This window comes from Felis catus, chromosome B3 (genome assembly GCF_018350175.1).
Source record: "Felis catus isolate Fca126 chromosome B3, F.catus_Fca126_mat1.0, whole genome shotgun sequence".
NCBI classification, from domain to species: Eukaryota; Metazoa; Chordata; class Mammalia; order Carnivora; family Felidae; genus Felis; species Felis catus.
Window position 1 is genome coordinate 143,020,567 of NC_058373.1, and position 70,294 is coordinate 143,090,860.

Sequence of the window (70,294 nt, forward strand, 5' to 3'; positions counted from 1 at the left end):
TTATTCCTGACAGGGCTTCACGGAGGTAGTGCCCACCTGGGGAGCGCGGCAGAGCTCCTGATGGTATGTGGACAGTACTTGGTCCTGTGTAAGAGGAATGCCTAACCCCACCCTCGTGACGGGCAGTGGCTTTCAACTACAAGACTTGGTGGAAACGGTTCCAACTTGCGGAAGGGCCGTGTTGGTGCTGGCACCCCTTTGTGGGATAGGAGTGAAGGGTTGACCACAGAGTGCAGGCTTTGTACTGAATCCGTTTTCAGGAGGACTTCCTGGAGGTGATGACAACCTTGCAGGCCAGGGACTGAGCCTGGGATCATCGGTGCTTTAGTTTTTGCTTTTGGAGGCAATGCTTTACCAGAGGTTGGTAGCACCTACTTCGGTAAGTCTGTGTGTCCAAGCCACCTGAAGAGTGACTTTTCCAGAAGCTGTGCGGTTTTCTTCCAGGGGGTGGTGGCGTTGGCGGGAAAACGTCACGCCTTGCTGCGACTTCGTTGTATTTGAAGAGATCCTGTCTGTGATCTGTGTCTCTTATATCCTCCTAACAGCCTATCACGTTGCCTTGATGAATCCTGGCTGTTGGGACCTTTTGGATACAAGACTGCCTTTCTGGAAGGTTCTTTGGTGCCCTCCTCCCTCTAATAAGGTATGTGAAAGGATGCTCGACTGTCAGCACACACTTTTACGTGACCTTTGCCATCCAGTGCCTTAGGTGGGTTTCACGGAGTTGAAGCTGACTTTAAAGACTTTGGAGAGCTTTTGGCTTCTGTCTGTGATGTTTCTGGAACTTTTAAAGGATGGTCATCCCTACTGTACTTGCTTTATTTATGGTGAATTTTTGAAGTACATCCACGTTTTCAGAACCAGACCCTTCTTTGGAAATACTCGTGGCCATGGAATCCCCGTCCAGGAAGAGACATTAGGGTGACCCCTCCCCAGGGTGAGTGACAGTGGGGCACACCCCTCATTGCGTGCCCGTTAACCAGTCTGTCATCTGGACGTGACCGGGTCTGACACTATAGTTCCTTCATGGAGCACGAACGGTCCTTGACTGCCCTGTGATGCTTTCGTTCTCGATGGATTGGGTTCAGGTTTATGTTTTCCAGGGATGTTCAAGTTTTGGTATTCAGAAGGTGGATGTTCCTTCTATGTTTACGGGACTTAACAGTTAATCATAGAGGAAAATCCACGTTTTCGCTCTCTCAAGTTGCTTTTAAAACATTTCGGAACGTGAGATCCCCAAGTCCCCCTCAGGGACAAGAGAGGAAGGTTAATGTGCCACCCCCCGTCCTGCCAACAGAGGGAGTGAGCGGAAGCCAGATCCCAAAACCTGCGCTGTCCTTAGTGATGGGACAGGTGCCTCGCTCAGAGCTGACCGCCACCCCGCCGCCCCAGCAGGTGCGCGCCCGGCGCGCCCGTCCTCTGCTACCTTTGTTTCCGATGGATTGTGCTTAGGCTCGGGCTTTACAGGACTAAATCCTTCTTTGGTATTTAAAAGGTGGATATTCCTTCTATGTTTATGGTATTTGTGGTTAAACATAGAGGAAATTCCACGTTTTCAGTATCAAATGCTGCTTGGAAACATTCCCGGACTGAAACCACCGTCAGGGAAGGCGGGGGGCACTGAGCCCCTCCAGGGTAAGTGGAAGGACGGTGGGCCCCAGCACATGTGCTTTCTTCGTGCCGTTTGCCCGCGGACCACCCGCCCCCGTCTCGCGACCCCTTCGCCGAGCTGCCGCCTCGGGGAAGAGGCTGGGGTCCACGGTCACGGTTTCTCCCCGGCAGCCGGGCAGTCTTTCCCGTTTGATGGATTGTAGGCTCATGCTTTTCCCGGAGTAATCTTCTTTGGTATTTAAAAGGTAGATTTTCCTTCTATGATTACGTGTTTGGTGGTTAATCATAGAGGAAAATCCACGTTTTCAGTATCAAATGCTGCTTTGGAAACATGGCTGGGCTGAAACCACGGGCAGGGGAGCGAGATAGGGCTGAGCCCCTCCCGGGTAAGTGAAAAGCTGGTGGGCCGCAGAACATGTGCTTTCTTTGTGCCATATGTCTGCCGACCATCACCTTTAGAAGCCCCCACTCACGGAGGAGCCACCTGGGCAGAGAGGCCCTGGTGCATCGTCACACCTGTGCCGCAGGACCGAACGGGACTCGCTCTGCCGTCTCGCTTCCGCTTTTTGACGAACCGTGCGCAGATTTGGCCTTTCCAGAACTCAGTCTTTTTTTGGTATTTAAAAGGTGGATATTCCTTCTATGTTTACGTGATTCATAGATAATCATAGAGGAAAATCCATGTTTTCAGTATCAAATGCTGCTTTGGAAATGTTCCTGGAAGAGTCTGTAGGGCTAGCCCCCGCCCAGCCCCCTCGGCCTGGGCAGGCGACAACACGGGGGGCTGCACCTCGTGTGTTAATTGTGGACACACGCCTGAGGACCTACTGTTCTGGAGCCCTCTCTCACCTGGAAGCCGGCCTGGTGAGATTACGTCATGGGTCTGTCACCCCAGTGCTACGTGGAAGCTTGTCTGCCCTATGTGACTTTCATTTCTGATGACTCAAACACAGGTTCACGGTCTCCCGGACAGAATCCTTCTTTGGTATTTAAAAGGTAGATTCTCCTTCTATGAGTACATTATTTATGATTAATCATAGAGGAAAATCCACGTTTTCAGTATCAAATGCTGCTTGGAAACCTCTGAGGATGTGAAGTCGTCATCAAAGAAGAGACAGTCTCAGTACCCCTCCCGGGTACAGGCGCGGACCCACACTCTAGCCCCGTGCTTTGTATGAGAAATACCGTAGCGTGCAATGTGCTGTTACCCTGGCTGTGCTCTCAGTGTTGCTGCCTTGAATGAATCTGTTCTCTGTGTGTTTCCCATGTTCACGATGCGTTTTCTGGAATCAGCCCCTCCTGCAGTAACCTTAGAGAGTACCTGGGGAGGTTGTCGGTTTCAGGAAGGGGCCCCGGAGGGGGGGACCGCGAGGGCTGGGGTGGGGGGGGGACGGAGGGAGGGGACGCGCCATTCACCCACGGGCACCTCTTCCACACACAGCGTGCGCTGCCCGCGCGCTGAGCCCGCGTATCCCATCTGTTTACCGTAGGCTCGCTCCCGGAGCAGATGCCAACCTTGTCACAGTGACAGTGGCCTTCCTGCCCGTGGTATCGTTTGCTACTTGAAGAGAGGTTATCCTTCGTGTGTTTCTATGATTGTAATGAATATGCAAGGACAAGCTCTCTCCGAGGAGCAAATCCCTCCTGAGAAGGCTGCTTGGAGACCGGGCTGACTCCGGGGACCCACCAGAGGGTCAGGACCACCGCAGGGTACGCCGGGGCATGGTCGGCCACAGGGCACGTGCTTCTTCCTTGCTCTTTGTGACCTGGTGCTCCCCACCCCCCACCCCCGTCCCCCGTCCCGTGCATCTTGCAGAGAACTTTCTGGAAGAGATGATGACCTGGGAGATGTTTTACCGGTTTTCTTGTCAGAGCCGCTGTTCTGGTCAGAAGGCGGTGCTCAGCCCTTGGCGGGCCTGCTTCATGTACTGATGAAGCATCCTTGAAACTAGTCTGGCACGTGCTTCCCAGACGCGATGCCAGGCATTGGGAAGAGACGGCCTGGTCAGTTCACCTCCCAGATATGTGGAAGAACGCTCAGCAACAACGTCAGGGTCCACTTTAGATTTGGGTCATTTGGTCCATCCGCCCTCCGTGCCCAGCCCATCCTCGGGCCGACTTCCGGGCCTTCGTGTCCGCGGGAGGGAAGGGGCTGGGGGGGGAGGGTGCCAGTCCGGAGGAAAGGGAACGGGGCGGCCCCAGAGTGCCCGGTGTCTGTAGGGGACTCTCTACTGAGACCATCAAGCCCTAGTGCTCTCTTTGTCCCCTTGGCATCCCTGCCAGTCGGGATGGAAAGGCCCGGGTTCCCGATGTCACTGTCTGTTCAGTGGGAGAGCATGGGCCCGGGGGGATTTCACTTTCCTCCGGGGGATCTTGCACTTCACGAGTACTTTGAGTGGCAGTGGCTTTCTGGCTGCAACGCCACGAGGGGGTGCTTGCCTTAGCACTGCTATGCGATCTGTGAACGGGTGGTCCGTCGTGGAGCGTTGGCTTTCTTCTTTGTTTTTTGCTTTTCCTCTAATGACGCATGCTGTTGTGTCTTCTAACCCCGAGCGGCTGACCTGTTATCAGGTGGACTTCCTGGAGGCCGTGGCTTGCGGCGGGGGGGTGGGGGGAGGGGGAGGCGGCAGACTTTCCCCAGGGCGGTTTTCCCCCTGTCGTCCGTTGCCCACCCACTCTCTGTCGGGCCACACAGGATCCACCTGTCTGTGGGGAGACAGTCCTGTCTTGGAGAGACGCTGGGCAGCCCACTTCAGGGCATGGGGCGGGGTGGCCACCGGCCCCTCCCACCGGTCTCAGACCCCGCAGGAGGAGACCACCCTGGAAGACGCAGTGTGGTCCTCACTGGAGCCGCTCTTTGGTACTTGAAGAGAGGATACCCTTTGTATGTTCACTTTATTAATGGCGAATATACAGGGGGAGACTCTTATTTGCGTATCAAACTCTGACCGGGAAGGCGCTGGGACCCAGCCCCACCTTCAGGACACAGATGTCAGCCTGATGTCAGCCCTTCTCAGGTACGTCCCCGTTTCCCCGGACCCACGTGTGGGCTTCAGCTATGAAGCTGGCCCTGGGCCCCTCCTCTGGGGGACTTCACAGAAGCTGCGCTATGGCTGGCGGGGGCGGGGGGCGGCGAGGGGCGGCGGGGGTGGGGGGGCCTTTCGTGCATGCCGTCTCCTGACTGCACTGAGTTTAATGGTGGTTTGCTTTTTTAAAGATGAATTATGCACGGACCTGCCCTTTGTCAATACCAAGTTATGTCCAGGAGCCTCCCGGTACGATGTCAAGCTCAGGAGACAGACCTTGACGTCAGCCCCTTCCGAAGGTAACACACGAGTGACAGTGGACCCCAGAGCACCAGCTTTCTTCAAGATGGTTTCAAGCCTGATTGACCAAGCCCCACTGATCCGTCCTGGAGGGCTTCCTGGAGGTGGCATCAGCTTTGGGCGAGAGGCTGAGATTTGCTCGTCGGTGCTCCTCTTCGGCGTTCAGACGGGCATTCTCCCGCTCGTGGTCCCTGAGATGAATCTGTAAGAGCTAATCCTTCTTGTGATTTGTGGTTCGTGTCCTGCCTTGGAGACAGTGTCCTCCGCAGGACCTGCGTGGCTCTGGGAAAGAGCCACGGGAGCCGTCCCCCCCGGCCCAGGTACGTGAACGCTGGCAGGCCGGAGGGATGTGCTTTCACCCCAGTGTTCGTCTCCAGTTCTCTAACTGCCCGCGTCCCATCCACCCTTAGGATGACGGCCAGGAGAAGAGAGCTCCCACTCCGTTTGCAGAGACATTTCTTGGGCCGTGTGACCGTTGGCTGTGTCCTGATTGCCAGGGCGGCCGTGTGGCCCCGGGGCCAGCATCAGGGACAGAGCCCTGCAGCAGCCCCCACTGACGACGAATGTCGTCTGAGAGAGGTGAGGACCTCACCCGGGGTCAGGTCGCCTGTTGACCTATAACCTTCACTTTCCGCTCCTTCGGTGGGGGTCGTCTCGGGGGAGAGGCCGCCGTGGGAAACTGACTGTGGGTGTGCGTTCTCCATCAGTCTGTGGTACGTGGGGTTTGACTCCTTGTCAATAGAAACTGTCCCAGCATGGCTTCCTGGGCATGATGCCAACCTCCAGGAGGGTGGCGGGGAGGGGACTGATTCCGGGGATGAAATCGATGTCTAGGCCTCTGTGGGAGGTACGATGGGGTGGTGACCGCAGGGCCTTTGCCTTATCTATGCTGTCAGCTTGCCTGGGCCCCTTGCCCTCAGTGCCCAGTGCATTATCAGGAGGACTTCCTGGAGGAGGTGCTCATGCTGGTTCCATCCCCCGTGTCGTTTTGCAGAAATCGAGAGGCTGCGCTCTGTGCGTGTGCTCAAAGGCTGTGGGGGCTGATCTCCTTCTCAGGAATAAGTCCTGAGCTGGGGTGCTTCCTGGAAAGGAGGCCGATTGCAGAGAGGGGCACTGGCATCTCTGCCTCTCCCTGGGCTCCGCGGGATGGGGAGCTGACCCACGGGCACACACCTGCAGGAGGTGTCCGCCCTCGGGTCTGCCGATCGGCGTCTCCCACCCCTCCCTAGGACGGACCCCAGGAGACGAGGCCAGGCCCGTGAACCGTAGCGATGGACCTGCCCAATGCTACTGTTTGGTACTTAAAGCGAGGTTGCCCTTTGTATATTCGGTTTATTGACATAGAATATACAAGGGCAAGCTCTCTGTGAGCATCAAACCTTGTCTGGGAGTCTTCTTGGACCCAGTCACGCTCAGCGAGGGATGCGGTATGTGTGTGCATGAATGTGCGTGTCCATCCTGCTGTGTGGCAAATCGCTCGTGGGTCGCCGCTTTTCCGAGATGACGCCACGGGCACGCGGTCCGCTCTAGGGCAGGCAATAGCCCAGGGAACCTCGCCTCTCCCTGCGACGCGTGGGTGGGTCAGAAGGCATGCGCTGTGTGTGCGGTCTGGGCCCTGACATGGCCGGGTCAGCGTTGGCGTGGGGCAGTGTCTGTCGTCTGTCTGCCCACGGCAGTAACTGTTGTTACTTGGTGCGTGAGCCTGCACGCTTAGGCTTGGTGTGCGTGCGCTGGTCCACTAACCCGCAGCGTCTAATTCATCCCCAGGACTGCGCCTTGAAGACCTACCAAGTCCTCCCAAGGCAGTGGCTTTCTTTTCCATGCTAACCTTTGGTACTTGGAGAGTGGTTAGCCCTGTCCTGTTCGTTTTACTCATGTCGAATCGTACAGGGTCATCCACTTTTTCAGTATCAAGAGCGCAGACCGTAGAGTTCGATTTCCCGTGTTCGGATCCCGCCTCTGACACTTACTAACCATGCAACATTGGGCAAGATTTCATCACGCTGTGCCTGCTGCCTCGCCTGTCCAACGGGGATCGTGGGGCTGCTGGGGGCTGACGGAGTTGAGGCTTGTACGCGGCTTAGAGTAGAGCCTGGCGCTTGGCACGGCAGAAGTGGTAGCCGTGATGCTCGTGTACCATGAACCCGGTGGTGGTGGTGGTGGTGGTGGTGGTGGTATTACAATCCCTCCTTGGAGATTTGGAGCGGTGTGGACATGTGGACGTCAAACCCTCCCTCAGGTATGTGAATGGATTGGCGAGACCAGAGTCGGTGCTGTACTTTCGATGGGGGCCTCGGAGGCCCCTCAGGTGGAGCAGCTGAGCCCTTCTGGTGATGTCACTCGGACACAAGGCCAAATACAGCAGGGTCGGCGGGGCAGGCGAGAGCGTCCACCTCATGTAAGAGGGACAGCCCTCGGGTTCTTGGTCCCTGTTGCCATCTACCCTCCGAAGGCCTCTTGGGCGTGAACGCCGAGCAGCACCAGGACCGGGTTCGGGGAGCTTGCCTCCCTGGTGCCGTGAGAGAGGCTGTCCAAGGTGCACGCGGCATGTGTGCGTGCGTGCGTGCGTGCGTGCGTGTGCCTGGGTTTGCTGAGTTTCGGCCACCGTCCAACCCCGAGCCAAAGACCTGGAGGTGCCGGTGTTCTTGTCTGTGCTGTTTCATACTTGAGGAGAAATTATCCTTGGCGTGTTCGCGATGTTTGTGATGAATCATACAAGGACAATTTCTTTTGGAGTATCAAATCCTGCCTCAGCGGACTTCCCGGACTCCCTGGCAAGTTCCGTAGAGCGATGCGTGAGGCGCCCCTCCCCGGGGCTCGTGCGAGCATGCACTTGACTTGTGGTGGGGACCCTGGAGGCGGGGCGGCACCTGACCGGGGCCCAGTGGGCTTCTCGGTGGGCTTCTCGGTGGGCTTCTCGGTGCTGCCGCTGACTTGCATTGGTCACGGGCAGGTGTGAGGGTTTGCACGGCATTCGAGGCTCATCTGTCGTGCTTCTCGGACGTGCAGCCAATCTTAGGGACGGGTCATTGGTGTCAGTCCCCCCCCCCCCCCCCCCCCCCGCCCACCCCGCCTAAGGATGTGACTGATTCCCAAGCATGTGCCCGACTGTCTGTGTGAAGCTGACCTGCTAACCCTTATTGTCCGGACCACCCGGGAAGAACTTTCTGGAAGGGCCACCGACTTTGGAGAAGATGCCAAGCTCTTCTGGATGGTGCAGTTCTTTGGTGCTTAAAGAATGGTTGTCCGTAGTATGGTCTCTATATTCATGGTGATTAATATCGGACAACCATTGTTTTAGTATCCAAATTTGCTTCAAAAGTTCTCTGGAGCACAGTGCTGACTTCGACAGGAGGACGGTGACTCCTGCCCGACTGTGGAGGATGACTGTATTGAAGATCCGTAACAGCTAACTCAGTGACCCCAGAATGCAAGCCATCAGTGTGATTTCCTGGACCTCATGCCGGCTTTGGGGTGGAGATACAGTGTGGGTGTTGGGGGCCACTTGGAAGATGCTACTAATTATTCAATTGTCTGTTACTAAATATTAGCCACGAGGAATCCCTCCAAGAGATGCGGGTGTGAGGCATCTCTCTAGGGAACTAGATGGTGGCCTGGGGGCACCTGGGTCCCGCATCCTGTGGTCTTTGACGTATATTCTGAGCTCGGAGGATGTCCTAGGGGAGGGACAAACATTCAACACAGTACGTTTCCTGCCACTCCCACTGTCTGGTGCCTCTGAGCAGCTGTTGACTGAAAATTGTTTATTCTTCGTGGGCACGCATCACCACATGTCTCCTTTTCGGACCCACTTTTTCTTAGCCTCTCAGATGGAGTACAAACTCTGTGGATAAGACATTGTGGTCAGCGGCACCTCTGGGGTGTGTGTGTGTGCGCACAAGTGCGTGCGTGCGTGTGTGTGTGGGTGTGTGTGTTTGCGTGTGCGTGAGCTGTTGGCTGGCTCAGTGTTCCTCAAATTATAAAATGCTTCTAAGATTTTCATCACCTAGGGATCTTGTTAAAAGGCAGATTCTGATTCAGGGACCAAGATTCTGCATTTTTAGCAAGTTCCCAAGTGATGCTAACGCTTCTGGTCGGTGGACAACGCTTGGAACCGTCCCGGGCTGGACATGACGTGCCTTATTTGTGATGGGTGGCCCCCGGTCCCCCGCCTTCCTCGTGCCACAGCCATCATAAGAGCATCCCAGAATCGACGTGTCGCTGTTTGGTTTGTGAACGACGGTTATGTGCTGGGCTCATTGTGTGCGTAAATGTCACGAGATGATTCTCCTTTAGAATCGAATCACGCCTCAAAGAGCTTCCCAGATACAAGGCCGCTTCAGGGAGAGGAGGCCGCTGGCACCAGCCCAGCGCAGGACCTGTCCAGGGTCCTGACTTGGACCCTCTAATTCTGTAATCCTTCATTTCCAGTCAATCGGGAGGAGGTGGTCCAGGAGCTGGAGCCCATCCTGCGGTAGAGACCTCGTCTTGGGGACTGGTGACGCTCCCGTTTCCTCGGAAGAGGTATCTATGACACACGTTCATCTGCCGGCTGCTTCTTGTCACCAAATCCCATCTGCCAGGAAACTCTGGAGGAAGCTTTCTTGCTGTTGCTTTCTCTACTATTGAACCCGCTTTGGGCGCCGCCTTGAGCACCGTTTGACCTTTGGGGATCGGACGGTGCTGTCGGGGGCCAGCGTAGGCCCTGGGACCCAAGGATGGGAGTGGACGGCTGATGCGGGCCCCTGTGCTTTCTTCACAGGGTGTGAACACCTGGATGTCTGACTTTTGGGATCCAGCCCTTCCTAAGAATGTTCCAGAGGCAAGGACATCGGTGGGGAAGAGGCCATGGTTTTCGTTTCAGAGCTATTCAGGGATATTTGAGGAGAGGCTATCCGTGTTATGTTCGCTTCATTCATCATGAATAATACATGGTTAACCTCTTTTTGAATATCAAACTCTGCCTCGGAGGGCCGCCCACACAAGAGACGTGAGCGTGTGTGCCTGGTGTGAGCCGGGGCCCATCCTGAGCATCCTAAGGCATGCTTCCTGGCAGGGAGGCCGGCGGTGGGAAGAGCCCAGGGTCGCTTTGCAGTGTTCTTGCAGTGGACTTGCTGTGCTTTTTTTGGTTTGTACAAAGTCCCCCCTCCCCCCTCCCCTTCAATGCCGACCCACCTTGGGGTGTGGGTGCGAGGCAGGGTCAGCTCAGGAGATGGGGCATCTGTGTGGCCATCACTGCAGGGCTGGTCCGTGAATGCCTGGCCGGGGAACCTACCCCCGGGGCTGGCGCTCTCGGCCCTCCGCCTCCCCACCCAGCCCTTTGCAGGCTGGCCTCCTGGAGGCCACGCTGCCCCCCTGGGTAGCATGTGCTTTCCACACCATCGGGCTGCTCAAGGAGAAGTTCCTTCTTTCAAGAGGACTTCTCTGGGGGCAGTCGGCTTCAAGGGGCAGATCCCAGCTCAGCTGGCCCCCTGGACACAGGGCCACCGTTTCTCCAGGTACGTGAGAGGGAGGCTGGCTTCCCTTCTACCTTTGCGTGTCTCTGTGAGGTCACGGACCCCAACGCCCATTTCCTTTTCAGGTGGACTTCCACGAGACACCGGCACCAGAGCCATAAGGTCTCCTGTGCCGCTGCCGGGGGCTCGGGGAGACCGGCTCTGTCCCCGTGCTCACCGTGAAGACCCCGTGGCCTCTCTTCCTCCCGCGGGACGCAGAGCTCTGCTCCCCGCACGCGGTGTTCAGTCTGGGAGGAGAACGCCCGTCTCAGAACCTCCCCTCGCTGTGGGGGAGGGAGGCCGGCTCGGACCCCAAATTTGGTGGCGTGTCACCGGAGCGCCAGCGTCGTCAGGGTCTCATCCGTACCACGGGTGACCTCCTGGGGCCGCTGCACAGCCCTGCTGCTCCCCGTCCTGGTGGCTTCATTCCGTCTGTGACGGCCGTCACGGTCGCGTCTGTCGGTGGAACGGATTCAGGAGGCACGCCCGTCGGGGCCACCAGTTTCACAGTAAGAAAACTGTCACTCCAACAAAGGTACGTGAATGCAGAGTCGACCCCGGGGTGTGCACTTTTTCGCATCCGTGTTCCCTGGTCCGCTAACCCAGATAATTCCTTCCACCCTCAGAATGAGGAGGAGAAGCCCCGGAAGGGACGCACGCAAGCTTTGGACACGGGACCCCAACGTTCTCGTCGGTGTTGGCATTCGGTGCTGGACGAGGGGCCGCCGGGCTGCTCTTCGGCGGATACCACAGTTGACCTCTTTCCGGTACTGTGGGAGAATGTGTGGAGGTGTCCCACCTGCAGGGAGGGGACCTATGTCACCCCATCCGTGGGTGGAGAGTCCGCACATGAGGGTCCACGGGCCCTCGGGGCACCGTTCCGTCTTCAGGGGACTTCCTGGAGCCGGGCCGTTTCAGTGCCCAGCTCTGTCCCATCTCATGAAGATAGTTTTGGTCTGGGGAGTACCGTGTTCCTGGCGTGTACCACGTGGTCCTTCAGCCCCCAGGATCCCGTCCTGCCCTTGGGGCCCTCCTGGAAAAGAGGGCGGCCCTCTTCCAGGGCAAAGGCTATCGCCGGCGGCAACAATCCAAGGTCTAGGGAGAGCTGAGGTGGCGCTCAGCCTTCAACCCCCGTGCAGGAGGAGGCGGGGGGGGGCTCCTCCTCGGCCACACCTGTGCCGTGCTGACACGGTGGGGTCATTCTCCGGTGCTTTTTCTGTTCTAAACGCAATGTAGCACTTCCCCTTCCTGGATGTGATTCCGACTTCAGGGAGGAACGGCCTCCCCCCACTACTCGAAGGAGTGGTCCGTTGTAGAGCCTGTGCCCTAATTAGGATTCGGCCACATTGTTCCCCGAGCTGTAGCACTGAGATCTCGGATGCCCCGCCTCTGGGGCTCAGTGGTTTTTGGGGTCGACCGTTGGGGCTTCATCATGCTTGTGGCTAATCACGTCGGAACTGCTGTTTTTCAGGACAAACTCCCAGCTGGAAACGTGCCCCAACAGGACTCCAGCGTGAGGGCAGGGCGTTGTCCATGATAGGGGAATGGATGGTTGATCAGAGAACATACATTTTATCAATGATGTATGTCAACTGATCCACAGTCCCTACCTATCCAGTGACTTCTCGGGACAGACTCCGGGAGTAGAGGTGGTGGTTTCCTGATCCATGCTAGTACCTGGCCCTTGAAAAGACCTTCTCTGTGCTGGGTTGGCTCTCTTTATGCTGAGTCGTACAAGGGAAGGTTTGTGTTTTCAAGTATCGATCTTGCCTGGGAAGAGCTGTTGGTCCCAGCCCCTTCCCGGGGGACAGGAATGCATGGCTGGCCAGAGAGCGTGGGCTTTAATTACAACATGTAGCACCCAATTCTCCTAACCCTCAGTCCCCAATTCGTCCTTAGGAGGACTAGCTGGAGGCCGGGCCGACTCTGGCGAAGATGGGTCAGCAGCGTTAGCCTTCGGTACTTGAAGAGTGGTTATCCCTGCTGTGTTCGCTGTATTTATGACGAATCATACAGGGACATCCAGTTTTTCAGTATCAAATACTGCTTTGGAGGGCCTCCCGGTCAGCATGCCACCTGCAGGGAGGAGGTCTTGGCTTCCATACCCACCCAAGGTATGTACATGGACAGTGAAGCATGTGGCACATGCTTCCTTCGTCATGCCCATCACTTGTGGCACCCGTGACCAGAATCTACTCTGTGCAGACAGAGGGCTGGGCTGCAGTCTTCTGGAAAGGGTGTTGGTATCTGCACCCACTGTCATGGGAGGTTGACTAGTGAGAATCCCACGGACGTAGAGCACCCGCTGTCTGTTCCACAAGAACCCAATCCTCTCCATAAGACGAATCCCCAGAGACCATGCCAACGTGAGGACGTGACAGTGATAACTGGCTGACACCTAGTTGGTCAACTTCATTGCATTTGCTCCAGGGCAGACTCTTTTCAGAGGGTCCAATCTTGCCCGGAAAGGCTTTCTGGAAGCATTGTCAACTCTGGGGGAGACATGTTGACGTCGTGTCTTTCCAGTGTACGTGGAGAGAGAGTCGAACAGAGCCGGCCCTGTGTTTCTGATGGTCTTCACTCGTTTCCCTCTCCCACAAGACCCAGCCCGTTTTTATGATTGCTTTGGGGAGGGGTCATCTGCTTTGGCCATGATGCTTTTCCAGTAGGGCGTTCTCTTTTCATGATCAGATTCTCTTGTTATTCGTGTAACCCCGTGGTCCGTGAATTGACCGATCGACACGGAATGATTCAGTCATTGGACAAGTGATTTTGTGCATACTGTGTTCTAGATGATTCTAGAACTTTGCCATTTCCTCTGAACTGGGAGTAGAGCAGTGCCCAAGAGAAAGTTCATGCTCATTACAGCCTGGTGGGAGAGATGGACAGTAAAATACCAACTATGAGACATAAACGTGTCCACCGTTGAAGTTTATGGACTAAAAGAAAGTAGGGTCAGGTCTCAGAAGCAGAAGTGGGACGGATTCGTATGTTAACTGCAGGGGTCGGGGAAGTTCTTTCTGGAGAAGGGCAACGGGAACAAAGTGGGGGCATGGGTCAGATGGAGATCTGGAAGAAGAGCACTTCAGGAGGAGGGCGTGGCATGCAGAGAGCGCTCTGGTGTCTTTGAGGAAAAGGGGGCAGGCCAGTGGGGCTGGACGGAGGTGGGGCAGGTTCGGACGCTATTCTGAGTGAGGTGGGGGCTGTGGGAGGGTTCTGAGCAGGGGCAGCTGCAGGATCTATGTTGAAAAGTGTACTCCGATCACGAGGAGATGGAACCTGGTCCTCCTGGTCCAAGGTTGTTTGGGAGAAGGTGGGTGAGTGACTTCTGATAGCCTCCTTCTTGGATTTGCTGTCTTGGGTGACTCTTTAGGGGTGATGGGTAGTGGAGCAGGGGGCGGGTAGAGGGTGGCTGGGAAGGGAGCGGGGGTCTCCCGGGTTGGTGAAGAGCTTGGTGACCTCCTCAGATCCCCGAGAGGGCGCCTCGGGGCCCCGGGCTGGCCAGACTCCTCGGGAGCGCACTGTAGCGGCCGTGGGGACCTCTCTGGAGTTCCTCCGGTTTGGTGGACCCCACGAGTCCCCACGAGTCATGACGGAGCTTGGCTCGTGCCTCGACGTGCTTGATGGATAATCGAGTGTGCTCTGTTGAGAAGTCCAAGGCTGAGAGCCCCGTGGGTCCATGCACGCGTGGAGAGCCCCGACCTGTGGTGACTTTGCGCTCGGAAGCCCAAGCACCTGCCTCTTCTCGTTTCTAACCCCGCCCCCGAGGACTCGGGAACGCAAATTCAACTCCGGGGAGGGGGTGCCGTGTCAGCACCCCTCCCGGGGAGGTGAGTACACGGCTCCCCAACCTCCAGCGCGTTCTCAGGACACACGTCGACCCTCTCGCTAACACTCCGTGTCCAATGTGCCCGCAGGACGGCGGCTGGAGGCCACGCCCCTCGGAGAAGAGGAAGGGAACCTCTTGTCTGTCTTGTCTCTGCCTTTCTGTGGTACTTGAAGAGAAGTTGTTCGTGGTGGATTCGCTTTACTTATGACGAATCATTCACGGACAACACTTTTTTCAGTACCAAATGCTCCCTCTAAGGACCTCCTGGACACAATGGCAACATCAGGGAAGATGTGGCCGCCTTGTCAACCACGTGGAGAAGACAAGAACGGAGGGTTGGCCGGGGACACCGTGCTCGACCTAGCTGTAAGTCCTCTGGCCCGCTAGCCTGAGCATCCGGCCCGCCCGTAGGGGCCTGCCCCTGGGCCGTGCTAACTCTGGGGAAATGGCTGTGGTTCTGTCACCAGCGTCACCTTCCGCGACTTCGAAGAGAGGCTTCCCGGGCCCAAGGCCAACTTGCAGAGGAGATGCTGGTGTGAGCATTGTCCAGGGTGTGTGACTGGTTGACCAGAGGGGCAAGCGCTCTGTTCACCCTGTGGGCCACCTAGTCACCGACCCTCAGCACCCACCCCGCCCGCCCGAGAAGACTCCCGGGAGGTTCTGCCAGCTCTGGGCACAAGCGGCAACGCACTCGAGGCGGCAGCTTCTCGGTGGACCCCGACGGCCGTGGTCGGGAGGGTGCGTTCACTTCAAACGTGGTGACTCCTCCTCGGTAGCCCCTTCGTCACTGTCGCCACACAGCCTCCCCGAAGCGCTCCTGGGACACGACGCTGCCTGCTGACGAGGGACGCGACGCGCGCAGGCCGGCTCCTCTCTGGGGTGTGTGACTGTCCCCAGAGCATGCGTTTTGCCTGTTAGGTGAGCCCCCTGCTCCTCTAACCCCCAGCACCCTGTCTCTGCACAGGAGCGCCCTGTGGAGGTGAGCGGCCCCGGTACTCTGGCCAGTGCCGCTGAGGGGCCACCACGCCGAGCCGCCGTTCCCAGACGGCTGCCGAATGGTGCCCCCGCTTCCGGGAGCGCTGGCCCCGCCTTAGGGTAAGTGCGTCTCGGGTGAGCATGCGATTACGGTGGTAGCATGTCACTCGGCCCACTACCCAATGTTGTCCCCCCCATCTCTTACAGAGCTCGGGGGAGGCCAGCTGCCTTCGCGGGAGAGGCGGTGCAGTCCCGGGAGCTCACTTGTGGCACTTGAAGAGAGGCTGGCCGTGATGAATTCGATCCATCAAAGCGAGTCATACACGGCTCTCCTCTCTTTTAGTGTCAAATCCCACCTCGGAAGCCTTCCTGAGCGGGCGCCGGTTCCCAGGTAGGGGCCTGGGCGGCCGGGCGCACGGCGAGTGCTTTCCGGAGGATGCATGTTACTGACACTCCGACCGCAGCCCCCGGGCCACTGCCCGGGGCGCCGCCGGCCTCAGCGTAGGGCAGGAAGGCTGGCCAGGTGCCCTCGCTGTTAAAAACGGTAGCGTTGAAGATGCGCACGACTAACTCCTTTGACTGTCAAATCCAGCGTCGGAGGGGCATCTGCAAGCACCTTTCGTTACTCAGCTCTCGGGATATAGGAGAGATAGGAAGCTGCCCACGTGACCCCTGCTTTACTAACCTGGCACAGCCACCCACCCTCTAGGGGAACGTTCCCCGGGGGTGATTTCAGGCTCATCGAAGAGGCAGTGGCTGATCTGTTTTCTCAAACGTGTGGTCTTTCAAGAGTCCTTTGCCTCGTTTATAATGACTCACGCGTGGCTGACCTCTCCACATTGTTGAGTGTCGCTTGCATGGCCGGCTGAGCACAGGAAGTAGCATATTCCTGTGCAACTAATCCCGGGTTAGTGAACCAGGGGTTGGCCCAAGTGCATGGGTGTGACTTGGGGATTGAGCTGTTTGGTCCCCTCATCCTCAGTGTCCCGTCCCACCCCCCCCCCCCCCCAGAGGCCATTCCCACACCGCCCAGACCGCGTGGACGCAGGGACGCTGTGAGCAGCGCCACCTCATGGTGCTCGGAGAGAGGTTGTCCGTGGTGAGTTCGCATTATTTAATGATGCCCAATACACGGTCGATCTCTTTTCGGTACCACATCTCGTCATGGCGTCTTCTCGGAGCTGATGCCAACCTCGGGGAAGCCACCCTCACGTGGGTCCCAGGCCAATGTCCTTGAGTGCGCAGTGGACCCCGGGAACTAGTGGATGGGTGTCCCTAGTCCTTCTCTTCACTCAGTCTGTTCACGGAGGACAACGTTGCCAGTTTGGGGCAAGAAGCATGTGATCGAGGTGGTGTAAGACCCTAAGTGACTGAGGAAGCAGAGGTGCTCATGATTCTCTGGGATTGTTTTGTTTTTAAAGAAAAATAGATAGTTGCCTTCTCTTTCGGTAAAAAGTCTTTGCTTTCGAGGGAAGACTTCTTAGATGTGTCAGCAAAGTTGGGGAAGGGTATTGGTCTCAGATACTTTTCTGGGCTAAGTGAACTAGTGATGCACTACATCTGCTGACCTGGAAGCTGGACCAAAGTCGAGGAGAGAAGGCCGTTCTGTTTTCAGTTTCTTGTATTTAGTTCCAAAAAAGAGTAACTATTTTACCAGATTGCCATATTTGTGAAAATGACACCTGCTGATGATAAAAATTCAAGCAATGTGGAAACACATAAATAAAAAAAGAAGAAAATTGCACAGAGAATTTCTGTGCACCCAGAAATGACCATCAGTGCTGTAGAAATTGCAGATACTTGTCTGAGTATGTATGCCAATAGGTAGATAGACAAGGAGAAAAATATTTTATAAATGAGATCCCACAGTAGCTGATTTTTTTTTATTAAAAATGTTAACTCTAATTTTGCTCAAATTTAACATAAAAAGCAAGCCGCAGCAAGTTGAGAATTGATAAAGGTCTCTCGCTCGGCCACAAGAAATATTCATTGCTAAAAGATCCCTCTAAAATTAAGGAGAATTATTGTGTAAAATGTTAACTGGTTGGGATCGTTATTATGTTTTTAATTGTTTCAACTTCACGCCTAGTGCTGAAGTATAAGGAAACCAGCATTCTTACATTTTTATTCACCTCCTGTTTTTTTACAATTTAATTTTCCCATTATAAATATTTTAATTTTGTTATTTTGTTCTGTAACCACAGTTCTTCTTGCAGGTGGCTAATCATAGTTTGATTTTTAAGTGGATTCATTGCTGGCCACCAGTTGTTCTGTTTTGTTTTTCCTTTAAGCCTTCTCTATTCCTGAGTTTTTCATTTTAATTCATCTTTTAATGGAATGGATTTTATCATTGTTTCTTCACGAATGGCTCACAGACACTTCTGCTCAGTCCTTGCACATTTGAGAATATCTGTCTCTTGCTTTTACGCACAAGGGACAGTTTAGCTAGGTATAAAAGTTGCAGCATACTTTTTCCCCCCTTAGAATTTTGTGGATACTTCTCCACTATCTGCTGCATTTAGTGTTTCACTAGCTCTTTTGATGTGGCTTTTCCACGTAATTCTTACTTAGCTGGACCGTATTGTCTGGTGGATCTTTATGTACTTTATTAGAAAGACTTTGGTGGACTATATTCTGTGAGGTCTTTAATCTCTGAGAATCTCTGAGAATCGTTCTTGTCCCTTTACTGGTCTGCCTGTTTCTTCTGATGCTCTCTGTGGCCCTGTGATTTGTAGCTCTTTTTAAGCTCCTTAGTTACTTTAAAGATACTTACTGTTAACATCTTTCGACTTGAGGGGGTATAAGTCCTTCTCTTCGTTGAGTCTGTTGACTCTTGTCATAGTGCTTTTATGTGGGTCTTGTAGCTTTTTGTAATGATATTATGATCAGTAGGGATTAAAGTGCTTCTGTTTTGTCTCCTTTTGCAAAAGAGTTGCAACATTCTGGCTCTGTATTTGGTTCTTTCTGGCCCCCCAAGGCTTTCACAAGTTGGGACCAATTTTCCTACTCAGTTGCTGGCTTAAGGAGTCGTCTCCCCCCCACCCCCACCCCCCTGCCACCCCGACCTTATGGGTGGTATAATTCCTCACCACATCTTTGTCCTGGAGTTTTGCTTCTCACGGGAGAAGTGATTCCATCCATAGCCTAGACAGAAGTAAATTCTCTTGTCATTTTCCTGGGCCAGTTTGGTTTTCTGGCTCTCCTTTCCATTCCGTGTCTCCACATTTCTTGGGCCCAAGGTCACATCCCCTGTTGTGTTGGACATTATGACTATAGACTCTCTGAGTCTCCGGTACAGTGTACCTTAGATCTCTTTGGTGGCAGGTTGCAAACTCATTGCTCTGAATTAAATTCTTTGTTGACAGCTGATGGTTTTCCCTCCTTCTCTATCTTTTAGCTGTGCATTTATTTACCAATCGATTTTGGCTATGGCTGTGTTCCATTCATCATTTCTCTGCATCCGTGGAGGATCTGAGTTAGGATATGAGTCCATCGCCAGCTTTCTTTATCAACTTTCCTGAATCATGCTATGCCTTCTTGATTGGTAAAGCTGGTTGTTCCTTCCTTTCAAGGATGGTTTTCCTCTGTTATCTCTATGAGTACTTTTCTATGTGTTGGGCTTTTCTTGGGTTTCTTGGAGGAGGAGAAAACATCTCTGGTCTGGCCCTGTGCCGCCATCTTCTCTGGACATCTCTCTGTTATCATTTGCTCTCTGCACTTGCCTTTGTAAAATGAATCATACCCAGACGACCCCTTCTCAGTATCATCTTCCGCCTTGGCAGGATGCCTCAGTGCAGCGCCAGCTTCCAGGATGGACGCAGAGTCAGCCCTGCCTGCTAGGTATGTGAACTGACTTTTAACGATGGGGGATTTATTTTTTGACCATCTGTCTCCTGGACTATTAACCCTAAGTATGCAATTTATCCTCAGGGAGACTTCTTGGAAGTTAAGGCCACCTTTGGAGATGAGGAGGCCATAATTCTGAGGTCAGTGCCACACCTCACGTGGTATAATAACATTTGCATCCCATGCTGTCATCATTTTAACAATCAGTGTGGCAAAATAGCGTCTTGGGGATGAACTGCAGCTTTGGGGGGCTTCCTGGGCCCATGGTGATATGGAAAAAGGATCCCTGCTGTCAGCTGTGACGCTGATGTGAAATGGGGAAGAGTTCCTCGCTGCGATCAGAATAGCGAATTCTTACGCACTTGACTTTTACATTTTGACACGCCCCGGAAGTGTTTCTATGATAGCCTGCCAAGCACCTCTAAGGTGCTGATGCCTGGGCTACTTCAGGGTCTAGGCTGGGGTGATCGAGCATGGTGGGTGCGCTTCGTGTGTGACTCTCAGTCTGCTAACCCTCAGTGCTCACTCTGTCCTTAGGGAGACTTCCCGGAGGAGGCCGGCTTTGGAGAAAAAGAATTGGCAGCTGGTTGGTTCTAACCCGCGGTACCTGAACTTAGGTTATCCGTGTTGCCTTCACTCGATTTGTGACGCATCATACACCGTTCACCTATTTTCCCATGCCAAAGTCCGCCATGAATGGCTGTTCGGGCAGAGTCCCACTTCAGGGCGAGACCTCAGTGTCCATTCGTCTCCTTGGTAAGCGGAGGGACCGTGGACCACAGCCGACTCCAGAGCACGTGCATCCTGATGCGGCGTGCCTGCTCCTAACCCCCTGTGTGGTCCATCCGTGGCAAGACTCACGGAGGTGGTGCCGTCTTGGGAAAAGAAGTGGGGCTTTTCCTACCAAAGCTTCTTGGCGGCCACTCGAAGACGGGTTTTCCGTGACGTGCTCGCTTTATTCTTCGGCACGTCGCTCACGGTTGGCCTTTGTTTTTAAGTATCAGATCTCACCTTCAAGCACCCTGGGGAGACACCAGCTCTAGGAACCAGAGTCGGTGTCCACACACTTGAGTGGACGCTCTTGGACATGTGCGCGTCCTCCCACGCGTGTGTCCACGCCGCCTCCAGGGTCACCACTTGTGCACGAGGCCAGTTTCCCTGAAGACGCGGTAACCTCGTAGATTCACCTCCCTACGTGTTTGTCAGTAAGTCGTCCCCGCCGCTGGCTCCTCGCGTACGACAGGTGACGCTCCGCCCATCTCCATTGGCAGCCTGTCCCTCTCCACGTGGCTTCTTGGAAGGGGCAGTGCGTCTGCACCTGCGGGCGGGACCTGGCCGACTGGGGCCGGCCCGCATGGCGTGCGTCTGACATTGGTGTCCCCGCACGTCCTCCCTCCGTAGCCCTTCTGTCTGCAGGCCTGCCGTCTCGGAACGTGCCGGAAGCCAGCACTCTAGTCCGGTACTTGAATGGAGGTTGTCCATGGTGTGTTCATTTTATTTATGATGAGTATTACATGGCCAATCTCCGTTCAGTACTCAATTCTTCTTGGGGAGACTCCACAAGGCCAGGTCCGCCCGGTGCCTGTCCACGGTAAGGAGAGGGAACATTCACCCCGTCAGTGCTGTGTTTGTGATGGGTGTCACCTGGCCCAGAATTCCCAAGAAGGGTGCTGACTTTCTTAGGTGACACCGTGGTCTGTTAGTCATTGGTACCCTCCCTTCCTTGAAGGCTCACTAGTGAAGAAAGCACACTGGATAAGTCCCTTGTCTGTAGGGAACCATCTTGGACGTGAGGCCCATTCTGGGGAAGGGGACTCCTGTGTCGTTCCAACAGCCTGGCCGAGTGGAAGACACACACCCTACATACGCCATGTGTTACCACCCCCTCAAGTATCTTAGTCCTCAAAGGGGTCCTCTGAGGTAAAGCCGACCCTGTGGAGGTGGGGCTGGGGGAGGGGATGTCTTCCGTGGTGGGACTCGGGGTATTTGAAGATGGGTTTCCACGGCTCGGTTTGTTTATTCCTGGTGCAAGAGAAGAATCCTTGATAGCGTTTATGATTGCCTTATGTTTACTAACTCCATGATCTTGGGCCAGTTACTTACACCCTCACCTCTGGGCCTCAGTTTACTCTTCTGCGAAATGGGTTAATGTTTACTCAGAGGGGAGATACAAAAACTCAGCGTACGAGCCAAGGATCTAGACCGTGCTTGACACGTAGTGACATTGAATAAGAATCGCCTCTTCGGATGGCTGTTGTTACCATGTTGTTATCCCGACATAGACCTTCCCTTGTTGTTTGCACACCAGAGCATGAGCTCCCCGAGGGCAGTCTGGTTTTGCCTAATGCCATGTCCCTCATTGCACGCAGTAGGTGTGATGTTGACTGAGCGGGTGGTGGCCGGTTGACACATTTTCTTTATCAAGCGCCTGTCTGAGGCCTCCTGGAAGGAAGAGTGAATGAAGGACAGCAGTGAGCCTGCGCTGTCCCAGTGACGTTGTCTGTCGCCCTCGCCATCCCTCCAGGAAGAGGAGTGACCGGCCTGCAGGTAAGGGGGCTCCCGCAGGCTTGGGGCCGGAAGGACCCCGCCGTGGCCACAGCACTTACGGAGAATGTCAAATGGCTGCTCCTGTCTCTGTGTTGAATCCCCATGCAGGGACTTCCCCGAGGAGATGCCAGCCTCGGGATGGGACCTCGGTGTGCGCGTCTCTCGAGGGTAAGTGACCCGACGCTGACCCACACGTGGGACTGACTTGGGATGCGTGTGCTCAGGGCCTTGCCCACCACCCAGCCCCCCTCCCCGCCCCCGAGGCCAGGTCAGGGAGCATCCAGTGCCACCAGAGCTGGCGCCTGGCGCCTCCCCCTGACGAGACACGTTCTGACCCTGCATGGGAGGCTCCCTGGATGTAATGCCAGCCTCTCCAGAGGGTGGGGGGACACGGGGCTGCTCTTGGTGAAGAGGCGTCTGGTCGGTGCTCTTGCCTTTGCTGACCTTTGACCCTTGAGCAGAGGTTGCCCTTGGTGAATTCGCTTTATTTATGTTGAATCACACAAAGGCAACTTTTGTTTGAGTATCAAATCCTGCCTGTGATGGCTTCCGGGACCCAGTGGCAATCTCAGGGTCTACACCTCCCCCGTGAACAAGAGCGGATGGTGTAGATGTGGATGTCTACACCTCTCCGGGGGACAAGAATGATGATCAGGCTCGATTCATAACGTGGGCCACCGGGAGGGCACTTGAAGGTCAATGTCTGCGCTCAGTCTGCCTCTGGGGCCCTCTTTATGCCACCATTGTGACCGCTGGTCCCAGAGACATTCTGCCCCCAGCGCCTCTCCCCTGAAAGGGGGGCCTTGTGGGTTATTAGTGAAGGGTTTGCCCTCAACGACTGGAGACTGCGGCTTGTCATTCCCTCGGTCCCAGACGCACAAAACCCCTCCTGCACTCTCTCTCCGGTCCTCCTCTCTGCGCTGCCTCTTGTCGCTCTCCCTCTGCCTTGCTGTCCCCCTGCCCGCCCGTGTTCTCAGTGTTCTCGTGGGTTATGGGATGAACAGAAGCTGTCAGTCTTCCATCCCGTTTGTAGTAACAGCGATAAAAGTAACGCACACAGAATAAAACTAAGAACCACCGGAAAGGCACAGAGAACGACATGTTCAATTGAGTACAAATTGGCAGAAGAATCCAATTTTCTTGACAACGTTTCGGTTGCCACATCCAACCTGGGGACGCGGAGCACTGTAGACATGGCGGCCACGAGGGGCGCCTGGCGCGGGCGCGGCTCGAAACAGCGATATTGGATGTAGACAAAAGCACGTTGAGGAATCAACTCTCCATTCGGATTTTTAAATGGGAAAGAATTGATCCTAATGAAAATGATTTGGGGAAAATAACAAGGGAAATAAAAGAAATGAAAACAGCCCAACAGCATAGGCAGGAAGGCGAAACAGGGAATTGGCTTCATTTAATGGAATTCACTGTGAAAAACAATGATTTTATGAAAATCGATGTTGGTACAATTCCCATCAAGGTGGTTGAATTCGTAAGCGTGGGGTGCAGTCAGTGTGGGCAGCAGGAACAGGGGCCCGAGCTCAGTGTCCTTTGTGCATCTGACCTTTTCTTTCTGTCCTGAGTCTTCCCAGAGAGCTTCCTGAGCGGTCTTGCTGACATCAGGGGTGACGCACTGGTGATGGGGGCGCATGTTGGCCCCAGCGTGCGTGCCCTCTTGGTGCCCTGCCTCTCCTGCTCTGCCCCCTCTTGGCGTCTCTCCCTCCCCTTGTGGAGCTCCGCATGACAATGCCGACTCCAGACGTGAGGCAGGAGGCCCTTGGTCAGTGGGGACCGTTGTCCTCAGTCAGAGAGGCCGGACGTTCTCAGATGGTCCCCTTCCTAAGAGTCCCCAAGGCCCCATGCTGGCCCCATGGCCAGGCTCCTCTTTGGTGCTGAATGCCACTTGGTCATGGAGGCTGGCCTCGTTTGGGAGGTGGTCCTGGAACTGGTGTTTCTGGGATCAAAGCTGTTGCCTGGGATGTAGAAAGAGGCTGTCCTTTGCTGGCATGTCTTGCTTGTGACCAGCACCATTCGCGGATCTCTTTCCAGATCAGCCCCTGCCTTGGCGGATTCCCCGAAGCCACACCGCCCTCAGGAGGTGGCCAGCGGCTGGAGCCCCCTCCAGGGTAGGTGTCTGGGCGCAGCCCCGGGACATGCCCTGAATGTGGATGACGGGTGTCACCTGATCCACTAGCCGTTGCCGAGCAGCCGTTCTTGGGAGCACTTCCAGGAGGTGATGTCCGCCCCGGCAAAGCCTCTCTGACCTGCAGGTCAGTACCCAGGGACAGGGAAGCTCCTGCAATGTGTTCGCCGGCTGCAGGACAGACCGTGGGGGGGCTGGCCTCTCGCTGCAATTGTAGCCAGGCCCGAGGGCTTCCCAAACTCATGCCAGGGGTTCTGCGGTCGGCCCCCCTCCGAAGTTCCCCAAACAGGTGGCGGGCACAGAGTGCAGACTCTGTGTGTGGCCTGTGTCGTCTGCCCCCCCCGCCCCCCCGGCCCATCCGTTATTTGGGGCGTATTGTGGATCTGAAGTCCACTCTGGGAAAAAGCTGAGGCCCGGATATCAGAGCTGGTCTGCTTTCCTTTGAAGAGCAACCGTCTTCAGCTCCCTTGCTCTGCCGCTACCCTGCCCCCCCCCCCCACCGCTGCCTTATTTTTGGTGTTTTTGCTTACTTTGTGAGGCTAATCAAACAGTCAACCAGATTTTTAAATCACTCTTGGAAGGGCTCTGGGGTGGCGGGACACACACACACACACACACACACACACACACACACACACACGGGGCTAGAGGTGGTGTGTGGGGGGTGCCGGGGAGCACAGCCCTGGGCATTCGCGCCCTGCACACGCGCACCGGGGGAGGGAGGCTTCGTGGGTGTGGGACCCAGGCTCACCCTCTCCAGGGTCTGGGAATGGAGAGCGGGGGGCAGGCAGGGCAGGGTCTCCCCCACCTTCAGACGGCCCACGCACGGCTCAGTCGGCCACGAGGGCACCGCGGCTGCCCCGGGGAGCCCCGGGGGAGTCACGCCCCGGCACGGGGCCCCCTCTTGCCAGTGTGAGGTCCCCCCGGCCCTCGCCCTTCGCTTCGGGGAAGGGTCTCTGCGTTTGGCTCATGGCGGGCAGGCCATGCAAGGATTGGCCTCGCTGCCTCGGGGGGAGGTGGGTCGCGGCGGGGAGGGCGAAGTTCGGGCCCCCGCATGCCCAGCGTTCAGGCTGTGCTCGTGGAGGGTCTGGCGCGAGCACAGCCAGCTGGAAGCGTCCGCCTCGGTGCCAGCGCCCCGGCCTCTGCATGGTACTCGGGGAGAGGTTACCCGAGCAACTTTGCATCCGGACGACGAATGTTGCTCGGTGAACCCCTTTTCGGTATCACATTCCGCCAGAGAGGCCGTCTCGGAGGCCGCGGCTCCTCGGGGAAGAACGTCGGTGTCGGCACCCCTCCGGGGTACGGGACGGATGGTCGACCAGTTGGAAAGTAATTGTTTCGAATGTACTTCACCTGGTCCACTAGCCGTCCGTATCCGCTGCAGCCTGCGGGGCCCGCGGGCCCGGGGAAAGCCGCTCCTCAGCTCAGCGCCTCTCCTGGTACTTGAAGGGAGATCGACCGTGTTATATTCGCTTTATTGGCTTCGAATAATACATGGTTGATCTTTTCTCAGTATCAAATCTCACCTTGGAGGATCTCTTGGAGATGAAGCCCTGTGGGGGCGGGCCGGGGTAGGGCGCCGGTGTCCCCGCCCCCGCGGGGGTGCCTGGACGGAGGGACGGGGGGTGGGGTCGGGTGGGGGGGGGACGGGCCGGGCGGGGCGTGTGCCGCGGGTCCCCGTCCCCTCACCTTTCGTATCTGATCCGCCCTCAGGACGGCTTCTGCGAGGCGGCCATCGGACGGCGTGTCTGGGTACTTGAGGAGAGGTTGTCTGTGATGAGTTCGCTTTATTAATGACGAATATAACACAGATGGCCTGTTTTCAGTACCACCTGCGACTCTCGCGCTGGGTCCAGCCTGGGGCCGACCCCTCCAGGGTACGTGAGTGCATGGGCTCTGCGTATGACATTTGTCACCCTCTCTGCTGACCCTCAACGTCGAGTCCCTGCCGGGAGAGCTTCCTGGAGCGCACGGGGGCCCTGGGCTCTTGCACCGGGAGACTGGGCCCCAGGCCGTGGCTCGCTGGGAGGCCAACGGCACCTTCCGCCGTCCCCTCCCCCCCGACCCCGCCCGAGGCCACGGAGGGTCCCCCCCGGCTGCGATGGGCGGCGGGCCCTCTCCGGGGCGTTCCCCAACGGCTGTCCCCATGCATGGCCTGCACCTGCGAGGCGCGTCCCGGCTGCCCCAGCCGCTTTGCCTCCCACCCCCCTGCCTCGGGGGGCCGCGCCGGCCGACGCCCCCTCGGAGGGGAGCCCCCCGGGGCCGCTTGCTCTTCGTGCTGCTCCTGTGGTGCGTGAGGAGAGGTTGCCCGTGGCGCGTTCGCATTCATCATGACGCACAATACACGGTCGACCTCTCTTCAGCATCAGCTCCCGCCTTGCATGCCTCCTGCTCGCGCCGCAGTCCGGGGAGGGCCGGGCCGGGTGCATGGCCGAGGGCCGAGCATGTGCTGACTCCCAGCCCGCGGCCCCCGGGGCGAGTGGTGGGCGTCTTTGAGGAAGAAGCCTCCCGTCCGGAGTCAGCCCCGCTCAGTGGTACCTGAAATAGGTTGCCTGTGAGGTGTTCACTTTCTATACGATGAATATTATACAGTCAACCTCTTTCCGGTGTCGAATCCCGCCTTGGACGCGTCCACTTCGGGTGCCGGAGGTGCAGGTGGTGGCGGTGCCCGCGCCGGTTGGCCCGTGGACTCGGTGTGGGGTCTGTGGCACCTGGCCTGTTCGCTTTCCAGCCCCACGCATTCTGGAGAGCTTCTGAGAGCCACAAGGAGCGGGCCCGGCGGCTCCGGAGGCGCCCAGGCTGGCGGTTCCCGACGTCCCTGCGCTGGGCAGTCACCGGGCTCTGGGCTAGGCCTCCACCTGCTGATCCTGCTTTCCCGAGGGCTCCCGGCCCCGCCCAGACCACCGCAGAGTCACGGGGTGGGGCGGGGGGGCGGGAAGGGTCAGGGCTTCTGCAAAGCGAGCTCAGAGGGATGACCTAAGGGTTTGTGGAGTGTGCTAATTGTCTTCCGGGCTGCAGGAAGCTCTTTCCGGGCTGGATCGCATCACCCCAGCGGCCTCTCCCTGGAAGGCCCTACTCTGTGCACGCCTTTCCCTTGGTGGCCTCCTCCGGCCTGTGGTCTCTCTGTGCCCGGAGCCAGGTCTCCCGCGGCGACCTTGCCAGTGGAGTGCCGTGGCTCCAGGCCGCCCGCTCTTCCCTGGGCACGGGGCCCCAGGTGTGGCAGCCACATCTCCCCTGTGTGCCCAGCCCTCCTCTCCAGGCCCTGCTGTGGCCCTGGCCCGGGGGGCCTCCCTCTCCGGCTCAGACCACTGCATAGGCCTCCCTCGGGTCTCCCCCTCCTTCTTCTGCCAAGAGAACCTTCTAGAGAGCAGTCTGGCTCTCTCTGCACTACCCAAAGCCCCTCCGAGGCACCCCTTCCTCATGCCCTGCTCCACAGGGGAACCGCTGTCCCAAGACCCTGGTCGGCCAGCCTGGTTCCCTGCCACGCCCTTCTTTTGATGTTTGTATGTATCACCCCCGCCCCTCCCCACTTAGGTCCACCCACCCGCCTACTGGGACCTGGGTCCTGGGGGGCCTCCTCTGCAGCCTGCCTCAGCCTCCTCCCCTCCAGCCTTCCCTGCCTGGGCCTCCCCCACGCCCTGCATATCGGTGTCTCAGGACACCTAGCCCCACTCTTGCTCGAAAGGGACTGCCCCTTTCTAGAGCCAGAGGTTCAGGATCCCGGAGGGGATGGACTGTCCCTTGTTTATGGAGGCTGTCCGTTTTCCTAGTCACCTTCTGTCAGTCACCCTGTTACGGCTTTCTTCCTGGCTGACTGCTGTCTGAAATGACCTGACGTTAATGTTGGCTTTCTCTCTCCCCCCAGACTAAGATTTCTCAGGGCAAGGATTTTTTTTTTTTTTTTTTTTTCCTCTTCTGTTCCCTGCTGTGTCCTCAGCTGTGGGACCCAGGCCAGGCCCAAATTAGAGGGATGGCGAGTGTTTGTTGATTGACTAACAGATTTCTTAAGGGCAGGGACCTTATCAAGTTAATCCCCAGAAAAGTGCTGGGCACAGAGGAGGCACTCAAGAAAACATGTTGATAGAGCCCATGAATATGGTAATTGGTTTTTAGAAATTCTTCACATTGGTTAGAAACTGTTTGGTGTTTTGGCTTTTCTGCCCCTTCTAGATGTCATTTGGGAGAGCTGAGGTTTGCTGCACTTAAAGGTCAGGTCAGCTGGGTCCGGGCTCTTCTCTCCATTTTCCAAGGGGCTCCCCAGGCCCCCAAAAGGAGCGATGGGCCCCGCTGTAATCCTACAAACGCCAACTGAGCGCCCCCCCTCCCGCCCCCACCGGCCCACCTTCTAGCACGCTCTGTGGTGTTCAGAGCCAGGTGCTCTGGGGAGCTCTGTCCACAGCAGGCTGGAGTGTGGTGTGCGAGGGCTAATATATTATGCATGGAACTGACTAAATGGGGACATTTGGAGATGAAAATTGCTGTTAATGCGTCCACACATCTTTGGAATATATTAAACGTTTGTAGGGTTGGGAGGCGACATTAGCCTTATTTAATAGAGCCGATGTAACCATCCCCACACCCCGGCTTTAATAGCCCGGGCGCCTCTAGGCCCCCCAGGCTGTTGCTCGGGGACACCACTGGGTATATCAGCCAGCGCCGGAGAATTATGTATGAGGCAAAATGTCAGCCTGGGCTACCAGGCATTCAGGCAGCATATGTCCCAGACTCATTTTAGACCCAAAGACAGTGACCCCATGCCGCTCGGTGCAGAATTCCATTAAAAAGCCAAATTACTGGTTTATCTGCTGTTTGAGCAGAAGAGAGAATAAACAAAGGGCCAGATGAACATGTCTGTCCCCGCAGCGGCCGGACGACCGTCGCTGTGGACCCTGAGGCCAGAGGGCCCATCTCCGAGGTGCCGCGTAAACCAGCCGTGGGCCTGAGTTCCCGAGGCGCGGGCCGTCTCCCGGGCCTGCGTGGGCAAGGCCCCCGGCTGCCCCCGCTGTGTCTCCTGGATACAATTCTATGAGAGCCTCTTTGAAAACTGAAAAGCTGTTAGAGCGATTGGACCTGTGTTCTCACTGCCTTAACCATTTTCGAGGGGATGAGAAGGAGAATGATAGCCGCCCTGAAAAGGCCTCCGCCCTGGCCCCCGCCTGGCCCCGCTCGAAGGTGTTTGCTCGCTGCCCCCGCCACCCGGCAGCCTTGGGCGCGGCAGGCTCTGCTTTACAGTGAGGACGTGGGGCACGGGGAGGGGGAGAGACCCCTCCGAGGCCACCCAGCTGGCAGGCAGGGCAGGCGGGGCTGGCCCCAGGCAGCTGGCCCTTAAGGACTTTGCCTGCCGAGAGCCACCAGGCTTTAGGAACGTTCCGGAGCCCTGGAAGAAGGCAGGCCCGCGGAAGCTTTGCACGAGGCGGTGGGCTCGCTCTTCCCAGTGCTCCGCTGGCCATATTTGCGGCGGGTCTCTCCCTGCGCCCGCCCGGCATCTCTCCGATTTGGTGAGCCAGCCGCATTGGGCTGGGTACGGTCCCCGGGGCTCCTGGCTCCTGTCTGGCCTGGGGAGAGGGCCGCTCGCGCGGGCAGAAGACCCAGGGCACAGAGGAGATGTAAACGCCAAAGACCCACCTTGACTCGTGTCTATCGCTGCCACATCTGAGCACCTTTGAGGGTTGCGTGCAGATCTAGCCAGGGCAGCTGGTGAGCCAGAACGGAGAACTCGGGCCGGCCGGCTGCTGTCTCCAGGGCAGGGCCAGGCACCAGCCCCACTCCCCCAGCCTCCCCCTTGCTTTGCTCTGCCCCCGCCCTTGTTCCGGGACCACCCCGCACAGACTCAGTGGCTGGTGCAGTCCCGGAAGAACCCATGGATGTCAGGGCCGAGCGGGAGCCCTGAGTACCTGTCCTCTTGTCCCCTCAACCCCCCGCCGCTCACATCCTCATACAGGCGAGGTCCGAGAGGGTGGTCTGCTTGGCCAGGACTTTTCTTCTGAGCATTGTCTCCGACTGTGGGGGCGGGACCCACCTCTGGCAAATAGGTAGTTTTCTTCTTTGCAAAAACGGGGTGACCCGGCACCCCACGGCTGCGGGACAGTGATGCCGCTGCCCTGCCACGGAGGTTCTAGAAGCCAGAACCTCGACCCTGCGGCGTTGGCTCATAGTTGGTGCTCAGCTAAGGCCAAGATCAGACGCCAGCACCCAGTAGGTGTTCAGTACGAGAGGGTGAATTGACATCAGATGCCTTCATTGCCAGGAAGAAGCTCATAAGAAGGGCTGGAAGGACGTTTGTGGAATGAAGAAATAAACGCGTGCTCTTTGAGGGGATAAAGAAGCAGAGAGAAAAAGAAGAATCCGGGGAAGATGGACATAAATCTCCACCAAGCACCGCCAAGGCTTTGCAGCCCAGGCGGCTGAAAAGACCCCGCGGAGGCAGAAGGGGCCATTTGTCACAGGCGGGGACTGGCTTGAGGGCCAGGAAGCAAGGGTGTGGCGGAGGCTCGTCCATCATTTTCCCATTATTCCCCCGACGTGGAAAGGAGCCTGCGCAAGCCCGCGTGGCGGAATGGGCATGGGGGTGGGGGTGGGGAAGGACCCCAAGGAGCGGCAGGCCCGGCAGGTGAGCCCGCGGCTCTGGGTCGGGTCCCAAAGCCCTGGCGTGGGCAGCAGAGAGGACAGGAGCCACTCAAGGCCACCTGACAAGTCAGGGGGCAGGACTTTGTGGCCAGTATGGCTCTTGGACCCAAATGGGTGCGTGATCGAACATCTGAAAACCCGTCTTGTGCCCTTGGTGTGAGGCGGTGGCTTTCGTACCTGTGAGTCCCAGTGCCAGGCCTGGGTTCATGCCGTGCCCCTGCCCGGAACGTCCCTCTGCCACCTCCTGCAGGAAGCTGTCCCTGATCTGCCCCTGCACCCGACACACACACACCTCAGCCTCAATCTGCAGGGATCAGCCCCCTGATTCTTCAATCAACAGGTATCTGCCCAGCTGGCAAGCTCTGCAGGGTGAGGGGCTATTTCTGGTTTGGTCGTTGTGGGGCCCCCGGGCCCAGGGAAGGGGTCACGGGATGCTTGCTGATCTTGTCGTCCCTTGCCAAGCACGCCAGACTGGGTGGGTGTTCGGCGGGGGCCCGACACATGGGGCCTTTGGTCGATCGCAACCTTGAGACAAGAACTGGGCCAGGGGTGGCTACGCCAGACCACTCTGGCCTGCAGAGATGTGGGCTGTGAGCTGGAGAGCCCGCTCTGATTCTAGAAGCTTTCCTTGGGTTAGGTGAGTGCATGTTGGAAGGACCACAGGGTGCCTCCCACTTGGGCCTGGAGCAAAGGTGGGATTTGCCTAGGGCACACGGGGTCCAGGGGAGACCCGAGCTCATTAACAGAGTGGGTCTCGGGACGGAGATCATTGCTCCTTACCTGGTGCAGTGTAGCTCCCCAGGCCCCAAACAGTGCTCGTCGAGTGAATGAATGAAACCGGGCCTCCTGACTCCTGCCCAGAGCTCTCTGCACCCCGCCCCCCCCCCCCCCCCCGCCCCAGACAGCTTTGCTCCCCAGCTCACTCTGGCTGTGGAGAACGGAGTGGACCCCACACGGGCTGCAGCGTGAGGGAGCCTTGAACAGGCTAGACCCCCGGCCTGGGGACAGTGGGGCCCTGCCTCCAGGGTCCCCTGGGAGTGAAGGCCCCGGTCCTCCTTGGGGCCAGCCGCTGTGCACGGAGCCCGGGGTGTGGGCAACCTTCCAGAATGCTGTTTCCCACCATCTGTGATATCTTCGTTTTCTCTAACACTCAAAAATAGATGTTTCTGTTATGCTTCTCGTTGGCAGGGTTGCTGCAGGGCCTGCCAAGGCCCGGGGGAGCCCGCCAGCCTGCGGAGTCTTACTGTACAAACAGTTGGGGAGGGGGGTGTCTCTGTTAACTTGAAATCCCCGATCAGTAAACATGCCAATTTAAAGTGTAATTAACTCAGGCCGGAAAAAATTCAGATCTGGACTGCTTTTCACAGTTGAAGTTGTTTTTCTTTTATTTATTTATCTCTTTCCGGGTGTGATGGTGTCTGTGGCAGGTTTAAGCCAGGAAAAATAGAAGGGGGGCTGAAGTGGGGAGGGGGCCGGCTGGGAGAGGAAGCGATGGAAGGCAAAGAAAGAGGAGAGGGGAGGTGGGCCTGCCCCCCCACCCATGGCCCGGGGTCTGTATGCCCTTTCTGTCCAGGATGCCGGGTGAAGAAACGGAGGAGAGGGAAGCAGGGGGCGTCCTGCTGGGCCAGGTGATTCAGAGTCACGGGCGCCGTGCCAGGGAAGCACCCAGCTCGTTTGTTGGGTGGGCTCTGGGTCCTGCTCCTGACTCTCTGTCTTGCCTCCTCTTTCAGGGGTCTCTCTGTTTTCCGCCAGCCCACCCCGGACCGTCAGCACCAGACTCCTCCTGCTTCCCAGGACTCCGGGGAAGGTCCTGCTCTTGGAGAAGGTCAATGGCATCCACGCCCCAGCAGAACAGACACGCGGCCCTGCCCCTGCCCCGCCCCAGGAAGAAGTGGGGGCCGTACGCTCCCCACCCTTCATAAAGCACCCTGAGGGGGTCCCAGGAGTGGATCCGTCAGGGGTCAGGCCCACGCTGTGGACTGGGGAGGACCATGAGGGCACGCAGAGAACTCCTGAGTGACCATGAACTGCAGCGGAAGAGCCATTGACATGTGCCCTCCCCCCCAAAAAGCCTCAGAAATTCCTGCTCTTCCTTTGCAAACACTTGGCATGTTTTGGGGCTATTTGAATAATAAATACACATTCTAAAACTCCAAATATGTTTGTGTGTCTATATGTTCAGAGATGATGTTCATTAAGTGGAAGGTTTAAAAACAAAGGCCATCTGCCCTCGGGAGGGATTCTCCTCTAGAGTCACTGGCCTTTGCCCAAAGGGGACCCTGCAGGGAGCATCTCCCCATAGCCCAGGGGTCCACTTCGGGGTGGCGGGGTCGGGGGGGGGGGCTCCCCTGCCTGTGGGAGGCAGGGCCCAGGAGGCCCGCTTTCTCGTCTGAGGTCTGAGCTGGCTCCCGCCCCCGCGGCCGCCCCCCTCCCACCGGGGCAGAGGCCGAGCCCCCGCCTCCGCTCTGCAGCCTCCGCTGGTCACGACTCAGCCGGGCTGACTCAGACGCGGCCCGGAGCGGAGCCTCGTAAATTACATAATTACCTACGGAACCTGCCGCCGCCGCCGAGCGACGGGAAGGACGCTCGGCCGGTGACTCACTGTTTTCCCCGGAGCCTCTCGCCCGCGCTCGGCGGCCGCCTCGGTCTGGGCTGGCTGGGCAGGGGGAAGGGCCGCCGGCCTGGCCTCCGTCCCGGCTCTGCAGTGAAGGGGGCGCAGCCCGCCGGGCGGCGCGGGGCTTTGGGTGGGGGGCACTTTCCCCTCCAGCCCCCCTTAGCCTTCCTGATGGGCTGTCCCCGCCTGGGGGAGGAGGAAGCAGGTCCAGAGAGGCTTGATCCTTGGCCCCGTCCACACCCAGCCGGAAGTGGCTCCGGCCGTGCCGGTGACATCCCCCCAGTGTAGCCCCCCTGCCCCGGCCAGAGCCCAGCTGCTGGGTGCCCCCTCCCTCCTCCCGACCGCTCCCCCTGGCATCTGCCACCTCTTCTCCAGAGCCCCCTGACGTGGGCAGACTCTCCCTTCGGAAAAACCCTTCTCCTGACGGTGACTGTGTTTGGCAAGGAGGCACCACGTTGCCTTTGCAACTCAAGGTGTACCTGCGGGTGGGGGACGCCGGAGGGGGGCGCCTGTTTCTTTTTGAAATAAAAAACCCAATAGGGGCACCTGGCTGGCTCAGAGGAGCGTGTGACTCTCGATCTCGGGGTTGTGAGTTCAGGCCCCACGTTGGCCATAGAGATCACACACAAAAAAATAAACTTAAAAAAGCCAAAAACCTAACAGAATAGGCCTGGTGGGCGTGCGCTCTGATAGGACCTAGGTTTGAATCCAACCTTGTCACTTCCTGGCGCTGAGCCTCCGTTTCCTCATCTACGAAATGGGCACACCACCTATCACCCTCCCGGTGAGCAGGATGGATTTTAAGTATACGTAAAGTCCCCATGCAGTGCCCGAGGGGGTTAGGTTCTCACTAGCCTGGGGACTTCCTCCTGGCGATCCAGGGCTGGTGAGGTCCCCATAGATCTGAAGTCACCACACACCTGCAGCCCAACTCACCCTGGCCTAGGACTGAGGGTCCCTGATGGTCCAGACCACCCCGGGCCCAAGCCCCAACCTCCTGATGTGCCCCCTAGGTCCCAAAGGCACCCCAAAACAGAGCCACGAGGAACAGAGCCCATTATACTCAGAGCTGCATCTAGGTCCCAGGCAAAGCTCCTCAGCAGGTCACGGAGGGTGCTGAGGGTCCCCAGACCTGGGGCAGGAGTTCCCAGAGGCCCCCCCTCCCCGGCCCGCCCCACTGTCCTCTTCCGCTCCAAGTCCGGGGAGAAAGCTGCATGTGTGAGCAGCTCTGTTGGTGTCGGGGTCTGTGGCCTGCTGAGGTCACCTTCTGGGGAGGTTGTAGAGGTGTTGACAGGGCAGTCCCCAAGGCCCACCCCCTGCCCCGCCCCATAGGTCATGTCAGCTCACCCTGTAAGCCCACCACTCCTTTTCAGTTGTACGTCTCCCGCAGGGACCCCAAACACACGTGCTGAGGGGCTGGCTTCCTGGAGAGAGCCTCTGGGGAGGCTCCTTTTCCTACTGTGGCCCCAGCCTGTCCCCCTTCCTCCCCACAGGCTCCCTGGGGCTGGTCTAATGTTCTAATAATCACCCCCCCCCACTCCCCACCCCCAAGTGTGCACCACTGTGCACCAGGCAGGAACTGGGTGCCTCATTCAAACCAGGGGAGAAGGTCCTGGTAAAAAGCACACACCTGGTTGCAGATCCGTCAGCTCCTGGTTCCAAGTTACCCCTGGGAAGTCACTTGTCTACACTGGGGATCAGTCTTCTCATCTGCAAAATGGGTGTGACTGAATCAGATTGTGTGGCGCTGAAGTCCCAAGAGTCCCTTCCTGGGCCACCACCCCTTGTGATCCAGCCTTCCAGGTTCCTGGGCCACCCTCCCCTCCACCACTATCAAAATACCCTGCAGCACTCTCAGCAGCCCCCCCGCTATCCAGAGAAGCCGCCACCCCTGCAGCTCTTCCCGCATTCCCGGGGGGCGGGACGGTGTGGGGCTTGCACCCCCTCTCTCCCTGGGGTTGCTCACCCCTGCTTCTGCTTTCTGCCCCTTGCCCTTCTCTTCCCAATGCATCATCCGGCCGGAGCTGTCCATGGAAGTTTCTAGGAGTTAACCGGGGGAACTATAGCTCCCCAGAGGAAACGACTGGAATCTGAGCAGCAGACCACACTGTTCCTGGAGCTTCTGTGTGTCCCCGAGGTCCAGCCCTGTGCCCTGGGGGCTGGGAGTCCCCTGCTCCCAGATGCAGACAGCCTTTGCCGTCCCTTTCCACAGCCCTAAACATACTGTCCCTTCAGGGGGATCCCTGTCCTATCTGGGATGCTGGGGCCTCAGAGGAGCTCTGCTGGTCCCCTGGGATGCAGACCTTCGAGAAATAGCCATTTCCCCTAGCCTCAGTGCAAAGGCATGCATCAGTGTTCTGGGGGGCACAGGCGCTGTACCCCAACAGCCAAGTTCATATTCCAGTGCAGTGATCCAGTAGATCACTACTCCAGCTGGGCCTGCCTCAGGCTTCCCATCTGTCAAATGGGGCTGCCGTGACGATTAGATGAGTTTGTCTGTGCAAGGACATGAACGCTGGCCACGAGACCATTTGCCACCCTCATCGCAGGACCCTCGAGCTGCGACCTGAGACCCTGTGACAGATCTAAAGTGTCTCCCTTTATTTTTGTGGTTAAGATGGTGATACGCCCCACTATTTATCTGCTCTCTTGCCATGATCATTGGCCCCCTTTTGGTCCTTGAAACAGAAGTCAGCTTCTGAGCGGCTCCCAGCCCTGACTCGGTTGTGTTAGGGACTCTCCTGCCCAGACTTCTGGAGGTGGGGAGGAGCGGTCCAGAGGGAAAAATCCGAGTCGGGGTCACTGAGTTAGGTGTTTGCAGTTGGGGGACGAGATCAGAACTCAGCAGGGAGCCTGGCACCCGGGGGGAGCTGGAGAACTAGTGACCGAATGGGGGACGCTGTGTTCGGGGACTCGCAGATGCATCGTATGCAAATGAGCCCGGGGTCAGAGTGCACAACAGACTCTGCAAGCCCGGCCGGTGGTCAGCACTGTGATCCAGGCTGGCTCTGGGTACAGTGGGGACCCCAGAGCCGAGAGGCCACACAACCTGAGGCCCCTCTCACCCGGGAGCTCCTTTCTGTGTCCCCGCTGGGGTCCCAATCCACAGCTCTCCCCTGCCAGCGCCGCACCCCCTGCACTGACTTTCAGGAGGCCAAGGGATGTGCACGTAAATGATTGCTACCCTGCTATCTGCACACCCACCATGCAGACGTGCACGTGAGCGAAAGGGGCCGTTCCCTGTGCCCGAGCCAAGGTCAGGGCCCCTGGATGGAGCATGAAGTGGTCCAGGAAGTTGGGCAGCAGGAAAGCCCGTTGGCAGAGACTACAAGGAACCGTGGACACCGGCGATGGCGATGGCTCTATCAGGAGCTGGGCTAGAAGAAAGGCCCGGTGTCAAAGTGGACCCCAAGCTCTCTCCGAAGTGTGGCTTCTCACTGGTTCCTCCTGACACTAAAGCGACACTCTGCGCAGGTGTCCCTGGGTCACCTTGTGTGATGTCACCGAGCCCCACGACTCTCTTGTCTTCTCCTGGTCATTAACGAAGGTGACCCCACTCTGGCCTCCTTTCTCGAAGCTGGGTGGTTCCTCCTCTCACATCCAGTTTCCCTCATGGCCACGCTCATTCGCTCCCCGGGCGGCTCAGGGGGTTCCGTTCCTGCTCTGAGACCCCGTCCGGCCCAGCGGGGAGTGGATGGCTGGCGCTCCATCACCGGGAGATGCCTGGCTCCTCTCTTCCGCCCCAGCCCCACACCTGATGAGCCCCCCGGGAGGAGGCCGGATACTGAGCTCGGAGCAGGACCTCTGCGCACCGGCCTCTCCCCTGCAGGGGAAGCCTCGACTGGAGGGAGCCCCGGGACGGGCGGGCCCTCGGAGGGGCGAGAGGGCCCCTTCCCTGCAGAGGCCTGGCTGGGCCAGGAGGGCTGTTGTTCATCTCCTGTCTGCTGCCATCTTCTTCCACTTGGAAGCTCCCTGTCGCGCTGACATTTTCCAGAGGCCCGTCGAGGAGGAAGGGGGCTGGCGGCCGCACAGCACACGAGAGGGTGTGGGGGGGAGCCCGGCCTTACTAAGGCTGCCTCTTCCCTGGGCTTGGGGCAGAGGGATGGTGCAGACCCCCTCTCTGGTGGGGGGTCACTTCACGGGTCCCCCGGAGAGCCCCAGAGCCACGGGTTCGCGGCCTCCCTGCCCCACATGTGTACTGCACAGGGGTCCCCGAGCTAGATCCCCGCCCCCCCTCAGGGGAAGACCGGCCAGCTGCCCCACGTCCCTCCAACGTCCCCTTCCCCAAGGCCCTCTGAGCACTGTGATTCACCAGAAGGAGGCTCGTCTAGGGGCTCGCTGGCCTTCCCTAGCTCCCTGCCACTTTGTAACCCGGAATAAGGCCAGAACCACTCACGTGTCTTAACGGTTCAGGCGCTCAGCGTCCACTTAGCTAGCGGCTTCCCAGCACCCCAGAGCTCTGGGCAGGGACCTCGCGGTGCCCGGTGCAAGCCAGGAGACAAAGGAATGAGACCCCAAGAGGCCTGGGTCACCCGCCGGGTCGGGGAGAAAGACCCTCGGGTGGTGGCCTCAGGCCGGGTGATGAATCCGCAGCCCCAAGAAGCCGCCCGCGGCCCAGACGCCATGCCCGATGACAATGTCCCCTTTCACCTTCCATTTCCCGGCATGCCCCTGCCTCCTGCCTGGCACATTTCCCATTTTCGACTGAAAGCAAGTCAGCCCGGGCCAGGACAGCCACCTGCCTGAGGTGCCGTGGCCAGCCCCGCCAAGTCGGGGTCCCCTGTGGGAAGGCCGGGGTGGTGGACGTTGATGCAGGTGAGGGGGGCACAGTGCCGGCAGGCAACCCCTCAGGAAAGGAAGCTGTTGGCCGTTGTTACAACTGACCGGCACCAGAAAAGGGCACCCTTACGCCTGGGCGGGGGGGCAGGTGGTCCGAGCTTCCAGGCTGTGGGAGCCCCGGGGGGAGACATCCAACCTGGGGGCCCAAAGAGGTGGAATTTGAGGGGCCCTAGGAGTGTGTGGAGAACAGGTGAGGCCACTAAAGGCAGAGGAAAGGCCAAAACGGGGCTCAGCTGGCAGAGGCGGGGGACTGAGGCTGCGGGGGTCCCGCCCTCTGACCGTGACTCAGGCAGGCCATTGTTCCCGGGGCAGGTGGGGGCGGCAGTGGAACGGAGCCCCCTCCCTGCCCGCCCAGGGTGGCTCGGCAGAATTACAGAGACTGAGCCGCTGGTTGCTAATGGGCTTGGGGAAAATGGGATGCAATTTAGCGGGTGTTTTTCAGGCCCAAAGCTATTGAATAAATGAAGCGCGCACAGCCCCAGCCGCTGACGCACCGCCGGGTGCTGGCGTCCTGACAGGAGGCGGGGGCGGCGGGCGGTGGGACTGGGGGACCGGAGGGAGGGCGGCGGGGGCCTGGCGGTGGGGGGGGGGACACAACCCTACGTGCCTGGTGCGGGCTGGGGGGAGGAGCAGGGGCGTGGGCACGATCAGAGGTGGGGGGGACCTCAGAGCCTGCCTTGCCGGGCAGGGGAGACAGGGCCCGGAGGAGAGAGGGGAGAAGGGGAGAGGCTGGGGGGAGGGGGGTTTGCAGGAGATCTTGACCTTGTTCCCCCCCCCCCAGTGGGTCAGTTGCTGGGGGACCCTGTGCCATTGTCACTCACAATTAGGGGCCTGTCCCAGGCGAGGGGACATCTGCAATGTGGGCAGCAAGCAGACTAGGGCTGCTTGGACGAGGTGGGAGGATCAGTGAGTCTGAGCCTCGGGCATCTCCGCCTGGACCCCCACTCCTCTCCCCCCCCCCCGAACCCCGTGTGGTGGAAGGTGGGCTTGAGGGTGACACGGGGGCCGCCCTGGGAGCTGTGCTAGGGGTGGGGCTGCAGGTGGCTGACCCCTGCTCGGCTGTGGAAAAGGTAAAGCCCACCCCGGGTGCTCTGGCATGGTAAAGGGTGGGGGGCAGCCGGCCAAACGGAGCTCGCGGGGGTCAGCCCCAGGCCTCGGAAGGGCCCAGAGCTCCCACACCTGTAGAAAGCCCCTGGATGCAGGGTGGGGGGGCCTGGGTCTCCCCTGCATCCTCCAAGAATGTGCTGTGTGACCCTGGGCAGGCCCACGGCCTCTCAGGACCTTCGGTTTCCAGAGGCTAAGACACGAGACGCAGAGAGTAGGGACTCCTGAGCGCACACATCCACGCTCACGCAAACGCCACTGCTCTCCGGGCCCCGTGGTTCCCGAAGCCCACAGGGGCTGGTTGAGGCCCCAGCTCGGAGTTGCTGGATCCCTCTGATGCTTTTCTAGAACACACAGCCAGGCAAGTGGGCGGGGGGTCGCGGGGGGGGGGGGCTCCCTTCTTTCAGAGAGGAAGCCTCCAGGAGGCAGCGCGAGCTGTCAGCCTTGACCAATGATCACCACGAGGCGGCCGCAGACTTCAGACATGCGGGCCGAGGGGTCTGAAACGAAACCTCTAAGGGGGCACCGTGGAATGACAGTGGCGGCTGGGCACGGGACACACTGGGGCGGATAACTGTCCCCAAGAGCCACCAAGCCCACCCACTTGCCCTCGGTTTCCAGGTACCCCTGGGGGATCCCTCTCCTCTCCTACGCTGCAACCCCAAACCCTGAGGGTCCTGGGGGAAGGTGCTTCCGAAACTCAGTTTCCACACGCGCAAAATGGAGATAAAAGGCTAAGCCGGGCAGAGGCCTGCACCTCGACTCCCTTGGAGGCCGCCCCACTGCCCAGGGCTCTCACCCCTCGGCCCCTGAGAGTGGCTGGGGACGCCGGGGAACAGTCTGTCCAAAGCCCTTCCTCCAAGGTGTCCTGGGCGGTAGTGGAGGGCGGCGGCCGTCTAGCAGGACGTGGGCCTCCCACCTGGCGACGCTCAGCTTGACCTCTAACTTCCAGACACGCCCCGCGGGGTGCAGGCACGTGCCCGGAGCCACGCGGCAGGCGTGTCCCCACCCCCAGCCAAATGCCACGGGATCCCACCCACGGCTGGACAGGCTGCCCTTGCTCCACGGAGCGGCGAGGGAGAATGCACCACGGGGAGGCTGGGGACGGGAGAACCCGGATCCTCAGACCAGAGAGGAGAAGGGGCCTCGGCGGCAAAGCAGCGGGTGCCAGTCCCTTGAGCCGCCAGAGGGGTCGTTCCTCGTCTGTGGGCAGCACAGCCCGCTTGTTTTCACCTGCCCTTAGACAAACCTACGAAGTGGCCTATCATTGTCTCCGATTGGCCTTGTCGCAGCTTAGCGTCCGTGAGATGATTTATGTCCTCCCCCCCCCACCCCCCACCGAACAACACGGCCCCCAGGAGAGCGCGGGGCCAGCTTCCGGCGCACAGGGTCACCAGGAGAGAGCGGGGCCAACCTCCAGCAGGTGCCGGTAACGGCAGGAGCACGCCCCCGTGCCAGCCACGCTTCCAAGCAGGTGGCTTTTTTCGGCAGGATTTCTTTTTTCCCCTCCGGCTTTCTGAAGGTATAATTGACAAATAAAATTGCATATATTGAAGTTGTACAACGTGATGATTTGATATACCTAGGCATTATGAAATGATTACTGTAATCAAGTTAATTGACGTGCACATCCCCTCAGTCACCGGTTTTGTGTATGCGTGAGGATGTTGTAAGAGGCACGCGGCAACTTTCAAGTACGGTCACCGTGCTGTTGATCAGACGCACAGAGCTTCCTGCTTGTACGCAGGGGGGATGGGGGGGACCCCACATCGCCCCAGTTCCCCTACACCCTGTGCCTGGCCACTGCCATTCGACCCACAGTTTCTTCTTCTTTTTTTTTTTTTTCTAAATGTTTATTTTTTTTTTTTTAATTTTTTTTTCAACGTTTATTTATTTTTGGGACAGAGAGAGACAGAGCACGAACGGGGGAGGGGCAGAGAGAGAGGGAGACACAGAATCGGAAACAGGCTCCAGGCTCCGAGCCGTCAGCCCAGAGCCCGACGCGGGGCTCGAACTCACGGACCGCGAGATCGTGACCTGGCTGAAGTCGGACGCTTAACCGACTGCGCCACCCAGGCGCCCCCCTAAATGTTTATATTTTAGAGAGAGAGGGAGGGAGCACCAGAGGGGGAGGAGGCAGAGAGAGAGGAACAGAGGATAGGAAGCAGACTCTGAGCTGTCGGCACAGAGCCCGACGCGGGGCTCGAACCCACGAACCGCGAGATCACGACCTGAGCCGAAGTCGGAGGCTTAACTGACCGAGCCACCCAGGCGCCCCATCGACTCACAGTTCCTATGAGCTCCCTTTTTCGTTTTGTCCATGCCTCATATAAGTGATACCAAAGAGTAATTGTCTTTTTTGTCCAGTTTATTTCACTTACCGTGATGTGCTCCAGGTGCCTCCACGTGGTCCCAAATGGCAGGATTCCCTTCTTTTTTGCGACCAAGTGACATTGCATTGTAGGCGTGCACCCGTCTCCTTGCCCATTCATCCAGCAGGGGACACTTAGGCTGTGTCCCTGCCTTGGCTCTTGGGAACGATGCTGTGGGGAACAGAGCGGGGGCAGGAATCTGTTCCACACGGTGATTTCACTTCCTCTGGACGGGTACCCAGAAGGAGGAGCGCCGCACCATAGGGTAATTCCGTTTTTAATTTTTTGAGGCGCCTCCACACTGGTTCCCGCGGTGGCCACACCAGTCTGCGTCCCCTCCCGCACGGGGCACGGGGGCTCCCTCTCCGCCACCTCCTCGCCGGCTCTTGTCTCTTCTTGCGGACGGCCATCCCGACAGGGGTGAGGTGACGGCTCCTCGTGCCGCGGATTTCCATTTCCCCGACGACGAGTGACAATGAGCATCTTTCCACGTGCCCGCTGGCCGTCGGCATCCTTCTTTGGAGACACGTCTCTTCACATCTTCCGCCCATTTTTCAGTCGGGCTTTATGTTTGCCGTTGAGTCGTCTGAGCTCTTTATGTAACGGGTATCTGTTCGATAGCTCCGCACCTTACGCCGTGCCCGCCCCGAGCGTGCCTACCATCTGTCACCACGCGACCCTATTACGGCACCACCGGCTACGTTCCGCAGGCTTCCTTACATAGTTTGAGTATCGACTCCTTACCGGGACACGTAGTTTGCAGATACTTTCTCCCGTCCGTCGTGTCGTCGATGGTGTCGTTTGCTGTGCAGAAGCTTTCTTCGTTCGGCGCGGTCCCCACTTGTCTGGTTTTGCTTTTCTTACCTGTGTTTTTGGTGCCGGATCCCAGAAATCGCTGCCAAGACCCACGTCAAGGAGTCTTGCCCTTATCTTTCCTTCTAGGAGTTTCATGGCTTCGGGTCTTCCCCTTGAGTCTTTGATCCATTTCGAATTAAGCTTTGTGAGCGGTATAAGCTAGGGTTCCGTTTCATTCTTCTGCACGTGGAGATCCAGGTTTCCCAACACCATTTATCGAAGGGACCGTCCTTTGCCCATCGTGTATTTTTGGTGTCCTTGCCAAGGATTAGTTAGTTGATCCTATACACGGGAGTTTATTTCTGGGCTCTCTATTCTGTTCCGTTTATCGGTGTGTCTGTTTTCATGCCATACCACACTGTTTTAAGTACGATCGCCCTGTAACATCGTTTGAAAGGAGGGAGCATGATGCCTCCAGCTTTGTCCTTTTTTCTCAACATTGCTTTGGCTGTTGGAGGTCTTTTGCGCATCCATACAATAGTAGGATTGTTCTCGGTTTCTTTAAAAAAATTTTTTTAACATTTATTCATTTTTGAGACACAGAGGGAGACAGAGCACAAGTGGGGGAGGGACAGAGAGCGGGTGGGGACCCAGAATCCGAAGCAGGCTCCAGGCTCTGAGCTGTCAGCACAGAGCCTGATACAGGGCTTGAACCGTGAGATCGTGACCTGAGCTGAAGTCGGACACCTAACCAACAGAGCCACCCAGGCGCCCCAGGATTGTTCTTTCTGTTTCTGTGACAAACACCATCGGAATCTTGACAGGGATTTTGCATTGAGTCCACACATGGCTTTGGGTAGCATGGACATTTAACAACATCAATTCTTCCAAACTAGCACCATGGGTTAGCTTTCAGATTGTTTGTGTCTTCTTCAATTAAAAAAAAAATATTCTAAAGAGCAAAAGAAACTCATCTCATACAAGGGAACCTCCGTAAGGCATTTCACGGGATTTCTCAGCAGAAGCTTTGCAGGCCAGGAGAGAGTGGGAAGAAATATTCAAAGTGTGGAAAGAAACAACTGTCACCCAAGAATCCTTTACTCTGCAAAGCTGTCCTTCAGAAATGAAGGAGAGGTAACGTGTCCAAGACAAAGAAAAGCTGAGGGAGCTTATCACCACTGGACCAGCCTTCTAAGAAATGCTCAAGGGAGTTCTTCAAGCCGAAATGAAAGAATGCTAATTAGTAACACGAAAACATATGAAAATACAAAACGCACAAGTGAAAGTAAGTATGTTGTCAAATTCAGAATACTCTTATACTGTACTGGTAATGTGTAAATTATTTAACTCCAGGATAAGGGTGCAAAGATAAAAGTGTTAAACACAAATATAGCTATAATGATTTGTTAATGAATGCACAATATTAAAAGATGTAAATGGTGACATGAAAAGTATAAAACCTTGGGAAGGAGTAAAAGGTTAGTTTTTGTATGTGATCTAAGATAAGTCGTTATCAGCTTAAAATAGACTGTTATAACTAAGATGTTTTACATAAGCTTCATGGTAATCACAAAGAAAAAAAACAGTATATAAATTCACAAAGATAAAGGAAAAAGATACCAAAGCATACCACTATGGTGTATTATCAACTCACATAGGAAGAATGGAAGAAAGGAACAAAGGAACACAGAAACTACAAAGCAGTTAGAAAACAGTTAACAAGACAGCAATGGTTAGTTCTTATGTATCAACATTTACTTTAAATGTAAATGGATTAAATTTCCAAAGCAAAACTGGTAGAGTGGCTACATGGAATGGCTGAATGGGTTAAAACATTTTTAAAAATGACTCAACTGTATGTTGCCTACAAGAGACTTAATTCAGTTTTCATAGGCTGAAAGTGGAGGGATGGATGGACAAAGACACTTCATGCAAATGGAAACCAAGAGAGATTAGGGAAAGCCAGATTACATCAGACAAAATAGACTTCAACTCAAAAAGTGTAACAAGACACAAAGACGGTCATTCTAATAAATGTTAACAGAGTCAACTCAAGAGGGTGTGACAGTTGTTAATATATATGCACCTGACATAGTACCTAAATATATTAAGCAAATATCAACAGACCTGAAGGGAAAAGTATACAGCAGTGCAAAAATAGTGGGGGAATTCAACACTCCACTTTCAACAATGGATAGATCATCCAGACAGAAAATCAAATGTGACATTGGACTTGAACTATACTTTAGAACAAATGGGTCTCACAGATGTATACAGAACACTTAATCCAACAGCAGCAGAATACACATTATTCTCAAAGTGCACAAAGAACTTCTCCAGGATAGATCATATCTAGGCTAGGAAACAAATCTTAACAAATTTAAGAAGATTGAAATTATATCAAATAACATGTCTGACCACATGGTATGAAACTAGAAAGCAATCAGAAAAGGAAAATGGGAAAATTCACAAATATGGGGTAATTGAACAACACACTCCTGAGCAATCAATGGTTCAAAGAAGAAATCAGCAAGAAAATTAAAAAAAAATCTTGGGAAAAATGAAAATGGAAATACAACATACGAAAACTTATAGGATGCAACGAAAATAGTTGTGAGAAGGAAATTTTATAGAGCTAAATGCCCACATTAGGAAAAAATATGGCTCTCAAATGAATAACCTAACTTTACACCTGAATTAACTAGAAGAAGAACAAACTAAGCCCAAAGTTAGCTGAAAGGAGGAAATAATGAAGATCACAGCAGAAATAAATGAAATAGAGACTAGAAAACCAGTAGAAAACATCGACGAAACTAAAAGCTGGAGTTTGAAAAGATAACAAAACTCACAAGCCTTTAGCTCAACTGAGAAAAAAAGAGAAAAGGCTGAAAGAAATGAATTAGAAATGAAAGGGGAGACATTACGATTGATACGAGAGTGACACAAATCATCATAAGGGACTCCTGTGGAGTCTGTATGGAATGGAAGAAGTAGAATTATTGCTATTTTTGGACATGATATTATACATAGAAAACACTAGAGACTCAATTAAAAAACTATTATAACTAATAAATAAGCTCAGTAAAGTTGCAGGATACAAGATCAATACACAAATATCTGTTGCATTTCCATACACTAATAATGAACGATTAATGAGAAATTGAGAAGCCAATCCTACTTACAATAGCATCAAAAAGAATAAAAATACTGAGGAAGAAATTTAACCAAAAAGGTGAAAGACCTGTATACTAAAAACTACAAGACTTTAATGAAATAAATCGTAGAAGACACAAATAAACTGAAAGCTAACCCATAGTGCGCTACCCAAAGCCATGTGTGGACTCAATGCAAAATCCCTGTCAAGATTCCGATGGTGTTTGTCACAGAAACAGAAAGAACAATCCTGGGGCGCCTGGGTGGCTCTGTTGGTTAGGTGTCCGACTTCAGCTCAGGTCACGATCTCACGGTTCAAGCCCTGCATCAGGCTCTGTGCTGACAGCTCAGAGCCTGGAGCCTGCTTCGGATTCTGGGTCCCCACCCGCTCTCTGTCCCTCCCCCACTTGTGCTCTGTCTCCCTCTGTGTCTCAAAAATGAATAAATGTTAAAAAATTTTTTTTAAAGAAACCGAGAACAATCCTACTATTGTATGGATGCGCAAAAGACCTCCAACAGCCAAAGCAATGTTGAGAAAAAAGGACAAAGCTGGAGGCATCATGCTCCCTCCTTTCAAACGATGTTACAGGGCGATCGTACTTAAAACAGTGTGGTATGGCATGAAAACAGACACACCGATAAACGGAACAGAATAGAGAGCCCAGAAATAAACTCCCGCGTATAGGATCAACTAACTAATCCTTGGCAAGGACACCAAAAATACACGATGGGCAAAGGACGGTCCCTTCGATAAATGGTGTTGGGAAACCTGGATCTCCACGTGCAGAAGAATGAAACGGAACCCTAGCTTATACCGCTCACAAAGCTTAATTCGAAATGGATCAAAGACTCAAGGGGAAGACCCGAAGCCATGAAACTCCTAGAAGGAAAGATAAGGGCAAGACTCCTTGACGTGGGTCTTGGCAGCGATTTCTGGGATCCGGCACCAAAAACACAGGTAAGAAAAGCAAAACCAGACAAGTGGGGACCGCGCCGAACGAAGAAAGCTTCTGCACAGCAAACGACACCATCGACGACACGACGGACGGGAGAAAGTATCTGCAAACTACGTGTCCCGGTAAGGAGTCGACACTCAAACTATGTAAGGAAGCCTGCGGAACGTAGCCGGTGGTGCCGTAATAGGGTCGCGTGGTGACAGATGGTAGGCACGCTCGGGCGGGCACGGCGTAAGGTGCGGAGCTATCGAACAGATACCCGTTACATAAAGAGCTCAGACGACTCAACGGCAAACATAAAGCCCGACTGAAAAATGGGCGGAAGATGTGAAGAGACGTGTCTCCAAAGAAGGATGCCGACGGCCAGCGGGCACGTGGAAAGATGCTCATTGTCACTCGTCGTCGGGGAAATGGAAATCCGCGGCACGAGGAGCCGTCACCTCACCCCTGTCGGGATGGCCGTCCGCAAGAAGAGACAAGAGCCGGCGAGGAGGTGGCGGAGAGGGAGCCCCCGTGCCCCGTGCGGGAGGGGACGCAGACTGGTGTGGCCACCGCGGGAACCAGTGTGGAGGCGCCTCAAAAAATTAAAAACGGAATTACCCTATGGTGCGGCGCTCCTCCTTCTGGGTACCCGTCCAGAGGAAGTGAAATCACCGTGTGGAACAGATTCCTGCCCCCGCTCTGTTCCCCACAGCATCGTTCCCAAGAGCCAAGGCAGGGACACAGCCTAAGTGTCCCCTGCTGGATGAATGGGCAAGGAGACGGGTGCACGCCTACAATGCAATGTCACTTGGTCGCAAAAAAGAAGGGAATCCTGCCATTTGGGACCACGTGGAGGCACCTGGAGCACATCACGGTAAGCTTTCAAGCATTTTATGGATTTGACATTTTTTAATCCTGTTCATGGCTCCAATGGGTGGGTGTTATTGTTAGTCCCTTTTTTACTGATGAGTGAACTGAGGCCAGATAGTTCGAGTAACTTGCGTGGGTCACAGAGCTGCTAAGTGGTGAGCCGGAATTTGAACTCAGACCCTGAGTTCAAATTCTCAGACCCAGAATCTATGCCCATCTTTGGTGATGTGGCCTTCCAGCCCACAAAGATGTCTATGTCCTAATTCCCAGTGCCCGTGAATATGTGATTTTACATGGCAGAAGGGACCTCGCAGATGCGATCATTCAGGACCTCGAGATGAGATGATGTTAGATCGTAGGCATGGGCCCCACAGATCACTAACGCCCTTGTAAGAGAAAGGTGAGAGGTCAGAAAGGGGGAAGAAGATGAGACAAGGGAAGCAGAGGTCAAAGAAAGCGAGATTGGAAGCCAGGTGGTTGGCTTAAGGACGGAGGGAGGGGCCAGGAGCCAAGGAATGCAGGGGGCTTCTCCATGCTAGAAAAGAAAAAAAAAAAAAAAAGAATTCTAACTTAGACCCTCCAGAAGGAATACAGTCCTGCCAATACCTTGATTTTAATCCAGTGGAAACCATTTAGAACTCCTGGTCTCCATTTATCATTTAGGTAATACATTGATCACTGAGGTAGCTATGTATTGATTTAAGTCCCCGAGTTTGTAGTATTTTTTATCACAGCAGCGATAGGAATCTCATACAGGGTTCAAATCCAAGGACCTGGGAGTCACTAGGGCTGCTCCTTCCTGAGCAAAAGGCTGGATTGGGAAAACCTTCCTGTCCAGCACCCTGCTGGGGCCAACAAGGAGGGGAGGAGGGAGGGGTGGGAGGATTACAAGATTTGGAGCTGGAAGCAAGTACATTCCTGGGATTCCATACCAGAGGGGGAATGTAACAGCAGCAGGGGTGCCGAGGGCTGTGGACATTTGCAGAGTGCTTTGTGCTGAGTGCTTTGTGCTGAGTGCTTTGTGCTGAGTGCTGCCTTTAAGCAAGGCAGTCCTCACCTGGCCCTGGAGCGAGGGCCGGTCAGAAGGCCTCCCTGGCAAGCCCGAGGTGCATGGCTGGCGACTGGCAGAGGCAGACTCAGGGCCAGACCCAGCTGACTGATCTGAGCCCATGCTCTTTTTTTTTTAAATTTTTTTTTCAACGTTTATTTATTTTTTTTGGGACAGAGAGAGACAGAACATGAACGGGGGAGGGGCAGAGAGAGAGGGAGACACAGAATCGGAAACAGGCTCCAGGCTCTGAGCCATCAGCCCAGAGCCCGACGCGGGGCTCGAACTCACGGACCGCGAGATCGTGACCTGGCTGAAGTCGGACGCTTAACCGACTGCGCCACCCAGGCGCCCCTTAATTTTTTAAAGTTTATTTATTTATTTTTGAGAAAAAGACAGAGAGTGAGCAGGGGAGGGGCAGAGAGGGAGGGAGAGAAAACATCCCAAGCAGGCTCTGCATTGTCAGCGCAAAGCCTGATGTGGGGCTCGAACTCACAAATGGTGAGACCATGAGATCACGACCTGAGCTGAAGCCAAGAGTCAGAGGCCTAAGCGACTGAGCCACCCAGGTGCCCCAACGCTCTTAAACACTTAAGCGAAGCCCCTCCAGCTGGGCTTTTGCTGGTGGCTGGAGGGGAAGCGTCCCATCAGTATCTGCCTGATGATGTCCCTTCACGACCCCACTCAACAAAGGGTCACCGTCCCCCACATCCCTGTTGCTGCCCGCCCCGTGCGTGGTCTGGCCAGGCACAGGCCACAACGAGGTCAGGTGGGGTTGGGGGGACAGGTCATCTCGACCTAAATCGGAGGTGCCGGGATGGAGACAGACAGGGAGGGGAAGAGAGGGTCAGGCTCCCGGGGAAGATGCTGGAAGAGCCACACCCAATCGCAAAGCCTTCACCAGACAAGGCATTGGAGCCATGGCGCGCCAGGCAGAAGGAGGGACGTGTGCGAAGGAGCTGGGCTGTGACGTCGCACGGTCTAGGCGAGGACGGAGATGTACCTGAGGCTGATTTGGCCGGAAGCCCACAGGCCCTCCTCGTCCAGCAGAGCAAGCACGTCAGGGAGCCCCGACGCCGGGGTCTCCTGTCTTGAGTCAGCCTCTGCAAACCCAGTCCAGCTGCTCGGGGTCAGGCCCCCTACTGAGGCTCCGGGCCAGTGGGCGGGGTGGGGGACAGAACGGAGGCCCTGGCCGGGCGGGGCAGGGGACACAAAGGGTGGCCACAGGTGGCTCTCACCCTCCAACAATGCCCCAGAAGCAGTGTAGACACTGAGTCCGGCCCACACAGGCGTGGCCCTGGAGGCGGGAGGCCCAGGCCTCTCCCCCAGCACGTGTTTTCAGAACTACGGCCTGAGACTTGTTTAGCGCCTGTCAAAAACCACGAGCAAATTGCCAGGGGTGAAACGTCACAGGAACATCGTTTCTGACAAAACTCTGGAAGTGACCCACCAGCCAGGCAAGGCCCGTGTGCGGTGCTGTGGAGCCTGGGGCCTCTCTGTACAGCGTGTCCAGCCAGGGAGCTCCCTACCTCTGTGGCCAGATTCCTCAAGGGCCACTTGGAAACAGAGACCGGGACCCAAGGGACAGGAGCCTCTTTCTGCTCCTGCCGGTAGGAGGTGTTTACGGCCGGAGCCGGCCTAGCCTGGCAACCTCACGGCCTCGGTGGCCAGCCAGCTGGAGCCTTCGGGATGGAAGCTGTGTCCAGACTTTGCTAGGTCAGCAAGACCGGGCTCAGCGGACAGCCCAGGCCTTGGCAAAGCTAGCGGGGCACAGGGCTGCGTCTTGGTCGGCCTTCCCGGGCTCCCCTGGGAGGGCACAGTTCTTCCAGGCCTGGGCTCCCCCGAAGCTGGAAATCCCCAGGGAGAGAGCGTTTCTCCACTTAGTTTGAGGGAAAACTTCCTCTGTCCCCACCTGTCCTCCCTTCCGGTCCCTCTCCCTGCTGTGCAGTCAGTCGCCGTGACCCTGGCGTGGGCGGGTGTCCCGGGAAGCGGTACCTAACAGAACGTCTCTGCCATGGACCCAATGCCAAGGGCTCAGTGGCCACTGCAGTAAAAGAAGAGGATGTGGATAAGGACAGAGTCAGAAATGTCATCATTTGAACCCCTCCCCAGCCCCACCCCAAAGGCAGCAACATCCTCGCTGAACGCGGAGTGGGTTTTCCTGTTTGCTGACCTCCTTCTCACTGGGCGCGTTCGAGGGGTCCTCTGGGGCCCGACGCTGTACCGGAGACCCCCACACATGCTCTCTTGCACGGTCCCCATCGCAAGCCAAGTACTCGGCTTGCACGGTAAATGGCGGCAACCACCCATTTCTCTGACTGGCAAACCGAGGCTTGAGCTGTCAAGGCACCCGAGACCTCAGAGGCAGCGAGGGCAGGGCCAGGACCCCACCCCAGCTGACTCTGACCCTTAGAACCCAGGCTGACGGTGGCCCGCCGCCCCTCGGGCCGCTCCCACTCGCAGAACGGAGCCCCCCTCCGGCCTCTCGGAAGGACCCGGTTCCAGGGCTGCCCCTGGCTCACAGCCTCGCTCTGCCTTCTGCTCCCGTGCGGGGCCAGCACGAGGCCATGGTGGCTCCCCTCACTGGCCTCCCCTGGGCACCCGCCTGGGCCTCACCATCCCAGGCTCAGGCCCGGGCTCAGGGTCGCCTCCTTCAGCGGGGCACGTTGTGAGCTGAGCTGAGCCATCTCAAAGCACACGTTGGAGTCCTATAATCCTTGCACCTCAGAACGTGACATTTTTGGAGACAGGGTCTTTTCGTGTTGAATGAGGTCACCAGGGAGGGTCCCCCCTGCAATGTGACCGATGTCCTTATACGAAGGGGGGATCTGGACCCAGAGAATCACAGAGGGAGATGATGGCAGAGATCAGGGTGATGTGTCTACCGGCCTAGGAAAACGCCGAAGGTGCCCGAACGCGCTCCGGCAGCCGGGGGGCAGGCCTGGAGCAGACTCTCCCCCCCAGTCTCAGAAGGAGGCCACGCTGCTCACGCCTGGACCCTGGACTTCAGGCCTCAGGAGCTGTGAGATGATACGTTCCTGCCTGTGCAATGGTACTTGGTCGTGGCAGCCGTTGCGAACTAATGCGGGGAGGTGGGCTCCAGCCCCTGCAGTGTCCCCAGGCCAGCACGCCCAACACGCCCTGTCCTCCCTCCCAGCCTCTGCCTAGGCAGTGGCCTCCCCCAGGATGCCGTCCTGTCTGCCTGGGGGGCGCCGCTCCTGCCAGCCCCCCATCCGGGGATGGGCTGATCCGAGGGGGGCCGTGACGCTGACCTGGGAACCAGGGTCTGAGTGAACCAGGAGCCTGACCCCTTGAGAGTCTGTGCCTTTCATGTTCCCTCTTGGACCCCCCCGTGGGGAGCTTCCTGCCAGCCTGGGGGTGTCTCTGCAGGGAGACGAGATGCAGCCCGGAGGCATGGGGGACCTCGGAGTGTTTGGGCCAAGCAGCCCCTTACGGGACAACCATTCACAAAGTAGCTGTAAATGAATCAGAAATACAGAGGTTCAATCTCCCATGAAACGTAAATGGGTTTACAGAGGTTAAGGGGTAAGTGCGGATTTTCTACAGGGCATCTGGGCACTGGCCTGTGCTGGTCGCTGGGGCTCTGGAGACAGGTGAGCCCAGCAGAGGGGTGTAAGGTCAAGCCTGACTCCCAAGAGGCCCCTGCAGTGTCTCCTTTGGGCTTCCAGCAGCCCCGTGATTGACTCAGCCCATTTCACAGATGGAAAAACTGACACGCAGGCTGGACAAGGCCCTGGCCTGGAGGAGGGACAGCTAGGATCTGGACTCTGTTTACCCTGACTCTGAGCCCTGAGCTCTTTTACTGCATGACAAAGGTTTTAGGGGCCCTGGGAGCGGAGAGGGGGGGTTTTGTTGGCTCCAAGGGGTGGGAGTGTTTGAATAGGGCCCTGGGCAGGAGCAAAAAAGCTCACGGGGCCTGGGGCTGGTAGGGCGGCATGAGGAATGCTGAGTTCCTATTGAAGGATGTATTCCAGAAGGTTCCAGCCACCCAGACAGGCCTCTGGCTGCAGGCAGGCACCGTGTCTCTGCCCAAGGTCCGGACACACAAGAACGTGGGTGAGGGGGATCGTGGGCCATGGCCAGGTGGTGTAAATGACCTCAGGTGGGGCCCTTCGCTCCAGCTCTGGAATTTCTATCACCGCCTCTCACCCACGGTGTCCTGGGCATCCAGCCCAACGCCCCCAGACAGCTCCGTCCTGCTGTCCAGTGACCTTTCCTGGAGTCCCGGCTTCCGGGGGGGGGGGGGGCTGCTGGAGGTCACGTGGGGCCTCTTTCTCTGGACAGGGGGATGCAGAATGTGAGGGAGGGAAGGAAAGGGCTGTGAGGTCTGAGTCCAGGGGACAATGGGGGACACCCTCACTGAGGTCAAGGCCAGCGGAGCCCTTCCTACACCACCCTGCACAAGCTCCCCCTTTTCTGAGCCCCACCCTGTGGCTCCCAACACACCAGGCTCACCCACCCCTGTGCCCTGCTGTTTCTCCCCTACCAGGCACCCTCCCCCTCCACGGCTCAGCCCTGCTCTGCTCACAGGATGGAGCGGTGCCCTGTGCTGGGTCCCCGCTCCCGCAGCGTGTGGGGCACATGGAGATCATCATCTTCCCACTGGGTCTGGGATGACATCACCGTCCCCTTCCCCAGCACGCCGCAGCTGGAGGACAGGGTTTCTGTCCCTCCCCCCACCCCCACCTAGCGGAATCATGGCGGCTGGAAGCTACGTCACCCATATCCCTTGGCCTCTCCCAGGAGCGACAGAGCAGGTGGCCAGTCTGTGGCCCAGCTCCCCGTGCTGTCTGGGCCATCTCTCCAAGCTGCTCAGCCCCAGGCCTCAGTCTCCTCCCTCTGTAAGCAGAGTGGGTCACCCCAAAGCAGAAGAGTCTCTGTGGGTAGTAAATAGTAAAGGTGCTCTGTCAGAGTCCACCCGTGTCCCTGCCCAAGGCCCCGGGTCATATCTCACCCTCTCCCTGTGAGCACAAGAGAGGACAGCCCGGGCCTGCATGGTCCCTGTGGAGAGGTGACCCTGGGCTCTGCACAGGCTGGAGGCCACAAGGGGCGGGGCCTTGTAGCGGTCGGGGAGCTCCGAACCTAATCGGGGGCCTGGAAAGCCTGGGGAGGGGAACGGTCACCAATGGGCCCATCCCAGACAGGGAGAGTCACCGAATGCCCCAGAGCCGGCCTCCAGGAGGCTGGGACACTGGTCTCGGGCACCTGGGACCCTGGGACCCTGGCCTCCAAAGCCAGGAGATGTCCGAGGACCAGAGGGGCAGATAGCAGCTGGGTGGTGCTCATAGTGAGGCCGTGAGGACAGACGGATAGACTCTTGGAGACCTGTGCACCGTGCACCTGACCATGAGGAAATCGAGGACTGAGTCGGCCGTGAAGCTGGTGGGCCCCTCTCCAGGGATGGGACGGCACTGTCCCGAGGTGAGCTGCTTAGACACCCCTCCCCCGCAGACCCAGCCGGTGCCAGTGCAGGGGTCACCCTTGGGACAGGCGGAGAGCAAGAGGCCGGCAGAGGCCCCACACTCATAGGACACAGATACCCCCTCTGCCTCCGTGCCCCGAGCGGTGACCTTGTCTGCCACACACATGTCACAGGGACCTGAGACCAGAGGGATCAGAGGCCCCAGGGGTGGGGTGTTTTGCTTGGGAGTCTCCTGGGACAGCAGGAAGCCAAGATTTAGGGGACTCCAGTGGTGTAGCTGGGCCACTGACCCTCTAGACGTCTTGGTCAAACCCTCATCCTCTCCAGCCAGAGTCCTGCCCCAGGTCGGGGGTGTGGCTGAGTCCTGTGGCCAGGACGCCCGGTGTCCCAGCTGGTACAATAGACCTCAGGCTGTCCGGCCGTGGGCGAATCTCTGTCACTGTCCCTGGCAGATGGGCAAGTCAGGGTCACGGCTGGAAGGGGCTGGAAAAAAGCCCCAGATGGGCAGCCTTGCCTGAAGCCTGCCCTCCGCCCCTGTCGATGGACGCTTCATTCAGCGGATCCGGAACCTGTTCCGACCTCTGATAACCGCCAACCCGGCTTGCCTGCCTGGCGGTGCAGGGCGTGGTCAGACTCCGCCTGGAGCCCCTGCTCCCTGCCCCTCAGTCTCCTCACCCGTAAAACGGGCTGACCCTGGGATTTCAGAGTCGCCGGGAACAGCTCTGCAAGGAAAGCTCGGTGTGCTCCTCCAGGCGGTCCGCCCGGTCGTCACCGGCTCAGCCGGGCCTACCGTGGCGCTCGGCCAGCCACGAGCATCATCTGTCCTCTTTGACTTCTCGTGCGATTTTGGTATTTTCGACTCTCAGAGCGTACTGTGGGGCGGCCGATTCCTCGCCCGTGCCTGCACATCTGCCCTGGAGTCCCCTTCACTGAGGAAGCAAAGGGGATTTCTTCTGCCCCCACCAGCTGGCTGCCCCAAATTTGCCGCCCCATGCCACTGGCCCCCGCCATCTGTCCCCCCCCCCCCAGGCCCCGGGCCTCAGTGGCCGGGCCTCTCCTCGTGCTGGACAGCCTCCCTGCGTCATCTCACTGAGTCCTCGCAAACTAGGAGGAAGGTTGGCATTGGAGTCCGTTTCACAGATGGAGAAACCGAGGCTCGGAGACAGAAAGTGAATTGCTTGCTCCTGGTTCTCAGATGGAACCAGGTATCGACAAATGTGGGGTTGGGAGGTGCGGGAGGGTCCCCGCAGTGGGAGCCTCCAGGGACTTGGGACACTGATAAATTCTGATGCCCCCACTCTGCTCGCCCCACACCCAAAAGCATCCTCAGATGAGGGAGTGGCTTGAACGAGGGCTTGGAGGTAGGAAGTGACCCCGTGTCTCTTGGGGTTGGCGGGGACGAGGCTGGCGGGACTGGGGAGGACCCTACGGGTCGGGGAGCGCCGCGGAGCCGTGAGGTGGGGGGTCAGGGAGTTTTCAGAAGGCAAGCTGGCCGCCCCACTGGGGACGGTGGAGAAGGGACAGGGAGGGGATGAAGCCGGCCGACGATGCGGCGACACAGTCGCAGAACGAGGTGGGGGGCCTGCCTCACCCAAGAAGGAAAGCAGCTTCTGGGAGGAGGGCGACGGTCACGTGTCTCCAGTGTTTCCCTGACAACTAGGGGCCTGGGAGGACATTGCTGGGGCCTCATGGTGCTGGAGGCTGTGGACCAGGTGACAGCGGCTGACGGGTGGGGAGGGGCCTGGAGGCACGCGCACTCTTCCGGAGGCCAGCGGGAGGAGGGCTGGGGGGCCGGGGGCCAGCTTTGTGGGGGGCAGGGGCTGAGTGCTCAGGCAATGAGAGACACTCCAGCGCCCAGCACCCGTTTCTCGGGTGAAGACAAAGGCCCGGGAAGTTACAGAGACTCACCTGGCCCGTCACACCCGGCGTCTGCTCAGGGCCAGGGATGAGGTGGTACGTCCCCAGAGGCCGGGTCCCTGAGGCCGCCAGGCTTCCAGACTCTTTCTCAGGAGTGGCGGGGTGGGGGGTGGGGTCCCACCTGGGATGCGGTCCAGGAAAATAGCATCTCAAACAAGTGCCCAGGGGATGCTGATGGTTCTGGTGCTGGGAGTCACTCTGGGAACCTCTGACACAGAGAGACAGCGAGAGAGGCACAGAGACGGAGAGATAGACACAGAGAGACGCAGAGACAGATACAGAGGGACCGAGAACACAGGGACAGACACAGAGACAGCAAGCAACAGGGAGCCTCGGTCCGCAGTGACCCCGCGGTGACCCAGGAGTACTCTGTTGATCTGGGAAGAAGTGACAGGGGACAGTCACAGCCGGGAGGCCGGAGACGCCAGGGGGCAGCCATGTCAGGGCCTGGGACTGCGTGTGAGAGCGGACGGCCCGAATGCCACGTCCGGGCCCTTTTTCCCTGACCCGGGACACTTGGGTGCAGGTGCAGGATACGGGCTGGCAGGGGACCGGCGGTGACACTTTGTGCCACCTGCAGTCCTCAGGCCAGCTGCTGGGAGGCCGAGGACAGGCTCTTGGCGGGCCCAGAAAGGGCCCTTTGTGGCGGCCGGCTCCCTCTGCTGTCATTAGAGGCAGTCGGGCACGGCAGCCTTAGACCACCAGCCGCAGAGGCCTGCCCGGAGGGGACAGCTCCACCAGGCTCCCCGGTCGTGGGCGGACCTGGGGGCTCATGGCCCACACGTCCCCAAGCTCTGCCCCTTCTCCAGAGGTGGGGGCTTTCGGGCCCTCAGCCTGGGGCTACTTTCCTAGGCTGACCCTGGCAGCCCAGGGCCCCGTGGGCAGCCGACAGTGACCCCAGCTCACCCCAGGGAGGGGGGCAGTCACGTCTCCTGTCTGGCCCAGTGGCCCCCCTCGGTGCCTGTAATTGGCAGGGCCACAAGGAGGGTTTTGTTGACCCCTCAGTGAGGGCAGGCCCACGAGGGGAGGGCTGGCCCCTTTCATCTCCCAGGCCCCCAATTACCCCTTTCTCTGGCCCGGACCAAGAGGCTTTTAAATAGCAACAATCAAGGACCAAGGGGGGCCAGGGGGGCCACGGGGGCGCGGGGCCTCTGAGGCTGCTCACAAAGGAGCGAACATTTGCTCCTGGAGACAGGAAGAACGAGGCCCCACTTGGGTTTAAAAATAGACGCCTGGTCCCTGCCTGGGCTTGGAACACAGTGAACCCCCTCTCGGGGGTGAGAGCCCCTCACCCAGGGCAGGTGCCTGGGACATCCTGGCAGAGACGGCTCAGCAGAGCAGCAGCAAGGTCCCGCCCCCACGCCCTTTCCCACACCGTGTCCTCAGCCTGGACACCTTCCGTCATCTTCCTGCACCTGGGGAACCCTGGCCTAGTCTTCCAGAGCCAGCCCGGACGCCCCCGCCTCCCTGGGCCTGTCATGATGTCCCCCACTGGCCTGGGCACTCTTGTCACCTGTGAGCCCTGCCGCCCCCGCCTCCATGTATGCTTTGTGGCTCTGCCCCCCTGGGGTGAGGACACTCTCCATGGCCCCTGGGACCCATTCTGGAGCTTGGCATGGGGTCCCGGCTGGCCGTGTTGAGGTGGCACCGGGGGGCCAGGCCCATGGGTGGGTGTGCAGGCCGGGAGGGGCCGGGCAGCTCCCTCCCGAGGGCCTTGGGAGCCCGGAGGCTGCATGGACTCCACAGCCACAGCCCAGGGCCTAGCTGGACCCTCGCCCCACGGGCAACGGGACCGAGCCCCCAGCTCCCTGGCTTCAACTGGGGTGGGCAGAATAACGGGCCCCCAAAATGTCCATGTCCTGATTCCCCGAGCCTGGGAAGAAGTCACATCACCTGTTAAAAGAGACTGTGCACACATGATTAAGGTGACGAACCCTGAGACGGGAGATGATCCTGGAGTATCCGGGGAGCCCAGGAGGGTCAGAGGCAGGGACAGGGGTGTGGCGATGGAGTGAAAAGGGCCACAAGTCAGGGAGTGTGGAAGCCTCTAGAGGCTGGACACGGCCAGGAAATGGATGCTCCCAGAGCCTTTAGAAGTACTCTTGAGGGTTGTGAGGAGTAAAGGGTTGTGAGCATGTTCTGTGTGTCAGGAAGGACATGGGATGGTGGTTGTGGCTCTTCTTATAGGTGCCCGCTTCTCAGTAGCATATGAAAGTCATTTTTTATTTATTTCGCTCATCACAGTGGAAAGCTGAAGAAAATCAGAACTGGAAAGATCTTGGGAGGTTATTAAGCTTGGCTAACACCTAAAATGTCATTCTAAAATTGCCAGCCATTGGGCAGGGCTGAAACTCTGATTTTCCCTCCTTCTCCCTCCCTTCTTCCCCCCTCCCCGTCTCCACCCATGGCTCTATCCCTCCCTTATTCCATCTATCCATCCATCCACCCACCCATCCATGTAAATATTCATCCATCCATCCATCCACCCATCCATCTATCTATCCATCCATCTATCCATCCATCCATGTAAGTATTCATCCATCCATCCATCCATCCACCCATCCAACCATCTATCCATCCATCTATCCATCCACCCATCTACCCACCCATCCATGTAAATATTCATCCATCCATCCATCCATCCATCCATCCATCTATCCATCCATCTATCCATCCATCCATGCACCCACCCATCCATGTAAGTATTCATCCATCCATCTACCCATCCACCCATCCAACCAACCATGCATCTATCATTCTATTACTTCATCTGTTCACCCGCCCATCCTCCTTTCCCTCCTCCCATTACTCCATCCATCTACCCACCCATCCATGTATCCATCCACCCATCCATCTAGCTGTCTCTCCCTCCATCCATTATTCCATCTATTCATCCCTCCCTCCATCCACCTATCACTCATCCAACTGTCTGTGTCCATCCATTCACCCCTCCATCCATCCTTCCATCCATGATCCACCTCTCCTTGAAGCATCCATGAACACTTCCTCTGTGTTGGGCACAGGGAACCCAGACTGAGTCAGACCCACACATTTCGAGGAGCAATGGACTGCCATGGGAGACCTCAATTCAACCATGGAATCCCAGAATGGAGAGTGGCTACGGGGAGCCCACATCAGGGGGGTTATATAGGGGTCCAGAGAGGAGCTTTAGGACCTGCCAGGGAAGGGCACGGTTCTGTAGGGAACTCCCCAGAGGAGGCACAACCATGTTTTTCCTGCCCCTGTCCAAAGGGCTAGAGGATGCCAGCACATCTTACCCCCTCCCAGCCAACCTGAGAGCAGCCTTCATTCTGCAATTTAATCCCAGTTCCCATAGGGTCACAGATGCCCTCGACTCGAAGACACAAAGATAAAAACGTCATAATGACTACAGCGAGACAAAAAATAATAACAATCCCCGATGCCGAAAAAACTGAGATGCGTCACTTACATCTCGATAAATTGTAAAATTTATCTTCTTGTGTCGCTCCTCCTCTTCTCTATTTCATTTACAGTAGATTTTTAATAAAAAAAAAGTGGATAAAAATCAAAGCAACATAGTCAAAACAGAAAAGTTTGACATTTATAGATGTTGTTTATTACTTTAGTGTTTCAAAGTATTAAAAAAGGCAACCAGGATTAGTTTCTTATCAAATGTCAGATTTTCACCAAGGTCTCGCCTACAAACGGTTTAAACTTTGTTCACTGGAACAAAGTTGCGTGTCTCTGTGAGAACATAGGGAGAGTCCCTGCAGCCTGGCGGTGATGTTTTTCTCCACATCTCAGCTCCTGTAAAGAATTATCTTGTCATGTTGTCTTCCTAATGAAGCTGAGAAGGAGTCAGCTTTCCTTGTCCTAGCTTCCCTCTTCAAGGCATGCATGTGGCTCTTCTTCTGCATCCCGTGAAAGGCACACTGGAGGGACACCGCAGGGGTGCAAAGGCTCTGACCTCGGCCAGGTCCTAATTTCTCCAGCCCCGGGGCCAGCCGATCCCTTCTGCAAGCACAGCTGCCCGAGGTGGGCGAAGCAAGGTGTTCTCTCGGTGGACGCAACAGCCCCGGGGGTGGGAAAGGTGGGGTGTCGGGTTGGAGAGTTTAACTCCCTGGAGCAGAGACCAAGTTAAGCCAGCATAAGCCAGACGGAAGAATGCGGGAAGGAGAGAGGGGCTCCTGAGGTCACAGTGAGCACAGAGCATCCGGGAACAAGCCCCCGGAGCCTGGATGAAAAGTGGGCGTGGCCAGGAGCTGGGGAGCGGGGTCCCCACCTCAGAGCTGGAGGCCAGGCTCCAGCTCCACGACCCCAGGAACGTGTTCGTCGGGGGCAGGGGCGGGGAAATAAGAGCAGACAGGGTTTGACTCCGTTTTGCACCACTGGGCCACGTCCCGAGCCAGTCACTTCTCCCCTGGAGCCTTACCTTCCCCACATAAGGTGCAGTGACCTCCCCTAGCCTCAGCTTTCTCATCTGTCAAATGAGCAGAACGCTCCCCCAGCACAGAGGGGCACGAGCCCCCGTAATCATTCATCCGAGTCCTCCCCCAGTTTGGCGATTCTGCATGCCTGTGGCCAAGCTGGGGTGTGAACCCAGGAGCCTGACCCGGCCCTTGGGCCCTCCCCTGCTCTCTGCTTTTGCCTCTGCTGGTGCAGAGGTGAGGCCCAGGACACGAGCTTCGAGCCCGTCTCTCTCCCCCCACCCCTCCCTTGCACTCTCCACCACACAGCCTCCAGGAAAGGCAGTCTTCTAAATTCCAGAACTTTCCGAGGGGCTTGCATCCTCCTCCAGAGCCAAATCTCTTCCAGGATGCTCTGAGCGGGGCAGCTGGGGGATGGAAGACAGGGAAGACGGACAGATGCCATGAGACAAAGTACGTCCAGCTGATTAGAGAAAGGAAGCGGACGACACTGCTCGTCTCGGAGAAACCTGTGCAAGCAGCTGTCAGGGAAATTTCTCCCCATGAAAGTCATGTGAACAAGAAACAAGGGGAGAGAGGAGCCCACCAGCTTCAGGAGAGACTGGAGAAGCACAGCAAAGACAATGCAGCAGATGTCAGGGTAAGCTGCTCTCTTGTAAACAGCCACCAGGGGACCACCCGTGCCCCAGGGCTCAGTCTCCACCCTCGGGACCCCCCAGTGCACCAACGCCAGGGTCCGGGAAGGTGCATGCCTCCCCCCAGGCGATAAGCCGCATGCTAGGGGGGGACTCAGAGGAAGCACGGATGAACTCCAACTTCGGGTTTAGGAAATAAGCTCTATTCAGGGGCAGCTAGGGATGAAGTTTTTACACCATGCCAGATCAGGGAAACTAATAGATCGTAACAAACCAGACCTGCAAATGTCAGCCTCTTGATGGAACACTCTTATGCCTTGCTTACTGAACAGGTCGGTGTGGAGGCTCTTGGTTGCCGGGCAGCACCCTCCGTGGGTGACTCAGGGACCCAGGCCCCTTCCGTCTGGCATCTTCTGTGCACAGCTGGCAGTGGGGTTGGTGCGGTGCTGTCTCAGAGGCGCCCGGCAGATGGGTGCGGAGTGGCACCTAGGAAAGATGGGAGGTTCCAGAAGAGTGTCCCCCGGAAGACCCAAGACCGCTCACCGATCCTGCTGCCCCTCAACCCCCGGCTGTCAGACAAGCTTGTCGAAGTCCCCAGGCTCTGCTACTCATGCTGTGGGGGCCAAGAAAGCAGCTAGGCTCCAGGGGGCAGTAAGTGAGAGGGACAGGGCCATAGAGAGGGACCCCCGTCTTCTGCCACCGACGAGGACCCCCTCCCTCATCAACCTTTATCAGGGTCCTCTGAGTCCTCTTTTCTTCTGGACATCAACCTTCTGGGCACAGACCAGCCTGCCCTGGGCTGGCTGAGCCCAGTTTTAGCAAAAGAATCCTGGGACATTGGTTTCCGTAGGATACAAACGGCACGTCTCATGCACTCATTAAATTGCACCTCAGAGAACCCCCTCCCCGCCACGGTATCGGACCAACTTCCTCGTGGTCAGTTCCCATCCGCTGACCCCCTCGCCCTGCCCCTTCTGGTAAACCTTCAGCTGTCTTTACTGCCTTTGGGGTTCACGCTCTTGCCCCTATTACAATAGCCTCGAATACAGTCTCTCTTGCTGATTTTTGTCCGGTCCAGTACAAAAAGTTGTCTTTAACTCCATGAGAATCCAAGGGCATCTCTTCATCTAGAACAGTCCTTCCAGGACCAATCTGGCCCGCTCGGGGCTGGGGCTACGGAGGGGATAGCGGTTCAGGAGCTTATAAGGTGGCTCCTGGGTGGCCAGGCGGAGGGGACGGGGCGCTCCGGCCTCAGGAGAGGCTGTGAGGGAGGGTCTGGTAGCTGACTTCATACTTGCCCTATAGCCCCGGGCCCGGGGCCGGAAACTGGAGCAGAGGAATTCGGGCTGATTGAATTCAGGGTACAAGGAGGGTGTCCGTAGGAGGTGCCAGGGAAGGAAAGGCCCTCACCTGAGCCTCCTTCTGCCAGCCCGGGAGCCCGTTCTGGCCTCTGCCAGGCAGGGGTGCAAGAGTGCTGTATCTGTGCCCGGCTGTCTGCAGTGGGGGTGGGGGGCTGGGGGAGCAGGAAAGTTTCCCGGGGGAACAGGCCCCCAGCCCGGGAAGGGACATCCTTCTTTGAAGACTGTTTCTGTTTTTAAACCTCTCCTGCCCAAGTGCCCGCTGAGGTTATTTTTCACCATCCGCCATTCACCTCGTCTGGCTCTTCTAAAAACCCTCATTAAACCGTTCATCGGCAGAAACCAAATACTTGGCCCCGGGGTATCCAGGTTTCTCGAGAGCCCCGGATTCCCCCGATTGTGCTCCTCGTTCAGGCTTTGCCCGAGAGGCTGGCGAGGGAACTTGGCCGGCCACCGACATCTTGTTAGTGTCTTTTCCCTCAGAAATCCAGACCTGTCTTCCAAGACCACCGCCCCCCACCCCCGAGTTCATGAATGTTCCCTCTGTTGACACATAAATGCGTGCGTGCACACGCACGCACACACGTACACACACTCCCAGCCCCACCCGCTGAGGGAAGGGTCGCTGCCAGTAAGTAATTAATCAGCACAATGGTCCAAGGGCACGGCCTTGCAAGGGGTGGGAGGCTTTGTTGTCTGTGAGAGGCGGGGGCGGGGGCTCCAGGGGTCTGGACTTTGGTGGCCCCTGGCCCCTCAGCCCTCCCAAGGACCCCCCGAGGGCCCCCCAGCCGCCTGATGGGGTCGGAAGGGAGAAACCAACATCGGTTTCATCCGCTGTGCTATAACTGGGTCAATTATTGAAGCTTTCTCTGGAATTGAGGGGAAGGGGTGGAGGGCCAGTGTGGCTGGGGAGGTTCTTCCAAGGAGGGCACACGAAGGACCACGTGGGGAGCACTCCTGTGCTTCAGGCCGGCGCTAAGCACTTTAAGTAAGCATCTTAATTTCATGGTCAGCGTGAACACGCTCATTTTCCAGATGGAGAAACTGAGATTCAGGGAGTAAAGGACTTGCCCTCGGCCCTCAGCCAACTTAAATGGGATGCTGTGCTGTGACCTTGAGTCCCGCCTCCCGGAACCAGGCCTGGACGTGGAACGATTCCCTCCTCTCCGGGGACCAGTGGTGTCCAGAACCCCAGAGTTTCGGGAATTGAATGGGACGGGGACTCCTCCGTGGGAGGGTTCCTCTCCGAGACCCTGGGGGAGCCCAGGGTGGCTGCAGGCGGGGCCCCTGCCTCTCCCTGCAGCTCTTCCCCGCGAGGACCCTTTCAGTCCCGGCGGGAGAGAGCCAGCGCCCGTGAGCGTGCTCATGAGGCTGCATCCCGTGCGCACACACACACTTCACACACACGTGCACACACAAACACTGCCACACTCAGACACCCACCCAGACACACACACACAGACACACACCGTCACAGGCACAAGTATCCACAGACCCCCCCCCCCCCCGCCCCACTCACGTGTGAGCATGCACACAGCCCTGAGCGCACGCGCGGTTTCTGGGCCCGGCACAGCCCATGTCCCCTGGATTCAGTCACAGCTGCTTCCCCCAAAGCTGCAGAGACCACGTCCGGCCGGCCCCCCGCCGACCGCTCTCGACCTCAGCATCAGCCACTGCTACGCCTGACTGGGCGCCCCCACACCCTGACCCCAGAGGGGTGGCACCGGGGGGGCCCTGGCCGGGGGCGCGGGTCACAAGGGGGGGCCCTCAGGAACGGGATTCGCGCCCTTAGGAAAGACACCCCACAGGGCTCCTGGCCCCTTCCTGTGACATCTACGAAGCAGGAGGTGGGCTTCCCCCGACGCCAGATCCAGCTGCCAGACCTGTGAGGAGTAAATGTCGCTCAGGAGCCCCCGGGCTGTTGCGATGTTGTTACACCGGCCCGAACGGACTGAGTCAGCACCCGGGGGAGGCTTGTCTGCCCCGACGGGGTGGGCGGGGCGGGGCATCTGGACCCCGCCACGTGCCCCTCTGCCCTCTTGGCTTCCCGAACTTGCGCCATCACGCTGCGTCCAGGTGGCGTCGCTGTCCCCGTTCCTCAGTTTCCCCAGCCCTCACCCACGGCCCCTCAGCCCAGAGGGGTCACCGCATGGCTCCCCACAGGCTCATCTGCAGCTGCGGTCACACGGCTGCCTGGCGCGGGTAGGCGCGGGGTCCTGGGCGGTGGCGGCCGTGGAAGCTCTGGGGGGCTGTCCCCGCCGGCCGACGGGCCCCCTCCGGCCCCAGCCTGGGCCCCGTTCCGCCCCAGAGAGTAGCAAACTCGCCAGCGGAGGGGCCGGGAGCCAGAGCTGTTCCCACGCTGTGCTCTGCTCTGGCCGCCCTGGAAGCCCACCCCTCCCTCAGCACCGGCCCCTTCACACCCCCATCCGGGGCCCTGCGAGCCAAGGCCGAGAAAGCGCCGGGTGGGGGCGGGGGTCTGGCCGGGGCTGGGCCCAGCCGGGGGCCAAGAGTCCCCGTCCACCTCCTCCACAGCCAGCCTGCTGGGACCTCTCTGTTGAGCACCGTTTCTTCCTCCCAGATGAAGTGGGTTCTACCGGGGACATGGGCTCAGGGGGTGGGGTGGGTGGGTACGTTCACGTCCCGCCTCCCACCCCCTAAGGAAGGGTGACCTTATTCACTGGAGAGGGGGAGACGCAGACAGAGCGGAGACCAGAGTGGTGTGGCCACAACCCAAGGAGCACGGCAGCCACCGGAAGCTGGGAGATAGGAGGAACCTCAGGGCGGGCGCAGCGGCCCTGCAGTGACACCTTAATTGCAGACTTTTGGCTTCTAGAACCGTGAGCGAATCCGCTGCTGTCGTTTGAAGCCCCCCGGGGTGTGATGATTTCTCATACAGCAGCCGCAGAACACCAATACGGGAGGCAAGCGGACCTGGGTTCTGACCCAGGAGTGACACCTGAGTGGCCTTGGGGAAGTCGCTTTGCCTCTCTGAGTCCCTGCCTCCTCCCATCGTCCGTTCTCCCCAGGAGGGAAGGAGACGCTCCCTGCTGCTCGCATGAGCCTTTGCGCTGAAGAAGCCGATTCCGGGAGAGGATGGAGACGATGCCGGTGAACTTAGAAAGCCGTCATCTGCCAGGACGGAGCCCCGCGTCAGCCCCGGAGCGAGAACTTCCTCCCCGCACTTGGCCGGGCTGCTTCGCGGGTAGACAGCTCGGCAGGAAGACGGTTCCAGACGGCTGAAGTCATGTTCATTGTATACGCGCCATAGACACTGTCCTGCGGTCAATTAGCCGCCAATGTGGCGAGGAGAACGCGGAGAGGCCCGGGGCCGCCTCCGTTTCCAGCTTGGCCCGGGGCCCCGAGAGTTTTGCTTGGGAAAACAGAGGCCCAGCCGGAGCCCCGTGCCCACGGGCCCCCGGCCGCTCGGTCTGAGGGGCTGCTGGTGGGGCGGACGTCCTCAGCTCTTCTTCGGACGCTGGGCGTGGGAGAACCCCACCGCTTTCTGGAACTCGAGAATAAGAGTCCCAAAGTCCCTCTTCCCTGGACTACACGCAGCGAGCGAGCGCAAACCAGCACAGAGCCCCCCAGAACAGAGGGTCCCGTAGCCTCGAAACGGGCCACCCGGGGCATCAGGACCTTGCTGCAGAATCTGAGATGGGGACCTCACCACCTGGCAAGACCGCCTCATCCGCTTCTCGGGCAGCAGCATCGGGTGACAGGAAGGCTTTGTTACACGAGCCGAGGTCCCTTTCTCCAGGACCCCTCTTCCTGCCAGGCTCCGGAGAGGAAAATACTTTCCTGTTTTCCACATGTTCCTCCCCGTCCCCAAAATGAGACCCAGGGAGCAGTGGTCTCAGCCCCATGGCCCAACTCAGCCCAAATCCCCTCTCCGGGCCCCAGCTCCCGGACCCCCTTGGCCACCCTCCGTGGCTGCTGGGCGTGGAGCCTCAGTAAATTCCACAGCGGGAGGCAGACTCATGTGCGGCCACAGCCATTTACAGTAAGGAGGGTTCTCGTAAGCTGAGGTCATTCTCAATCAAAGGAGAGAAGAGCTGGGGAAATTCTCCATGAGCTTTAAAGAGGTTATGGATTCTTATTAGGTTATATATGCCCTGCCAGATGTCCACAGAAACTTTCGCTGTCAGATCTTATGTAACTCACCGTGTCAGTAGCCATGCCCAGGCTCGCGCTCGCCTAACCAGTCCCACATGTGAAATATATACGCGCGGTAAGAAAAGCGCTGACCCGTGTGGGGCCCCTTCCACAGGACGCCCCGCTCAGCCGCTGTCACCGTCAGCTCCCATTTTCCACAGCAACACGACGAAGGTGTTGCTGGGATTCCTGCTCCGTTAGGGCGAACGCTGAGATGTGGAGATGTTGAGTCATTTTCTGCACGCGTGCACACACGCACACACACACACACACACGCTGCACGATCCCATGAGGCAAACTGCTCCTGGGAGAGCAAAAGGCACAGAGATGTCGAATGTAGACACATCTGTGCGTGAATTTGCTAGCTCATTTATTTATTTCAGAGGAAGATTTCAGGAAGGGTGTGCACAAGGTTACCCAAACCACACAGATACTGGCAAAGCCTGCAAGGTCCCAGGGGATGCCTCTGGCTGGCTCCCGCCCCAGGAGCCTCCTCACGGATCTCTGAACTTCTGAGGTCCTCTCCAGGCACAGGGCTTTGCCGCTTCTGTGCCTCTGCTGGCTCCTTCTCGTTAATCAGCTGTCAGCTACAATGTCACTTCCTCAAAGAGAGATGTCCCCTGTCCACATGTCCCCACCACCGTAAGCAGCCCCTGCCGATGGCACTTGTCCTACAATCCTGCTTATGCTCACAACTGGCACTCGTCACTAATTTGAAATGGTCTTGCTTATTTACTTGTTGACTCTTAAAGGTCTCTAGATTATAACCTCCCTGAGCACCGTCTCCCTCGGTAATTGCTAGAATCCTAGCCCCTTGCACAGCCCCGGTATTAGGTTGTGCTCAGTGAGGGAATGAATGATGAATGAATGGGAAGCACATGGGGCAGGAGAGGCAAGGGGAAGACATGAGCAGGGCAGCAAATGCAACCAGAAACTGAGACTGGGCTCACCAAATGCCTGCCTTGAAGTCCTATTTACTGAGCTTCCCATCGGCCAAGATGAAGAGGGAAATGTGACCAGTCTGTGTGAGCGACAGGATGATGAGACAGGCCAAACGACTCAGGAGGCATGTAGCTGGTTTGGGCACTGAGACCAGATGGACGCTTTCCCTGAGAGTCTTCCTAAAGGGACCGCCGTGTGATGTCACCCCCGGGTGGTCACCGACCTCCCCGTAGGGAGCATGGTGACACTTTCAGCGTGGCTGATTTTTGGTGCAACCTGATAGCTTATCTCACAAAACAGCTGCGACAAAGGTGAGCCAAGGGCGTCCGGTCTGATGCCTGAGAGATCAGGGGAGACCAGGAGAGCACCGGAGGAAAGGGGTGGGGGGGGTGTCCCCGTCCGCTCCTGGGTAAGCAGTGGACCGTGGGCCTGGCAAGAGCTGGGCTGCGGCGCCTCTGACCGGCTTCCTACGGCTCGGGCACGAACATCAAAGGGGGTAGAACACACTCCCATCCCACCCGCAGCAGGAATTATTATCTCTGGAACAACGGTTCCCATGCACCCGGGGGCTCCCGGCAGGTTGGATCACAGGGCAGGCTCTATATACACCAGCCTCACTCTGGTGTTCTCTCGGCTCAGGCGGTAACTAATCCCTCTCCGGAGAGGCGGGGGCGGTCGATACGAGCTGAAAGCAATCTGGAATTGTTTTTGACAGATTTCTCCTCAAGGTGGTAAAAAGTCTATCAGGGGTCTGCAGTGTCTCGGCCGTGTCGAAAACCTGTCTGGTAAAAGCAGGCACCAAGGCGCTGGTGTTGATTGAGTCAAGCGATAGTTCCCGAGAACCTGCTCCCCCCACCACAGTGAGTCACCCTCAGCCCCCGGTTGTCCCCGACCTCCCGCCCCTCCCACGCAAAGTCCACACTGGTGGCCCTGACCGCCTCCGGAGGAGGGGAGCGGCGATAAGGCGTTCAGCAGGAAAAGGGCATCATCGGAGCTAGGTGTAGGAAAAAATCCCACTCGAGGACACTGAAATCACCCCGGTGGCAAGGTCCAAGGCTGTAGGTCCAAGATGCGGGAGAGCGTGGGTCCGTGTGTAAAACCCCCGAATGTGAGAGGAACAGCTGAAGCGGTGTTAATTTACACTTTTAACCCACAGGATTGAAGTCAGCGGAGTAAATAAGGTGGAGAGTAATTACAAGGGAGTACAGAAAGTCCCGAAGATGTTCTTGCCTCCGTGAAAGGGGCCAGGGGAAAATTGACACCTGCATAGTAATGAAAGCTCATGTTTTGTCTAATCCGGGTACTCACCACTGAGAGATCAAACGCTATAAGAAATAGAAATTGACAGTGGGTCTGAAATTACTTATTGATGAAACCATGGAATTATGTGATAGAAGAAATCAATTAAGTACTAAGAGGTGAGGCCCCTGCGGGGGAAAAAAAGAGGTTCAGAAATTAACAAAGGAAATTGGCATGCGTGGTGAGAAAAGGCTAGAAAATTATCTTGCCAAAGGAAGAGTAAAAATAGAAGGCTACTTGGAAAGACTCTATCATTAAAAAAAAAAAAAAAGTTTGATGGAAGGGGAGAAACTTGAAAATTGCATTCACCAGGGAGAGAAGATTTCTCAAAACAGAAAGAACACGGGGAACAATTCGCTGACGGAGCACCGGAGAAAACGAATGATGCCACGTCCACGCTGGCGGGTTTCAGGTGGGGAAACCGAGGCCCCGAGGGGACCGGTCCTGTGGAGGACACCCTTCTCTGCCACCGCCCGCTCCTTTGCACTCGGGGGGAGAGGGGAGTCAAGTCCACCTCGCAGCTCGGGTGGGAAGGCAGACCGCCGGACATAGGGGCGCCCGGCCCACGCACGTTCAAGTGGACGGGGCCTCGAGCTCCTTTCTGGGAGAGGGGGAGCACCGTACCCCCAACCGCGAGTCCCAGACGCGGTAAGACTAAACAGAGAACTCTTCGTTCACCATTCTGCCAGCTGTGGCCATGCCTCCATAATTCCTCGTTTTGTCGCCTCCATCACATGGTTGTGGTCTGACGTTACCTTGTTCCTCCATCTGTGTACCCTCTACTGCCCCCCACCGGCCAGAATGTCATCCCCGGGAGGCCAGGGCCCTTGCCCCCTGCCGTTCCTTGCCCAGGAGCCTCGGCCCATAGATGGTAAGTGTTAAGTGAGGAAGTGACTGTCTCTGGCTTGGGCCAGATGCCCCTTCTGGGAGCTGCCACGGAGCCTGTCCCCCATCCCGAGTGACTCCGTGTGGTCAGCCCTGGTCAGCACCGACCCCTGAAGGTTGGCCTCCTGTTTGACATCTGGCAGCCGGCAGCATCGTGCCTGGCACACAGCAGGTGCCTCAGAAGTTGGCTGAGGGGCCGAATGTTCTAAGGTCAAAGCAGGCTGGGGTTTGGAGCAAGACTGCAGAGCTCAGAGGGTCCACGCAGCCCCTTTATTTTTATGGGCACACACACGGAGACCCAAACGGGGTGTAGAGGGTTGGCGTGTGAGGCTGGGGAACCTCAGGGGTCAGCAGGGCCAGCTTAGGCTGGCCCCTGCCCCTGCTGGCAACCCTTCGGCTCAGCCGGACGGGGAAATGGGCAGCCTCTGGCCTTTTGGACGCCAATGGGATGGGGATGCTTGGCACCTTACTAGGCGGCACCCCCCCTTCCTACTTTTTCCCAGGTGAAAATTGGATCTGCCCACCAGGAGGCTCAACCAATTTTGAGCCCCTGCAGGGGCTGCTCTGGTAATAACGTTCAGCAGGACGGTCAGCCACAGGCCTGGCTGCCGTCCCTCTCGGGCCGGGTCCACAGCCCCTCAGTGAAGACGCTGCAAGAACCTTCTGGGCAAAGAGACGGCTGTCCTGGGGCCGGGCTACTGCTGCAGAATCAGGACAATCCAGGATGTCCCGACCCCGGCTCGGCCACAAGTAGCCGGCCAACACAGGATCGGGCGCTTCCTGCCACTTCCTTGGACCTGGCTGGGCACCGGGGAGGAGAGCGCGTCGGGGAATCGCCGCGTCTCCCGGGCACCGGGCCTGGACCAGCCGTTGTGCCGTAGCCTGTGTCTGTGTGGCATGAGTCTGCCTCCCGGGACTGCATGCCAGGCTCGTGGCTGGTCCTACATCCTGGGTGGCTTCTCCTGCTGAGCCTGACGACAGGTATATGAGGCCCAAGTGGCATCCCTGGAGTTGGAGCAGGGGTTCTCTGAACCTCAGTTTTCTCACCTGAGAGATGGGTGTCGGCCTCCAGATGACGAGGCCTCCTGAGTCACCCCCCCCCGGCCCTGTCCTCAGACTTGTGGT

General features: G+C 57.4%; 2 long non-coding RNA genes across 2 annotated transcripts; both read left to right on the top strand.

Annotated features, from left to right (window-relative positions):
• The first annotated feature begins 18,284 nt into the window (after positions 1 to 18,284).
• Positions 18,285 to 25,314, top strand: LOC123386209. Its single transcript, XR_006599996.1, has 3 exons — positions 18,285 to 21,629; positions 21,738 to 21,797; positions 23,676 to 25,314. It is a non-coding gene; the product is annotated as an uncharacterized LOC123386209 (long non-coding RNA).
• Positions 25,315 to 25,679: 365 nt separating this feature from the next.
• On the top strand, positions 25,680 to 32,553 carry LOC109501035. The gene is made up of 2 exons (XR_002159002.3): positions 25,680 to 30,765; positions 32,127 to 32,553. It is a non-coding gene; the product is annotated as an uncharacterized LOC109501035 (long non-coding RNA).
• The last annotated feature ends 37,741 nt before the right edge of the window (positions 32,554 to 70,294 follow it).